We start from the raw sequence: 72,089 nt of genomic DNA on the forward strand, positions 1-72,089 counted from the left end.
ACACAGATATTGATATGGAAGTGGATTTTATGCAGAAGTATAGCAAGTGCTTCTGAAGAATAGAAAGCCTCTTGCATGTTGCCTTGTTCAGCTTTTGAAAGGGGCCAAGAAAGAACTGGGGAATTGGAGATTACTAACTTACCTCTGGGGTTAAGAAAGATAAGGACCTTCTCCCTAAGACCACATAGACTAGTCTGTATCACAACACATAGGCAGCAGTCCTCCCTCATTTATTTTCCTTCGGGAAGGTGGTTGCAACAAGCAGGACATTTCTTTTGCAGCAGTCGTCTGAGATGAGAGCATATCAGCATGAGCCTACTCTGTTCTTTACTGCTGTACTTCAGTGAAAATGATCCTGACATATACCAGGATAAACCACAAATTTTTGCATCATGGATAAGAACAAACCATAATCTGATTTTAACAACAAAAATCTCTGTGGTTACTAGAACACACACTTATTTACAACATTGTGTATGTTCAAAACACAGATTGCAGAAGACAATTCCCAACTGTCTTTACATCTATTTTTCTTCTTCAGATAGAAGTTCCACAGATACTGATACTACCACTGAGCTCGTGTCTCACCAGCCTGGCCAGCGTTATTCACAGCTTACTGTCTGCAGTCGGGTAACTTAGTTCACCAGATCTGTTTCTAACCTCAGAGGGCCATACTGGTTACACAGCAGAAACTCAAAGTAGAGCAGATCCGATGCATTCAGGACATTGCAGAACCACATTGAACAATCATGTATCGAAACAGGCCATTGTTTTTAAACAGGCACAAATCTGTCCTGAACCTTAGCACCAGCCTTAACTGACAAAGGCCCTACACACTCTCCATGCTTCCTTTAGTGATGCTGCAGTCACCAATTGATATTCACTGACATCGAGTCTACAAGCATGCTACCAAACTTTGTTAGGTCAAATAAATAAGCAAAGATGCAGGCTCCATACTAGCATTTCCTGACTTGATGTTTAACGCCTAATTAATGTTGTTTAATCACATAACCTAAATTGTCAAGTCAGAGAGCGTTGTGGTGGTTTAAAACATCAACACAGTTATCAATGATTCATTGAGCAGGTAATTTTCAGATTATTTTTTTATTCCAAAGCCTACAGTTAATCATGAAACTATAAATGTTAAAATGTTAAAAATGTTAAAATATTAAAAAAATATTCACTTATTAATACCAATGTACTGTAATGTAAGCGTGGTGGATAAAGGGGGGAATCCAGAGGGAAGAGGATGCCTGGGCACCACGTGCAAGAACGCTGTTACAGAAGGTGTTGCGTGTCTGAAATACAACTACCTGAAATTTGTTAATTTTTTTTTTGTTGTTGTTAAAGAGTGAAATTACAAAAAAAACCATTTTGATAAAACTCACAGGATTTTACTTCACACCTATAAAAATACACACGCTCATACCAAAACTTTTGTTTGTGAAGTTCCTGAGAATAACTACTAAGGGAGAGTTAGATGTGGTCTTTATATTCTGCAACTACTGCTTTCTGTCATTGCCCTGCTCTTCTTCTTGGTCCATCATTTCTGTCATCCTAGATATCTTTTGGCCCCTAAGCCTGAAGAGGCACAGACACTTCCCTGCAAGTCTTGTATTTCTCATACATACCCCTCTGCAAACCTTTCTTCCTGCTTGCACTATGGCGAGTGATACCTGTAGGTAGAGAAGAGAAATACGGGGTACAGCCATCTTCTCTTTCCAGCCACATACCAGTCACCAGGTTGACACAGCTGCCTCACACAGACCTTTCTCTTCTGAGCTCAGAGAAGGTGCCTGCAAGAGCTGTTTCACGGTCCTGGAGATAGGTGACTTGACAGTTCTTTTCTGCTCTAACACATAGGGAAAGCACAGAAAAAGGCTCAGCCCCAAAATTTGAGACAGCAGTAACATGCTCAGGTGAATAAAATGAAGAATTTCCGCAAAATGGAGTTTAAGTAGTTTTATTCCAGCTTTGGGGGTATCTCTGAACACCCAGAACAGTAGAGCTGACCTCTATTTTCTAGTGTCTGCACACAGAAAAAAATGAATGAGAAAAAGACATTCTTTAGAAAATCAACTCCTTTGCAACTTAATAGGACTCTGATCACCCATGTAAAATGAGTCATGTTTTATTACACTCTTCCCTAACCCCGACCTCCTCCACTCAGACACACCTCATGGAAAGAGAGGTGGAAGCACAATTTCAAGGGCAAGAAGCAGGTAATAATATTAAATGGCCACGGTGGGACTGCAGCAATGGATTGAGCAGATTGGATTTGCCCAGTGCACCAAAATGCCCATTCAGCCCTCACCTCTTTACAGGCTGCCTTCCCAGTCCCTCTGTGCAATATTTCATGGTCAAATTCAGGTGATGACATGGACAATTTAGTGTCTGAGTTCTTTCTAACCCAGGACATGGTGTTGTAATTACACGCTCCAGTGCAGGCCTGCATTCCGAGATAACAAACAACCTTGTAAAAGAGGGGGAAAAAAAATCCTTTAATAGAGTGCAGTTCCCTCCTCCCCGGACGGAGAAAGGAGAACAGCAAAGGAAATTTCACAGCATCGCTGCATACCTGGAAGGGCCAATCAGGGTGAGCCCAAGTAACACCAAAAATTATTCTCCAAGCGCTAATGACCACGGAAGCATAATTTCTTCCTTTGTCCTAAAGGTTTTGCTGTAGGCTTAATGCAAATGCAATTTTCATAATCGGCTCTTTCCCAGATCCATTACCTCTGACAATACTACTTCGGTCTCTGGTCTTGCTCGAAACACTCCTCATTGAGCATCAGAGGTTCATTCCATAAAGCAGTTTTCATGCAAGCAAATTATCTCCCAGCACACACTCAATAAATCTGCACCAAAATCATCTGCATTTTCATGCTTTAGCCTCAAGACAGTGATAAAAGGCTGCGGATTAGGAGTGCAAAGTACGGTGGGATGCAAATCACAGGAAAAAATAGCCAGGTATCAGAAGGCAGAAGAAACAGGAGGGTAGAAGATCACACAAAGTTTCTTTTAAACATATAACTGAAGGAGACATGGTAGGGGCAAAATGGGGCTCGTGGGTAGCAATATCATGACATAGCTGCTTGAAAAAGTTGCCATTTTTTTTGCCAGGATCAGCTTTACTTCCCTTAAAAAGTTGAGAGTCATTGCCTGATCCATTTTTTGAAAAACTTATGGTTACCTCCACCTTAGCCACAGGGTCAGTCTCTTTTTGGGTCCTTCCTCTCTCGGTCCTTCATCCAAGTATGAAATATCAAAATACTTCCATCGCTAGACTGGGTCCTCTAAGTTTATCATTCTGCCATTGCCTTTTAACAGCCCTTGGTTATTTGCGTTCTTTCATTTGAGCCCCTTCCTGCTTGGATCTTTTTTTTCCTTACAGTCTATTTATATATATGAATGCATTCACAGCTAATATCCCAAAAGTCAAGTCAAGAGACAGTATTCATGTATTATCCTAGAGAAGACACACCCCCCTGCCTTTTCACATACATTTTTTCAAGCTCTGTCATGAGCAGATGTTATTTTATCTTCAGGCCAACTGGAACAACAGCTCGAAGAGGTATGAACCGCACCATTCATCTCAGCACGGTGTTAATTCAGGGTTGATCTATACATAGGCTGGAACTAAAAAAAGACCAGCCCTATAAATCATACCTGTATTTCAAGTGTGTACATGAATATTTTGGAGGTTCATACACATATTAAGCTGATTTGGCTAAATGACTGCCAGAACAGGGGATAGACAAACCCCTATTCCTATATTGGCTCCAGTGTCTTCTGTACAAATCTGGCAGAGACAGTCCCTGTCCTTAACAGGAAAAGGCCACTCTGAATGTAGAAGCACAGCGTTTTCACACCAAGATTCAATAGTGAGTTCAGATTTAAACCCAAGTTGCTATTTTGGTTCCACTTTGTATGCACATAAGCCCTCCAACACCTGGAGGTAACAGATTAAATGTCACTACAATTAACCTTTTAATTCCTGATCACAGGTCTCTGTAACTTATTTACTGTTCATCACTCCATTGCCACATATGGACAGACATAGAAGACACAATGCTTTATATTTCTTGGTAAAGAACCAAACTTAACAGAGCCTTAGGCCCTCCTGGGATATATCAAACCGAAGGAACCCAGGAAAACCCAGAAACACTTTGCACCATATATAAACCTCTGCACAATAGGGAAGATGGGGGGGGCAAATAATTTTCCAGCCACTGTCCCTTCTTACCTCCTCACCTTCATGTCTTTTCAACACGGTTTTGGCTCTATTGCGACCCTGCAAATGGGTTCACACGGGTGCACACAGAGAGAGCTGAGAAATACAGAGGGCTGTCAGGGATCTGTTTGAGTCCCCTGGTTTTAAGCGGCACGTAAAGCTCTCTTCCCCCTTTTATCCCCTCAACAAGGTACCTCTGCATTTTGCCATCTGCTGAGGACCCATCCAAGCTGTTGTTAGGCTACCTAACACAGGGACAAGCGGCACTCTAACTGCGGCAACATGTACTTAATATCAGGTGCAAAACCCAAGCTAGGGGTTCAATGGCTTACCTATTGCCTCTGAAACTGCCCTGTCTAAAAGCAGCCAAGCACATTAGCGAAAAACTGGATAGTCAGGGTCTGCTGCGCTCAGAATAGTTGTGAGACGGTGGATAGACAGACACACAGGTGAACGGCTCAGCTACTGCCTCAAGCTGGAGGGATTGCTCTGGTGCTCAAAAGCACCCCTGGAACCACCTCTCCTTCTCCCCGGGTAGCCCCCAGAGAGAGACGGACAAAGAACATGGACTTCCCCTATGCTCTCTCCATAAACCTCCCTCCCTCTCTCCTCTACAGCAAATTATGGGAGAGGAAAGATGCAAAGCATTTGGGGTGCAGGGTGGAGCAAGGTAGTTGTGGGCAGAGACTGGAGGAGGAAAAAGAGCAGAGTGAAAGTTCACCGGTGGGCCCGAAAGAAGGCAACAGAACAGCTGGAGGGTAGGACTAAGAGGCACAGACCAGGCAAATAGGAAAGGATCGCTAGGAGTTTGGGGATGCACAGCCCATATGGAGTGAGTAGACAAAGGTGGGGAGGAAAAGAGAATTGATTTCTAGGCACAGATAGAGCAGAGAGGGAATGAAGAAGGAGCAGGGCAAGAATTAAACTGGTGACGGCAAAATGCTGGCACCAGCAGAAATTTGGCTTTGCACTAGTGGTGATTAATTACAATGGCATTTTTTCATCACAGTTTTTTTTTCCTTTTGTAATACAATAATATAGATAATTTAATTATATGCAGACTCTGAGAATAAATGTAAAAAAATGCTCTTTGTCCACATTACTGCAAACATGGCTTTAGCACTCTATGCTCTGTGTTTTATGGGTGCTGAACCTCAGAAGCAGACCTGATGCTTAGCAGGATGTTCTTTAAAGGCTAGCAGGGTAAAACTGTTAGTGATGCGTATACAAAAAAGTTTACAATATTTATTACGTGGTCTAGCATGTTGCATAAACACACCCAAGCTCTGTGCACAAGCAATCACCAGTGTATTTACACTGTGGCTCTGGATCCTAAATGCAAAAATGTACAATAAAGCAGTAAACTGAGACTTCCAGGCACAAGGGAACAATCAAGTACAGTGTGATGAAAGAAAATTGGAAGCCATCGCATTTTCCGGATTCTGAAAGTAGTTTTTTTTAGACTATTTTAGTGTTAAATGCTATTTTGAAAGGCATTATAAAAGCTTGCTTTCAAATGAAAGAGAATAAGAAAAGGATCCTTCCCTTTTGAAATGACAAACGTTCCTAGGCACTGCACTTCACTGCAGAAGTTTCCCATGACAGCAAATAATATTGTATTGGCAAGCTCTCAAGTGGCAGGCTGCATTGCACATCAAAAACTGCTATCTGATGGTGATTTCACAGGAGGAACAAGCATCTCCTATGCCAAACCATTATCTTAAGCCTATGATAACAAAACTGAAATGATTGGATATAAAATGCATGCTGAACAGCAGGGATAAAGTTAAAGAATTAAGTTGGACGATGACGTTACAATTCAACTAGCAGATGATTTAGATAAATGTGACTCTTTTTCCATTCATTTCAATGAGCTCATTGATATAAGGTCTGTTATATAGCTGCACACACGCACAGAGTAGAGGAAAGAGAGAGTACTATAGATATATCCATATATCTACCAGATGCTGAAGAAAAAAATTACACTAATGAAGCTGCCTAAATTCAAGGGCCAGATGAAGGTTAAGATGTGTGTACAGAGCAGGACTGAAGTTAATGTCTGAATTGATATTGATGTATCAAAAGTTTTAAGCACCACTACAGATGTTTATGAGATATGATTGCTACAACAGTCAAAATTGAAAAATCAGTTTGGTACCAACTCGAGGCATCACATGTTACTGTGTATAAAGAAGCATTCAGGATGAACAAGAATGAAAAGAAAGAGACGTGGTAGTGAGAACTTTAACAAAGTTGTGTTGCATCACATGGGTTGCCTCTTCACCAAGGGTGAAGAACATGGGTAGCATCTTCACCTAGGAGAATCTAGGTGAAGATGGTCCTAGAAAAAGAGAGCACTCAACAAGTAAGACCATTGATTTGTAACAGCAAGCAATGCCTTTGCTAAGTGTTTGGAGAAAATGTGTCCATTTCTGATCTCCGCAATTGTTTAGTGACCGCCATTTTTTCTCTGCAAGCATCAAAAAGGCTGAGGAAGGAGATTAGGGATGCTGTTCCAAGAATGAGAAAAAAAACAACCATTATCAAGCTCTGTCCTCATCTCCCCTCTTCCATAGCCTCTTTTTCTTCTTCTCAGAACTTCTCTCCTTCGCTGGTGCAGCTGTCAAAATAGTCTGGTGGAAAGGAACGAGAAAAAAGTTCGTGCCTTTCTAATTTCTCTATACCACAAAACTTTCTCATCTTGAATTGCAACCACAGCAATCTCCTTTTTTTTTCTGGCCTAGTCTCCCACAAACTTCTCCCCACTAAAAACAACATATCTAAAGATAAGTTTCAGGTCCATAGTTTTGGCCACTAACCAGTGACACTGCTTAACTTTTACGAAGAGGCCCTCCCACTCCTGCCAAATGTTCTCCATTTCAGCTGGGGATATGTGACGTACAGGCTAATCCCAAATCATGAGCCTCACTCCATCAAGCAACTCATTTTTAATCCCTCATGACTCGCACAGACACTGTAAATCTCCCACCCCCAGCATCTATTTCGCGTCTGTAAGAAAAGTCAGCACCAGCATTCCTCTAACACACTCGTGCTGAGAGACTAACGGAGCTGGTGCAACTGCTTAAGGGTCTGTTTGTTCAACTTACAGGACAAAAAAAAAACAAAATCAAATACAAGAAGCCTGTTACAAGAAGTAATTACACAGCCTCACTTTGCTGTAAAGCTGTGGCCACCCAGACAAAAGAGGCCCCATTCCTCTTGTTCCTTGCTATGTTCCCACATTTCCCCAATGTCTGCTAGTCCCTAAAATGTAAGATGTCCTCTTCAGTGCACTCAGACTTTCCTTCTCTGACTTTGTTGTATTTTAGCGAATCTTAAAATAAATGGCCTTGGCATCTCTTCCTGGATTCATCAGCATTTATTACCCCATAGGAAGGCCTGTCAGATCGAGCCTCAAAGAATTATAACCTCCCTTGTTCCAGGAGCAAAACTATTCCTTGAAAAACAAAACCAAAAAAACCCATTGAAATTTCCCTCTCAAACATTTCTTCAGTGAACGCCCTGTGGTCTCAGCAAGTAGGTAGAGAATATCCCAGTAGCAATATCACTAGGCCCTTCAGCAATATTACAGTGACATTGTCTTAAACAGCACGTTTCCATCTGCTGTAAACCTCTCCCTTCTCTCCCTTGTGTTTTCCTACATTCACTACACAGTAACAAGAGAGGGGACAAGCACTTGCCCCTGCACTAATGCAAATCGAGGTCACGCAAAGCAGTGAGATCGTCAGCAAGCAGTAAGAGTGGAGCTGCCCTACAAGGGAGGACAAGCAGGGAGCCACGGGCAATCCCAGTCCCAGCAGGGATCTGGAGAGGAAGGGCAGCTGTCAACCATTTCTGTTGACAGCCCCAACCAAGGCAAGGTGATGGATCATGTCCAGGGTCCATCTGGAGAGCTCAGCAAGGAACAGAGAAGGGGGTCAGAGACGGGACTGGATATGAGACTACAACATAGGTCCATAGGTTCCTGAGCTGAAACAGAGCTCAGAGCCCATGGGTAGCGTGGGCGGGTAGAGTCACCTTGCTGCTCAGGGCCATTAAGACCTATTAGTGCATTAAGAGCCCTGACAGATATCTGTTGACAACTTAAGGTAAAGTGAATAACTTTAAAAATTAAGTCTCTAGAGGAACTTCCCAACAGTGAGCTCTAGTTCACAGGCTGCAGCTTTTGTACATCTCACACAAAGCATCAATGAATTATTGGAGACCCAACACACCAACTCAGTAATAATAACAACAGTGATGCACAGTCTCTTGTGTGGTGGACTGAAAGAGGCAGTCACAGTTTAGGATTCCTCAATGGAGAGTGGTGGAAGCCAAGACTACTGCCAATGGAGGGGAGGGGTGATCTTGTGCAATGCTGGGACACCACAAAGATGAACAAAGAAAACCTTTCTGTACAATTTGGGGGGTTTTGTTCTTTAAAAAATTCAGATTGTATCTCTGAGCTGAACTATTACTTTCTCTGCCAGCAGATCTGTCAATTAACATCAATTTTCTGCGGCTTTAATGCATTTGATGTTTTGCAGTTATGTTAACTTGTGGTATCTTTGCATCTCAAGTTTGGTATTCTGCACAACTCTAGCACAGCATCTTAATTTTGACATGTAACCGCTGTAAAACATCTGGACTGCAAAGAACCAGCCTCCTCTCTTACCAAATAAGGAATTGCCCTACATTAAGATGGATGTTATTCCTTTCATTTTCTCTGTCACTGACTTCTCTAAGAAATTTCCCTGACCCCTTTCCTGCCTCTCTTCTTCTCGGCAGTGTTAAAAGGCAAAAGATTCTTACGCCCCTGCTCTTCTAACCCTGACTTACCCACACTCCTGCCACGGATGAACCTTTCTGTGGACTCATACCTCCCTTCATCTGCATTCCCCCTCCTATGGGAACCCTATTTACCCTTAGTCTGAAGGAAGACACAGGCCTTTCATCTGAACATCACGCTGAAGGGGCTGCAGGCCAAGGCATTACTCCACACAAGGCAGGCAGGTAACTGCTCATTGGCATCACTTTTTTGAATGGAAATCCTAAGAAATATTTATTTGCTTGGTTTATTTTGCTCTGACACATATCTTTGGTGCATCTTTTTTGTTTCATGCAGTCTTCATCAGTCTTTTGCAAAACCTGGTGAAATTTTCCCCAAGAAAGCCAGTGTTCTTAAGAGGCATTTATTGTACCTTTTGTCTTCCCTTTGAGAAACTAATTGATGTGGGTTGCTTTTTTTGTTTTCTTTCTACATCTTTCTCTAGTTTCTCATTGCAATTTGCGTATTTGTTTTGTAACGTTGCTTTGCTCCTCAAAAGATGAATCCGTATTTTAACTTAAACACTTTTTATTTCCTCTTCTTTAGCTGCCTTGATTATGGCACGTGTTCCTCATGTAAAACCAAACTGTCAGTGCTTTGTTAAAGTTGGTTCTGGTTGGTTCCTGTGGGCAGCAAGGAGGAAAATAAGGGTGAAGAACCAGATCTGCAGAGGAAGAAGATATGCTGTTTGGAGAAGCATTTTCCCACCATCCTTACTGTTGTATACCCAACCACTTTCTTGTGACATCCTTCCGATACTTGTCCTGTCCAAACTTGCCACTTGGAAAACTTGGCAAGCCTGCTAGGAGGGGACAAAAAGATGGAAGTGGAGGCGTGGCAGAGAAGGCCAGCCTCTTCCATTAGTTTCTGCCACCGGCCATGCAAGATGAAAGACCCCGGGGGTTAGGACATGGGGGCTGCATGTGTGGTGAGAAATGAAATTCAAGCAGAGGAAGATGCTTCCAGAGGCAGCAAGGCGCAGGTTTGCATATTGAAAACAGAAAACGGGTGTCAGATGATATTGATTCCTGGATGTCCCCCTCTCACCCATGTATTCTTCCCATCTGAGTTCCACTCACATTAGGACGGGCCAGTGTAATCTGTCTTCCATATGTTGTAAAGGGAAACTGTCTCTTCAATAGCAAAACCATATCAATTGTTCCCTGCCAGACCCCTCCCCGTGGCTCGTGATGAATGGCCCCAGCATGCAGCCTGCTCCAGGAGATACGCACTTTGCTCACTGGAGATTGCAGCCTTTCTCCAAACCTTTCAGCAAGGTTTAACAAGTTCATATTTCTTAACCAGACCCCGTTCACAGAACTCTGTCAGAAGTGGATAAATCAGGCTGGAGAGTTACAAAGAGGCATTATCTTGTCACTTGAGCTGAGTTTCTGATAGGTACTTGGGAACCCGACTTCCACTCCCACTGCAATCAATAGCAGAGAGGTAGTAAACTCTTTGGGGCTCTGGGCCTCAGTGGCCAAAGCAGATTTGCTGCATATTAGGATTTTGCTGTTGTATTTTTATGCTGCCTGTTGACTTCAATAGCAAATCAATTGTTGCGGAATGGTTGCAGAGTGGTCCCAAGCTTTAGGGGGCAGGAAACTATTTTTAATCATCAATATTTCTTGTGAAATCACTATGTGCTTTTATCTCTATATTTTTAATTGAGGACATTATTCAGTTTCCCGCATAAAAATATGGTTGTAAAGATGAGTGATTTGAGTTACCACAGTTTGGGCCCTACAAAAAGTTCAGCAAAAACTGAAATCCTGTACCAATATGCAACTTTTTGCATAAAGAGATTTTACATATTAAAAAAGCATACCTTTTTTTGCCATTGCCTCGTGGAGCTGTAAACACCAGTTACCACAATAGCAAGAAAATGGTGGTAAGTATCTCAGGTCAAAGCTCCTGAGCAGCTGCAGCATCCCTGGCAGAGTAGAATCAGACCGCACTGCGCTCGTTGTCTAGATGTCTATTACACAATCTCACCCAAAGATGGTGTGACTGACCCTAATCCACAGTGAAGGCAACAACGTTTGTGTGAATAAGAGTGAATAAAAGGGACACAATGTCACAGGAGCATCATGACCTCCCCTCTCATTCCTCAGCATCTTTCCCCCTCTCTACCTGGCTTACTTTCTCCTGTTGTCCTCCCCACCTCACTGAAAATTTTGTTTCTTCTATTACTCCTTTCTTTTTAATGTTCTGCCACAGTCACTCACCACATCTGAGAGTTTTGCACCTGCTGCTATGTGCCCATGTCCTAAGAAATGTGCTGCCCCCTCCCATCAGAGCCCTTCCCCCAGGATCAGAACCTTCAATCAAACCAGGTGAAGCAGTTGCATCAGTAAAGACCCTGAAAGTCATCATTCCTGGCTTCCTCCTCTGCCAAAAGTACATTCAGGAGGGTAGGTGCTAGAGCATCCCTCGCCAGCAGGTCTGAGCAGTGAGCCCCTGAGTGTCACTCTCAAAGGAATGGGAACAGAAATAAGACAGCAACAGCAACCTGCCAGCAACACGATGAGGAACAGGAGCAAGACTTGCTCCCCTGCCTGTGGTCCTGTGGGCAATGGTGGCAGGAATGAGGACATGCTATCACCATCTGCGTGAGTGCCAAAAAGGCAGTGTGGTGCTCTTGGGCCACTGCCCACTAAAGTGCCCACAGCCCTGAATGCAAAGGTTTATAGGATGGCTTCCCCTCCGACAGCTTCAAGCCACGTGAGTAGCAGGGACACTCGATCTGTCGGGCTGCAGTAGTACAAAACCAGCCCCTCAAAATATGTAGTGTTGTCATAGTGGCCTCAGCACAAGCTTTTTCGATCTATTGGTTTGCTCCTCTTGTGCCACGCTACTTGCTAGCATAAAAGTAAAGATTTATGAAGGAAATACCACATCGGTGTGTGTGGAGCACAATCGACAGCGTGCATGTACACGGGCATCGAAAGACAGGGCAGAGAAGGAGTGAAACACTGCTGATAGTAGAGCAAGTGAAGAGACTGAGAAGTGAAGTGCTGTGAGACCAAGAAAGACTACAGATAACACAAAGGAGTTGGAAAGCACTGGACCTAGGAGTTGAAAAGCTGACTGCACTGAGGCCATCACAGATGTGGAGCAACATTGGTGTGATACAGCTCTACCTTGCCCTAAGCATTCCTTATCCACAGGGATACAACCCAAAATTCCAAAAATCACTCAATGATGTTTTAATCTCTTTTCTCCTTTTTTTTTTTTTTTTTTTTTTATAAATACAACAGACAAGGCAATGTACCGGAGTGCAAGCTTAGAACATCCCCTAATTCACAGGGCCTTTCCAATACCAGAATTATCAAATAGATGTGTTGGGTCCAGTAATAAATCTAATGTGCAGCACCGACTTGTTCAGCCACCAGCTGCAGGCACGTGAAGAAGCCGGGGTAATGGCTTGGCAGCCCAACTGCCTCCTTTCCCTCTCGAAGCAGGGCAGGCATAAGGCAGAAAAAGCTCAGGTGGGTGCTCTGCGCGCAGCTCCCCTCACTGTGGCACGAAGATGTAGCTGCCAGCAAGAGCATCTGAAGGTCTCCATTCTCAGCATTTACGTGGCAAATTTTCTGAAGGAAGGCAGTGGGGGACAAAAGGAGCAGGGCTATTGTTGCTGCGGGCCGTTAACACCTCTTGGAGCTGTGCACGTACTCCAGGTCACATAACAGGAGTCCGGCCAGGCTGCACAGGCCTCCCTCTCCTCTCAGCTCCAGTCCCTCCCATGGGCCATGTGCGCGGCGTGATACGCATACAATAAATTTGACTTGCCCATCTACCCTCTCCTTAGGGAACAAGGGGCATTGAATACACCCATAAGATTATTCGTTTTAAATTGAGGAAGTGGAGGGGGTTGGTTGGTTTTCTCATCTTCAAGCACGAATGCTGAACCTGTGGGATTCACGGTATCGCTGAGGTCAACAGTTTGTTGCTGTTCAGAAAGGGATTAAGGATTTATATGGATAATGAGAGCATATACAGTTTTATTAGACAGACTCAGAAAAAAATGCTTGGAGAAGAGATCTAAGTCCTTCTCATGTTTCAGGGCATAAGCCAAACATTAAGTGATAGAGGCTGGAAGGAAAAATACTGTATTCAGTAATGGTCTACTTCATCATGCCTTTCTGCCTCCTCTGATACAGAGGACTGATACAGTGGACTTCAGACCGCTGGTCCTTCCCAGGTCGTGACAGGGCTGTTGCTAAGGCAGGACAAAAGCGAGGGAGTAGAGCCTTCCAACACAGCAGTGCATGTGCACCTACCCACCCGAACAGGGGCAAACAAGTATTCATCCCTACCCAGGCACCAATGCAGGTCTCAAAAAATAGGCACAGCATTTCCCCATTTTTTACAGCAGGATGTTGTTCAGTTTGTGGCATGTTAATTACTATTTACGGGGCTGCTATAAAAATTAGTTACCTTTTTATAACAAAAGGCCCACAGCCAATATTTTATAGACAACACACAAAGAGGTTTGGAATTGATGATTTACAGATCAGGAAATAACACTTAATCAGCTTCCCTACCTTCCCAAGCGGGGCTGTGCAGTTTTACGCCACCTTGCCGTTTTCAACTCATTATTTATTGATGTTGATTGCTTGACATTTCACGACAGGATACGCTTGTTCTGAGAGGTGCACTCTGGGATTTATCCCGACGTGGCAGAGAGGTGTGGGTTATATTATTTTGCCTGCAAGTCAGCTGTATCGCATGTCCCAGCACATAGAGTGGTCTCTAGTGTTTATGTCACACAACATAAAACCCGCTTTCATGGAGGGCAACCGCTTTCCCTGCACCACACACGGAGGGAGCCCAAGAATGCAAAGCGAATACCTCATTTACACCATCCCCGTGGTGTGACACACATCACCGTCCTGCTGAAACACCATTTCTGCTTACCGCCACTTACTCTGTAACATCTTTCAGTGGATGATCTTAAAGCTCTTTATCCTGTGAATCAATTAACTGCACACTGCCACCATGATGTGGAAAGACAGGGGATAGCTGTAGGTAATTTATAGATAAGTAAATGGAGGCACTTCTTATGATCATATTCCATCCTAAGCACTACAAATCACAGTCAGTTGATTAATGCCTGCAAAGCACTTGGAGTAGCTTGTGCTTAGTGCATCACTGCTGAAACACTACTAATGTTGTTTGGGCCATTTTGGAGTGGAGAATAGTCTGGTGTGCTGCCGCCAGCAGCAAGAGAAGGTGAGGACCTGCTTAACGTCTTGTGTGATGACTCTGCAGAGCCGACAATAACGCTCTGCAGGAGGACACATCACCACTGTTCTACCCTAACTACTCCACATCCCTCCCTTGCTGGAGAAGGTATGGAAGAAGAAGAATTAAATAAAAGCCTACGGTCTCCAACCCTGCAGATTGCCACCTGCACAAAACACGGGGTTATGGCATGATACCTAGAGCTCAGCACTCCTAACACAGGCTGGTTTACCTTGGGAGCTTCCAAACCACAGCTGTCAGCATCTTCTGGGAAATAGTCATCGTAAAAGGATGTCTGTGGCCCACGTTAATCCAAAATGGAAACAAAAAAAATGCTTCTACTAGTTCTACACACTCATGCAAGCTTGTATTAGGTTTTGCAGCCACACGCTGTCCTCTGGGAAGAGTGTGGTTATTCCTGAAGTAGGCACAGTTTTACATTCATCTCTGCCATACACATTGACAAACAAAAGCATGAGATCACCGTTCATTCCTTTACCTGGAATTATTTTTTAAAGTATTACTACTTCATGGCCAGTCAAAAGATAAAGAGCCTAAGGATAGCTTATTGATGTATTTTGCTGTTTTTGAGGAGAAAGTTGTTTTTGAAATTTGACTTCAATGACTTTTCATTTTACTGACTAGGTAAGAGGATTTTTTCCTATTTGTTCCCTTCTTTTATTTCTATTTTCATTTAAAATGATTTATAAAACTATTTCTTATTTGTTCACAAGCATTACTCAAAGGCAAACGAATCAACACACATTTTTATGAAGCAGTATGAAACGTATTTCAGCAGTTTATATGTTACAGCTGGCAGAATTGGAAAAAAAGCATCTGCAAACATGCCAGCAAACCCCCATCCTGTAATCCAGTCCCCCAGCCTGTCCAAACTTTCTAGTCATTTTCCATCATCTAGTAGTACGCCAACTTTTTCTTTCTTTCAATGCTTAACCCAGGGCAGGCAGATACACAGGCATTTGTTACAGCTTTTGTTTGAAAGTACTTAGCACCTATTTAAACTCCACTTCACATGCTTTCACAAAGTAATTACTCACAGTTCGTCTCATCATGAAAAGGAGACAATACAGACATGGAAAACAAAATATGTGGTAATCTACAATCGGTAACATTCTGGAAAAATAAATCCATGAATGTGCCTGAGCAGGAAACAGATAAGAGAAAAACTTCAGGAGCTGTAAGTTATGAAGAGAAAATGTATGTTCAGATTTTTGACAGCTTCACAGTGACTGACATCCTCATTTTTAACAAATGGCATCTATTTAATCAGGAAAGATTTTCAGTGACACAGAGGTGGGAGCACAAGTCCAAAACCCTGGTGAGCCTTCATAACTGGACACAAAATGAAAACTAATTGGCATGTTAAATCACTAACTAATATTTCTATAGGAAGCATTTAGTAGACAAAAGGAGGTAGTCTGCAAGGCTTTAGGAAGAATGATAAACCACTGTGTTACACAGGTGAGTGTGCGTTTCTGGTGCGCCCACGTCAAAGGGCTGCTGGAAAACCTAAGGGCGTCTACATGGTTTCTGTATTAATATAATGAATCTGTCTGAACTCACTAATGTTACAAAACTTGAGAAAGGAGTAGCAACAGTAATTCCCAGGTAAGACACCCCAGGACCTTGGAATACGTCTATCCCAATCTGTCTTACTGTAAAAGTCATTGTCAATGTGGTTTATCCAAAATAAGGTTAAGAACTGACTCAATTCACAACCTGGGGGAGCTAAAGAGCATTCAGACATCTAATTGGACTTTGTGGTTATCACAAGACCTTGAAATTTAACCCCATTTGTTGCTCATTAACATACATGTCTAGAGACTCCCAACATTGTACCTGGTAATTTGTGATGGCTATCTTTACTATCAAAATACGCCCCTATTTTCAATTTGGATTTGTCTGGCTTTAGCTTGCTGCCATCGGTACTAATTATGCCTTCCTATGGTGGATCAAAACCCTTAAAGCACTTAGTGTTTGCTTTCCATGGAGGTATTTACAGTGTAATACCCACCTCTGAATATTCCATACAAGGCAAAAGAGCAATCAAGTCTCAAAGTTTCTCCACATTTTCTGTAACTGAAGTTTCTATAGCACCCAAACAACTGTTATGACTCTTCTCTGCCCTCTTGTCAATTTTGAAAATATTTAAAAACAGACAACCTGGAACTGAGTGAATTATCCCCATCCTATTTTCACGGAGGTGGTCTCCCCTCTTCCACACACTTTCACCCCTACCTAATGACTAGTTCTTTCTGCCACCTGCACCAGGCGGACAGATGGAGAGATCATGCTGAATGTTTGTTTGCCAGGACTTTTAAACCTATAATGTGCCAGGATACAAGCTCTTTTTCAAAAGTATGGCTTGTTCTTCTACCTATAACGCTGAATTTGGCTGCATGTGAATTTAAAAAGAATGGTCCCAATTGTAACCTAGACTTGCCAGTGGTTCATTTGCACTCTGTACCATTTCTTCCATTATCATTAGTCCTCAGTGAGCTTCTAGCACAGACAAGGACTAATTTCTATGTTTTGAAGATGGAACTTCATCTTTGAACTGTGTCTTGCTGGGATGGAGTTAACTTACTTCATGGCAGCTCCTATGGTGCTGTGTTTTGGCTTTGTGGCTAAAGTGGTGTTGGTAACGCACTAATATTTTGGCTGTTACCAAACAGCGCTTGCACAGTGTCAGGGCTTTCTCTGTATCTCCCTCTACACACACACACATCCCCTCCTAGTGAGTAGGCTGGCTGAGGGCAAGAGTTTGGGAGGGGACACAGCCAGGACAGCTGGCCCAAACTGGAAGAAGGGGTACTCCTCCATACTATACATCATGCTCAGCAACAAAAATGGGTTTAGGTAAACAAGTTGAAGGGTGGCTGTTGTCTTCTGAGGTGGCGGTTGCTCGGAGACTGGTGGCCTGCTTGTGGGAGGTGGTGAGTGATTGCCTTTGCATCACTTCTTTTGTTTCCTCTTTCTTTCGCCTCTTAAACCGTTCTTTTAATCTCAGCTCATGAGTTTTCTCAATTTTGCTCTTCCTATTCCCTCCCCCACCCCACTGGGGTCAGGGGAATCAGTGAGTGGCTGTGGCGGTGGCTTGTGTGGGGTCAATCCACAACAATATTAGATAAAATACCTTTTGTGATGAAAAAAATATTACATGATTACATGTATGTTTTGAAATGCTATTGATATGCAGCTGCTGGCTGTGTGAAATCTTAAATGCATGTCCCAAGTTGAAGTCTCCATAACAATGTACTGATTGATAAACTCTGTTCTATCATCCCTGTTAATTGCATTGAATGGACCGCTCAAGAGTTTGTTGTGTAACAAACAGATCTATACACTTAAAAGCCTCCCTGTTAAACTCTGCCTCTGCCCCTGCCCCTGACAGAGAGGAATTAATCACTCAAGGGCTTCAAACAGTGTATATTGGGAGAAGATGTCTGATATTAATTAATCCACCAAATGAAACAAAATCCAGTGACCGTAACTTGAATTTAAGCTAGGGGGAACATGCGATATTTAACCTTAGGACTGAGCACAGGATGCAGAAGACTCCTTAAGTTTTTAAGTTACTCCTGGACTTCTTTCAAAAGTATATGACAAAGTTCAGGGGTGATCCATGGAGCAACTAAACAATTCAACCTTCTCAGGGACTGCCTTGGACACTCCCATCTCCTGCGTATGTGGTAAAACGATAGTAGCTGCCTACTCTAGGTGGCCAGAATGATCCCTCCATCAAGCAGTGGGCATCCTGAAACTCAGGACAAAGACTTCTGTCTCATCAAGAGGTTAATGTAGGAGAATCCAGTTGTCCACAGGAAAGACATCACCTGGGAAAAACCTGCATAACTTCCTCTTGTGGCAGAAGTCTGTTCCTAGCCTGCACCTTTGCCAGGGGCTCTTTAAACACAGGGAACGGGCAATAAGCGGGAAAAGGATGGATAAGCTGGACAGCTGAACTGTATGGAATGCCATACCTATGGGATCTGCCCAGCCCAGCTCTGCATGATTCCCTGCTCCTGGAGTAATGTTTGTGACTTCTTTGTTCAAAAAAGTATAGGCGCCTCTAGTCTATTTGAGCCTTAAGTTATTTAGCTTGATGCAGAAGTTACTGCTGACGTTTTCTGGCCAGTGCTATGCAGCGTTATGTGCAGGGCTGGCACTCTGGCTTTGAAGTTGATGAATCAAATGAAGGAAGGCTAAAAGGAGAAACATGTCTGGCTTGATTCTGCTGCAGCGATGAGATGACACTAGTAATTTCTCCAAGGCTTTAAAGATCATAAGGAGAAAGTAGCATTGCTAAAGGTGGCTTAGGTGGATATGAGTGACAGGAAGGGGATATATTGAAGCAAATGAAAGATATTTTCCATCCTGCCATGGAGGTGTGTCAAGTATATATGGGGAGAGTAGGAACTCCACTGCTGTGGGCTTATTAACTGGCAAAACACTGGAAACCACCTGAGAACCTGCCCCTCAGAGTACTGCAACAAGGACTTTCGCCCCATCCAAAGTCTGGCTTGCTTCCCGTTAAGGATCTCAGAAGAAGCGTGCCTCAGGTCCTCCCCACCGCTTGCCATGGTGGTAGGAATAGCCCTTCCATAAGAACTAGGTCTATTTGCTCCCAGCCAGTGAGTGGGGTCCCTCTTCAGTCGCCCTTGCACATGTGCACTTCATTGTACTAAAGCTATGTAACAGTGCTGGGTTGATTTATGAGGGCTGCATTTCTTCCAGTGATCCCTGCTGGTACAGGACTCACTACTTCCCTTTTATGTGTCTGTGTCAGAGGGCAACTGGCAACCAGCTGTTGGAAACTGATTTTAAAAAAAACCTACAAAAACCTTTATTATCATTGTGATATTATTTCAAGTCCCAGTACCTGCCTATAGTCTTTGTAAAGAGGACAATGGAGACTGTGGTTGCAGGCTAACTTCATCACTGGTGTGAAGAAATTAAAATTAAATCATCAAATTTCCCACTTGGACATGTCACCAGAGCTAGTGAACACATTCCCTGGGAATCCCACTGCAACACAACAGTGATTCAGACCGAGGATGTGTTTTCCCAGTAGGGTTTATACTCAGAGACCATGCAATATACATATTTCCCCCTCCTAGGTGGCTGTTAATAAGGGGATATCAAAAGCTCAGGAACAATAATTATCACAGTAGCATCTTTTTGTTGAAAGCAAATCTCCCCTCATACATCCGATCCAGTCGATCTGTTGTGCCGTTGTACATTGTGCAGATGCAGCAGTGGTAGAAAGACGTGGGTGGTGCTAAGCATCAGGGATGGCTCCAGAAGCCCTCTGCCTTCTTCCCTTGCCAGGCAAACACAAGGGTCCTGACGCTCCTCAGGTGGGCTTACAGCCTCTGCCTCTTTGTGTGCACCCACCCTGGTGCCCCTCCAGGACTGTCTCCAGTTCAAAGGGTTTCGGTTTCCAGCTGTGCCAGAATTACTGGGGTGGCTGGCCACAGAAGTTCAGGATACAGAGAGAGACACCAGCAAATGGTCCAAGCATTACAGAAATGCATTGGAGAGAAGTGGCCAAACCATCAGTCTGAATGTTCTGGCCTCAAATGAACTTTGCAGAAATGTGTATCTGAAATCCACACCTGGTTTTTACAGAACACCTTCGGTCTGCTTTACAAAGTAAAAAGGCTTTGTAATTGCAGCATTCATCCTCTTGAGCATGTCAGTCCCTTCCTAAGACCTGGTGATAAGTTCAGGACAATTGCAACCAAATTTGAGGGAGAACTGAATGGCACTGAGGTAAGCTCTTAAATTTTTTTTGAAAATTGGCAGCTGAGTAATGGAGAAAGGACCACATTGGTTTCAGTAATGGAAAGGCATAGAAAGGAGGTGGGGATATTGAGGTCAGATGGAGGGAACAGGGGAAGGTCTAGGAGGAGCCAGGAGGAGCAGAGATACTGCCAAGGGAGAGGCAGGGAGTCGGCTTCTTGCAGCAGCAGAATAGAAGAGCTGCAGAGATGCAGGGTACAAATCCACAGGAAACCAGGCTTCGTCAGCTCAATGACTTACGGATCCTACCAAAACTCTGCAAAATCAGTTTGCTAAAAAAAGCTACCTCACTGGATCTTCTTTACCGCCCAGTGAAGTCCACGTGGGGCATTTTTGAGAAGTGCTGTGTCACTGTAGCTCAAGTGAGGAAGAACGAACGGGACAACTGAAGCAACAGGCGATTGAATTGAGACGGGTGGCAGGAATTACCCGGGTTCCCATGGGATGCAGCCCCCGGGGCTAACGCTTTGCAAGCGGGCAGAGCTGGGGACCCTTGCCTTTAGAGCCCAGCTGAGAGAAATCAAGCAGGAGCTGAACAAACTCCCCGTATCTTCCTTCCCCATGGAAGGAAGACACCCAAAGCCGAACAGCAAACCCAGCTCCTTCACGTGCCTCCCAAGCTGTCCCCATCCCCCCCACCCCCTACCTCCTCCTGCCTCTGCTCATGCCAGGTGACAGCCCGTCTCAGGAAGGTATTTATTTTTGCATTATTGGTTAGCTTTGTTTTACCTCCTAAGTAAACTTTCCAGTATTTATAGCCTCACCTCCACACTTGTAGTATATATTAGCCTTTTATGCCTTCTCTGTCACCTGTTGAAATGAGAACTCAGGGTCTTCGGGCCTCTGCGGCCCTTCCCTTACATTAACTTAAATCACACCAGATGTGAGCCCTTACTGCAGAGGAAGACTAATTGATTTCGCCAGTCACAATATGCCTATTGTTTTTTAACACAAATAAACACTGTGGTGTGTGGGGTTGGGGTTTTTGGTTTTGTTTTGTTTGGGTTTTTTTTTGGTTGGTTTTTTTTTCCCCTCTTTGCCACAAGAGCCAAAGGTTATTCAATTAAAGGACTCCAGAAAGTGTGACTAATAATCCACGGGCAGGGTATTTCTACAGTAAAAAGGCATGGGGGGGGAAAGAAAAAAAAAAAGAAGAAAACCCTAATCTCCACACTACCCTGAGAACAGCGGCCTCACCGGGGCTGGCCATAACTGTGATGGATGGCTGGTGTGTGTAAGACGTTATTATTTGTTATGTGAGTGGGGGGAGATGGCAGGCGCATTGGGTAGTACACCTGCTGGGCTCCGAGAAGCAAGAACAGCTGTGTGCATTGATTTAGACGCTTGCTACTTGGGGCTCCAGGAACGAATCAAGCGACAGCTCATAAAAAAAGAGGGTTTTATGATTTTTTCCCCCTTCTTTCTGCAAACAAACGGCCACATCATATGTTTTCCTAACGCTGCCATAACTCAAAATTAAATCCCAGCCCAAGGTGTCAGGCTGGTACCATGTCAGAATTGTAACGGCTTATTTTAAAGGTCGTTATGGATGTACCAGGGAAACACTGGGGGTTTCTGCACAAAGGTGCCATTTCGTTTTGCTGGAGCTCAGGCACTTAAGGGCAATTAGCTCCACCGTTAAAAAATGAGCTGAGAGTGTTTTAACTGGTGATTTTATGCTAATAACAACTACTAATTCATATTGTTAAAAGAGAAAGTGCAGGCTGCCAAAGCTGTTCCAAGCAGCATACTGTACGGCCCCAAAAGCTTCCCTTTGTCCCCGGGTCTTTGCCCCACCAGAAGGTGTGCTGCCATGTGTCCCACGGTCAGCAAACCTCTTCCAGAGCAAAGGAGACCAAATCCTGAGCACAAATTCTGCAACAGGGACAACTAGGACCCCTTTCTCCATCCTGCACCCCTGCACCCCTCCATCTTGGCTCCGGGCACTACAGTGCTGTGGACGCTGATGGATCCCATCACTCAGCACCAGGGAAAAGCCACAATCCTTCCAGAGTACCCTGCAAGGCTGCAGTCTCTGCATTACTCGCCCAATGTCACCGGCTGTCATGCACCAGGGTGCCTGGGAGAGCAGAGCAGTTACTCTCCCAGGGACACACTTGCAGTCCCTTGAGCAGCCGGGGTCAGATGAAGTGCCACCAGCGGGACCTCAGCAGGTCACTCGGCTGTGGCCTCTGGAGGAGCCAGCTCCAAGCACCGCTCTCTTGGCTGTGCTGGCGCTGCCTGGAAGCAAGGATAAAACCTCGCCATATACGGTGCATCTGTAGCGAGCAGGTACAGCTCTGACATGCAAAGGAAAAAGATCTGCATGAGCTCTCATTACACGGATGCTCTGCAGGACAAAATCATACTTTAAACAGTGCCCTGGCATCCCTTCTTCTAGGTGGGTGCAGAAGACTACACGAGAGAGGAGCATCTCGTATTTGTTGCTCTTCAGGTGCTCCTTTCCCTCCTTAACTCTGTTACTGATGCAAAAGATCCCAGACCTAAAATCATGGATTTTACCCAGTACATTATGCTTGCGATGAAGAACTAGCATTCGGGCACTTGTGCAAAAGCATGTACAACAAACAGGCACAAACACTTAAATAAGGAGAGCTTTATAGGAAGACTAGACCGCATGGCTGGGTTATCCAAGAAAATGCAATTGGTTTTGCTTATCTTAAAGAGGGAAGGAGATAATCAGCTTTCACAATTGGGAGAAAATCGATCTATTCCCACTAACTGCCAAACAATAAGGTGCAAAGCCATAAAAATGATAAAAATGAAATTAGTCTGAACATTGTAATATTATCCGGTCTGTTAGACTTTCAGCCTTGCCTTTCAATTATGAGAATGACAACAGTGAAAAAGAACAAATGTCCTCACAAACATAAAATTGGACTATGAGGACTATTTATGAAGCTCCTCCTCTGACCTGCCTCATGGCTTTGACATGGCAGCCAGCAAATAGAAAATTTGCAACAGAGTAGGAATAGAATAGGAATTATTATTATGTCTGACTTTTCAGATTATAGTAAAGCCTGGTGAGAGAAGGGAATTACAGCAGCAATGGGAAGCAATTGATGCAACTCAAGCAACTAAAAAAAGTCTAGAAGTATGTGAAACATTTTTTTTCTACTACCAAAATGAAGTAAGGCACAAAAGGTAACAAATTACTCTGAGAAATTGTTTCTAAGTCCTGAGCTTACCTGGTGTTCAAGCAATGAAACTGTCATTTCCCATATGAATTTGGACCTGAAGTAAGTTATTCCACATAATTTACATTGGTAATCATTATGGGTTTTATTCTGTTGATTTTAGATTCCAAGAATCAAACTGTGAAGCCAGATGCCTGATACCATCTTATTGCATAAGTAGGGAAAAAGTCCCTTAATATTTTAAGTCGCCATAAAGCTGATCCTATATTAATTTACAGAATCTGAGAATGTGTCTTAGGATGATTGCAATAGGGAAGAAACTCATCCCAAGTCTACTGTCCATTTAGATACAGAAAAGTGCAGCAAGTACTTATCTTAATGTGCTAAGAGCAACAACATCCCAAAGCATCTCTGAACTGTGGAATTCATTTATGAGCACACCAGTACTTTTCCAGAAAGCAGTCCAATAGATTTTAACATTTGTTTATATTAAAATCGGTCAGTATTTTTTGTCCAAACTACTCTATGTTTTACTTTTGCTGTGAAGACAGTACTGAAACGTAAACAAAATGTTAGCATTTAAAAACACTGAAATATGACAACTTTCAAGCATGTGTAAAACAAGTAACCTCAAGGAAAGCAGAAGAATTATAGATGATATGCACTATAATGCACGTACAACAGCCACAACCTGAATTTTATTCTATGCACAAATAAAATGATGATACACATTAGACAAAAGAGTTACTACCTGCATCTCTGGAGGGACACGCTTCTCTATTGCTAGAGGGTCTATGAATTATTTTATAAAACCCGATAGCCCTTTAAAACAATGTAGAGCAGAGAATGAAAAATTCCCAGTGCTATTGGAATAAAACTAGAAGATGAGATGGAATTATCAGAGGTAAAATTTGACTGAGAATTTAGGTTAATATTTCATTTTAGCAAATAGCTCTGCAAAATCTTCAATAGTCCCAGTTTTTTTAGGCTAGACATTTTCAAGTAATGACAATAAAATTCTTTATCATTTCTTTGATTTCTTTAATTGTCTGCTGTGAAAAAGCCTGACATCATCCATGAGTATTATTTCCCCCAAAGTAGGCAGGAGATATGGTTTATATCTAAATTGAGAGAGGACATCTCCAGTAACCCCACTGCATTGATTCTTCAAGAGGAGCATGTTATCTTCTCAGATTCCAATTTCTTCTGACATTCTTCTTCTAATACCACCAGGTTTCTTGGAAGTTCCCTATTTATGTGGTGACCCTAGCCTCTCTCTTTTTAGGATGCAATATCTGATAGGATCATAGCACACTGGAGAATTTATTTGTTTTAAAAATATGAACTGGTTGCCTCCTTCCCTTTTCAGGATTTTGCATAGGGGCAGGCTGCCAACGTTTGACATGTTCCAGATGGATATGCAGAACGGCAGTGCAGGTCAGTGGTGCCTTGTTCTGTGGTTAGACCTCAACACAGGAGGATAGGAAACAATGGGGGAAAAGTAGAATATTTCAGGCAAAGTGTCCTAGTTTCGGAAAGGGCCACGGGCTTTTTGTACATTTACAAGCACTTTCTCACATTACGAGCTGACGGGTTTCTACTGAAGCCCTTGTCAGTCAATCTTTCTCTGTATTTCTCCCTGGTGTTCTGTTAAAGCCAAATAAAACCTATTTGCCTCTGCTTTTCCCCCTTGTTGATGTATGTAAAGTTATCAGCTTCTTTTGCAGGTGTCTGCTTCTTGCATTTGTAATGACAGTTTAACAAAAAAAATCAACCAAACCCGAGGCCACAGAAAAGCTTTCACAAGAGGGGTCAAAAGGGTTTCCTCTTCTGCTAAAGGTCTGCTACATTATTAGCAGTGCCGTGCTAGAGATATTTACCTGTTGGTTGATTTTCAATTGATTCAACATGTGGCTACAGGGAGGTTGGAGTCTTTAGATTAAAATCCACTTCAAGTTAAAATCTTGGGATAATTCTGGGGGGGAAGGGGGGAAAAAGACTGCTCGTCCTGCTTTGGCTCTGTCCTGACTTTTCTCTCTGTTCTTAAGTTTAGCCTCAATTAAAAGAAAACAGGCAAACAAAAAATAGAGAAAAACAATCCCAAACAATTAGGGTTTTGACATCTAAGAAAGCCAATGTTGGATGAGGTCATCTCATCACAGCCCATAAAGCTATCTCTTCCTCCCTTTGTAATACACATGTTCCAGTCCAAGTTCCTCCTTAGTCTTTTTGTGGCTAAAGTGAACTAAACATCCCAGGCAAAATATGTGTCTGATTTATTGGTTGTCTGGGAGAATTAATGCTACAAATGCAATAATGTCTAATTTCAATTCAAAAGGAAAACAAACCCCAAAAGCATAGACCTCCCCATGAAAGAATTAAGGAACTGATTCATGGCTTATAAAGCCAGAGGGGAGCAGCCTGCTCGTCGATCCTGACCTCCAGGATAGCACAGGTCAGACCATTTCTTCCCTGAATTACTTCCTTTTGGAAGTAAGACACATCTTTAAGAGAAACAGTCAATCTTAATTTTCAAATTGCCAGTGATAGAGAACCTTGCATAGCCACCAGATCTGTTCTTCTGATGATTAGCTGTCCCCTGGTAAAAACATGCGTGCCTTATTTTCGGTCAGAAGTTGCCATATTTTTATTTCCAGCCATTGGATCCTGCTATGCCTTTCTCCAGCGGATTACAAAACAAAACAAAACAAATCAGTGTTCTCAGTGCATCAGTCATCTTTAGAACATTTTTTAAGAGACTGAGCTCTTTTGGAGTCTTTTACTCCAGTGTAAGTTTTCCAGCCTTTTAATTATCCTCTTGATCTTCCTATGAGACTTTTCCCGCTATTTGCTATCCAGCTTGGATTGTGGACACCAGTGAATATAGACGTTATGGCCACATCATCACCAAATACCATACCTGCATTCATTTTCTTATTCACCTCTGTAAAGCTTACCAGAGGTCCTCAGGGAGCTCCTATCTGACTGGGTACTGACTATGGTCCCCCACACCCTCCGGAGTACACGTACAGTATATTCTGTCAGTATGGCCTGGTTTCTTTTCTCTGAACGAAAGCCTTTACTTCCTAATGTGTTGCTAGCATCTGTTTCACCAGGCAATCTGGTCTGCATCACTGTTTTATCTTCTTCCCCTTTTTTTTTTTTTTTTCTTCACTCCATAATCTTTGTATCATATCCAATCTTTGTCAGTGGTAACTGCATATTTTTCCTGGTTGTTGATGATAATACTAAATAGTTTAATTCTGAAAACTGTCCCATATAGGGCTCCACATAAAACACGCCTATTTATCAAAGATTCAAGACTTTTGTATTGCTTTCCAATTTATGAATTCATTTTTAAAACATTTAGCGTATACTGCATTAATTTTTCATTATGCCAGTTTCTGAATGAAAACACATAGTGACACCAAATGAAATTCCACACTGCAGGCATTTTATTGACATACTAATCTTTATGCACTATATTTAGAACTTGATCTCCCTTATATCTGAAGATACTTGAACAAGACCTATTGTTGGGGGTGTTGGTTGATGAGAAGCTCAACATGAGCCAGCAATGTGTGCTCGCAGCCCAGAAGGCCAACTGCATCCTGGGCTGCAACAAAAGTGTGGCCAGCAGGTCGAGAGAGGTGATTCCGCCCCTCTACTCCACTCTCATGAGACCCCACCTGGAGTACTGCATTCAGCTCTGGGGCCCCCAACATAAGAAGGAAATGAACCTATTGGAGCAGGTCCAGAGGAGGGCCACAAAGATGATCAGAGTGCTGGAGCATCTCTCCTTTGAAGACAGGCTGAGAGAGTTGGGGTTGTTCAGCCTGGAGAAGAGAAGGCCCCAGGGAGACCTTATAGCAGCCTTCCAGTACTTAAAGGGGGCCTACAGGAGAGCTGGGGAGGGACTCTTCATCAGGGAGTGTAGTGATAGGATGAGGGGTAAAGGTTTCAAACTGAAGAGGGTAGATTTAGATTAGATATTAGGAAAAAATTCTTTACTCTGAGGGTGGTGAGACACTGGAACATGTTGCCCAAGGAAGCTGTGGATGCCCCATCCCTGGAAGTGCTCAAGGCCAGGTTGCATGGGGCTTTGAGCAACCTGGTCTAGTGGAAGGTGTCCCTGCTGATGGCAGCGGGGTTGGAACTAGATGATTTTCAAGGTCATTTGCATCTTTAACCATTCTGTGATTCTATGTTTTTATATAAATCCACTTTGAACTAATCTTTCACTACAGAAATTCTGTCTCAGCCTCCGGTATTTTGCCTACCAATTTTAGACAGGCACCTGATTATTTCAGTCACCCTACTTTCCCTTTATAATCAGTGTTTTTGGAAGGCTTTTACACAGATATGTACATATTCTACACCCCTGTTCTGAAAGTCCAAAATTCTCCCTTTCATCTTTAAGGCTCTTTACTGTGATCATTTGGCCAAGGAGGGCTTTTTGCATATTTTCCATTTTCCATGGAGAGCACAAAGTTTCAACAATCTGGAACATCTGTACTGGTGTTTAAGTGCCAGCATGTTCGGTGAGTACAGTGACCAGATAGACTTCCATTCCTCTGTTTGCGCCTATGAAGTGCATTTCACGCATGTGAATGAACGGGGAGCTAAAATGCGGGCCTAGAAAATAATTGAATGAATAGAAATACGGGCAGAGAGAACCCACACAGTGTCCAACTGCATCTTTAGCCATCCTCCTTTTCTCAGATGTGCAAGGACAAGGGAGACCATACCGACAGCTTTCTGAAGGGAATGAAGACCTGCATTTCGATTAAGTGGTGCAACTTGTGTGTATTCTACCATTGACAAAGGACAGATAAACCCTGTTTGAGCTCCAGGGACTGGTTTTCTGCCATGTCTCTTACCTCCAACATATGAACTTTGTCCTTAGGGTACAAAAGAACAAATATCCATTCCAGCCAAGACTTTTAAAAGAACTGGCTAAGGAGTTTTCTGCGTCACTGACGCAGCTTTTAAATAAATCTTAGATTCCTAAGGATGTTCCACACAACTGGAGAAAAAAGTCAGTCTTGTGCCAGTAATTATAAATGATCAACAGGAAGACTCAGGAAGCTATAATCCCCCAGAAACTTGGCGTAGAAGCCCAGGGTCTGGGGCAGGTGGAGAGGAAAGATTGGAAGCAATACATGTAGAGAGAGATAAGAAGATGTACATTTCCCAGTGGCACATCTAACATCTCCCTGTAGTATTTTCTCTTCTCTTCTCTTTGACTGAAAAGTGGAAAATATCCTTAGCTAATCATTTCTGGAAGAAATGGGAGGCTCAGAGTTCAACATATGGAGAAACCCTTTGGTTCCAACAGTCTACTTTTCATGTGCACGTCTGAAGCTGCCAGACACATGCTTCCATCACATCTAAAGTATTTCTTTTGACTGCTGGTCTTCCTTTTCTTTTTCTTCCCTCGAGACGGGGCTGTGGAGGGAATGCTTCATTACAGAGAGTGGATGTTTTGTTTGCCTCACACTTTTTATTTACTCCAATCTGTTGCATATAATAAGGTCTCTTATTCAATTTGCCTTGGAGAGTATTTACCAGATATCAAATATCATAGTTAATTTGATGTGGGACTTTAATCTTAAACTATTTGCTTTGACCCTTTTTTGGCTAAACTGTAACAGACATTAGTCTCGGGGCAGAAGTGGATATTTTTGGAAGTCACAAGAAAAACTTCAGTTTTCAAGTTACACGACATATGGCATTTCTGACTTGTTTTTTGTGTGCTTTTTCTAAAAAGATGCTATTTTTGTGCCTTCATAACCGAAGAACATCTGAACTTTGCCAGTTGAAACTTCCCAGGTGTTTACTTCATGCTGTTCTCACATTGCAAATAAATAAGTTAAAATAATGGAAGCATAATCCATTCAACACACTTCTGTGAACATTCATATTCCAAAACCTCTTTGAGATGAAAAGAGGAGACCCTGGATTTGTAGGGCTGTTAGGCACCTCCGTGTTATCGACGACAATTCGTTCCAACTTTCAGACCTTACGCAGGGGGAATGAAAATGTGGGGAGATATGTTACAAAATCAGCATAGTTCAGGAGTTTTTAGCTGTTGCTGCCATTTGGTTGAGGCTGGCCCCACTGCTGTTCTAAGCAGACTGTGACACTTCTTGGCATGGAGTTTCAGACTGGTGAATGGAAAGCTGATAGCTAATAGGTCTCATGGATTTAATCATGAATCGTGTACTTGGTTTTGTTCAGTGATTTCTCTCTAGCATGACTGAATAGTGGGGAAATTTAAGCAGTAATAGTTCAAATTGAAAAGGGGTTCGATTCCCCTTGTGTTTGCATGACAGTTTTCAATAAATATTTCAACTGTATCAAGACAATCAGTGCATTAAGCTTCACTCCAGTGATCCATCTGTTTCACTTTTTCTTCTGTGACAGCAGTCAATATGCAGGCTTATTAGGCAAAACTTGCTAAATGGATAAACAACAACCTAAGGGAAACTTTTTCCTATCTTTGATTAGGAAATGAGCTTACATTTTACAATAGCAACTTACGCACCCATTATCAGCTTCAATTTATTTGTAGATTAGTTTTGGCACATTGTTTTACCTATGTGGCTTGGCATCATGGTTATTACACACTAAGCAGTGCCTATGACAGAACTACCTGCACTGATACTCGCATTTATTGTTACGTGGATAAAGTAGGTTTACAGCTGTAAGGATGTCAGCTGATTTCTTCTGTTGTGCACAGCTTTCTTCCAGTGTTGAATGCTTCTCCTTCACTGACAATTCAATGGCCGTAGATGTAAGGAGTATTTGACGCCCGTTCTTCAGAAGCTTCATTTTCCAAGCCTTTCTTAGCAGAACTCCTGCCCACCCCAGGAAAGACCTGTGTTTCTGTCCACGGTGTCCTCAGGGTGGTTGTTCCCCTGGGAGGAGCAGCTGGTTGTGATGCAGCAGATGCGTGGAAGCTTCCTAGGTAGCAGGAGGTACGTTTTGCCGTGATGCTGTAGGGAGGCTGAGGCTGCAGCTTCCACTGCAGATGGGCTCCCTCTGAGGCAGGCTGCAACAACCACCCCTTCACAGGCAAAGCCTTTCGTCCCCGCAGAAGCTGAAAGTGCTGAAAATCTGCCAGGAATTACCCACGTGAAGATTACGAATAATTGAAAAAAGAGATGTGGAAATGGCAGGAGCTTAAAAATCTGGCGTCTCCCTTCGTGATTTGCAAAGCAACACCCGGAGTCCAGCTGATAACACAAAGAAGATCCTTAGCTTTGGCTTGCCAGAAACAGAGGCAGGAACCAGCAACCTGAATTATGTGAATTCCAGCAGGTGCTGGCACCGGTAAAAAGAAGGGAAATTTCAAATAAATAAGGTGAAGTGGGCAGGCTTCCTCAGAGCACATGTACAAAATTTCATTACTGTTAAATGAGGGAGCCAAGCACGGCTTTTCATTTTCAGCTCCCTGCAAGATTGATTTGACCTGTATTTACTGAGGGACTTCAGTCTTTTGTAGCCACCTGGAGCAGGGGACAGGCAAAGGCCAAGGTATTTCTCTGTCCAGGTGGCCCTCATAAATATCTTGGTGGAATTTATTTTCTTTCATTTACTTTGGCATTGCTTGGGCACTGCTTGATTAAGGGGTGGTGTGTAGGAACTGACATGCCCAGAGATAGACAGCCACATCTGCTAACCATTTGGATTAATTATTACACCTGTACCATAAAACACATGTTAATAAAGGGTTGGTGAACAGGTTCAGGTTGCGGTTTTAAAAAGGCCCAAAGAAAGCAGAATGCTGGCCATATACGAGAGCGAGCCAAGCCTTTTGCTGATAAGATGCTGCAAGCTCCAGCCATATACGAGGACGAGGCAACGTCTGATACACACAAAAAATAAATCACACACAGGAGGAAAGTGCGTATCCTGGCAAACTATGCCTTTGTAGTCTATTGGTTAGAAGGTGAACGACAGTACACGTTCTTTCTTTCCTTCTTTCTTTGCTGTTAGATGTAAAAGGAAAAAAATCATTAATCACTCTGCAGGATACGGCACTTAAATGGGTAAAGTTGCTGAAGGGGTCTGGTTAGCATCAGCCGATTTTTCATTTCCTTTCAGTGGGGACAGTGCGGTGCTCTGGAATCCCTGGAGCCCAGGAGCATGAATGCAGGTATTGAATTTTCAGGAGACAATTAAGACCAAGCATGTGAGATACAATCATATTTAAATTAATTCAGGTTCCTCAGCTGAAGATCTAAACCCTCTGCCTTCCTCCTTCATTGGGAAGCATATTTGGGAGGGCTTTACTGGGCTGGCATTAATCATTAATCATACGAGGCTTGTGTCAGCTGTGATGGAACACAATGGAGCTCTGTATTTGTTATTTCTTCCACTGAAAAGGTTTACCATATTCTTTCTGCCTGTGGAAAACCATTTTGCTGAACAAGCTCTTCAAACAGCTTTTGCCAGGTTTTCACAGAGCGAATGTGGGCCCTAAGCCTTGCGCCATTTCTTCATTATTTGTTACATATCTCCTGACCAAAACCAGCTTCCATTGTGATCTGCAGATGGGCTGAAAAGGAAGAGAGAGCATAGGACCACAGTGAGGACACCTGCAGTCCTCCTCACTTTGACCTTCATCTGTGGTTGATGACGGTCTTTATCTGTCATCTTTCAGGGTTCCTTTGGCATATTAATACTCTTCACTGCAAATATCACCAAGGAAGGGGCACATCATGATTCCATGATGCCCAGCACCACTGGGCAATAATGCGTGGTTAAGGAAATCTTTCCAAAAGGAGGAAGCCAGAGTATGCACCTGTCCCTTAAACCTGCTCAAACAGCACTTCACCGACAACCCAACAGCTCACTGCATTTGGTCCTGACCTTTACAATTGCTCTGAGAAGCCATGTGATCTGCGTGAAAGCTGAGGTCTGTGCTGTGCCACGGCACCATGCAGAAGCCACGGGATCAGCTGGAGAGTAGCTGCGTGCTTGGTGGGTTGACCGTGGGTTATGAATATCACTGCCAGGTTTGAGGCTCCGCAGTCACCAGTCTGTTTCAAGCCCAGGTTTTCCCTGAGAGGGTGGATTCACAGACAACATGGCTATGGGGTTACTTGTAATCCTTTGCTTTTAGATCTTGTCATACCATGGAGACAGCAAACGTTTCTGTGGCGAATGCTCTAGCTGAACGTTTCCCAGGCTGAGTTTGATACCAAGAGATAGGCAAAAGACCGGCATGTCAGCCAGGCAGAAGAAACTTTCCTCCAAGGAAACTCAGCTTCACAAGGAAGCTGGGACTTTCATACTCTCACAACTGCAGCTCCGGACTCTGCTAAAATGCCGGCAGTCAGGGGCAGTCTGTAAGACTTAATAAGCCTAGCTATGGGATGGACCAGCAAAGGCAATCTGGCTTGCTACAAAGTGAAGGATGCTCTTTCAAGGGGATTTTACATGAATCCGGACAAAAAGAAGTTAAGTGTCTGCTTCACCTGCCCCCAGAAAATATTTGTGTGGAAACATGACAACGTGCAGGGGATGAGAATATGGCACTATGAAATATACCGTGATATACTTCTAAGAGGTAGCCCAAGATAAGTCTGATAAGGCTATTTATCTTTGTGTGTGTTCTATTGTCTGAATGTTACTTTCCCCTACAGCCTCAATTTAAGACTTTGGGCTCCTCACCTGTATTTGTTGGTCAGTCAGTTCTGTTCACAAGACAAAAAGGCCAAGAATTTCCAGAAATGAGGTTATGGCTAATGCCATATATATGGGTAATGTCATATATACTAAAACCCTTACAAAGGATAACATTGCTTTTGCTATATTACCTATTTCCATTGCTATGATCTTTCCCAACTGATATCAGTATATGCAGAGGTTTTAGTAGATGAAAAAAAAAAAAAGAATGTTTCAATATATTTCTATTGAAGTGTAGAAAACAAAATGGCTTGTAGACGAGCGATGCTAAAGTAAAGATACCCTTCTAATAAATGAACAGCTTCTGGGTCTGATTTTGGTTACTTCAATTGCTGGTTTGTTTGTGGGTTGTTTGTTTTTTTGTTTGTTTTTTTTTTTTCTCTTTTAATATCTCTTGCATACAATGCAGATTAAAGCTTCCTGAAGAAGACTTTAACTCAGGGTAACATGCACATGCACATGCATGTGACAGAGTAACTCTGTTTACAAACCCAAAGACATGCATATACTTAGACACTTTGGAGGACTGGAGTTTAAATCAGTAGTTCATTTTCTTTATTTCCAAACCATACTTCTGCAGTCTTCTTCGTATTACCACTATATTATTCAAGAACATTTTTGTGGCTATTCTGATCATTAGGGTTCTGTCCAGGTAACAGATGCCAACTTTTCGCAGTTGTAGCATCTGAATTGCAGTGCAGAGCAACTACTGGTACACCAACCACGTTCATTCTTCTGTACTGGAATAATCCTTGGAATGTATTAATTGCAAGTTATTGTTTAGATTTACTATCCAGCTCCACCTTCTGGTAAACTTATATTAAATCTAGCTTTTTACGTTTCTTTCTACTTCCAAACACCGAAAGCAAATCCTTTGCTTTGTAACTATGCTACTGATCAACATTTAAGGATTAATTTACTGACCTGTGTTAACCCTGCCAATCACTGAATTTGTACCTCATCATCTGTTTCAGGGATACATGGAATAAAAGCAGAACTTTCAGAGTAAGCCATAAGGGACATCATCTGCATTCTTAAGTCACTGAAATTTCTGATTCATTACTTCTCTTAATGAATAGCTCCTGGGCTCCAAAATTATGGAATGGCTTCCTCAGACCCATACTGCCACAGTCCTTTTAATCTTGAAAAAGGATGTGCATACATATCCAATGAGGTATCCATTCCTTCTTGCACAGTTTCTCAAAATACACAAGCATGAATTCATTTATACTCAAACCTGAGCACTGGGTTTACTTAAAAATTGCTCATTTATCTCTTTGCTTCTTTCCCTGCTTTTGAAGTATTTTATGCAATCGGACTATTAGCTGTGAAGTACAGGGAACAGCCAGTACTAGTGATTTATGAAGCACATAGGAGAGCTGCATTCCTGTCTTGGACAGAACATGGGGACACCATGAATTTCAAAAATAGCTATTAGATTAATCCATTTATTCAGGCTTTTATCTACAGGGGTTTTTATGCATATGCCTTGCCTGTGAACTTGCAGTTTTCTTTTGCATCCTCACCTTTTATATTAATGTGCTTCTGGTATATGGCTACATCTCTACTAATAAACTAAATAGAGTTGCAAAATGTATTCAAGAACTAGTCAACAATCATCTGTACTATTCACTTCTAGCACACTCCTTCACACAGTTTCCCCAAGCCAACTGGGCCCTCATGGACAAGCCATAGTCCAAGGGACAGTGCAGGCCAGTGACTATGTCCCATAGGCATTTTGGGCAACAGCACATATGCCACTCTCTTTCACTGCTCCTTTTATTTTTTAAGATTGACATAATCGACAGCTCCCGTTTTATATTTCTGATAACATAGAAGACTGACAAACTGGTCCACCATGTGGCTGTGCAGGAGATGCACTAGGACATGCAGTCCTGGTATATATCCTGTGCAAACCATGACCAAAAAGATGCAGTTTCTTTTCCACTTACTCCCCATAAGCAGACCACATTTGCATCTGGCTGCTGCTCACAATGTGCTAAGAATGGGCTTTCTTATGCCAGTGTACAGGAGCGCACCTTTCAATATGCAGAAGGCTGAGGACAAGGTATATTTTATTTATTTTCTCTTGAACCAAATCCTTAGCTTCTTTCCATCTTTCTACTCAAGCAGCATCCAGCTGCACTATAGCTAATGGGAATTTGCCTGAATAAGAACTTAGCATTTGTCCTCCTGCTGAAGGAAAACATCTTATTGTTTCTTGCTTATGTTACTGTAGGGCATAAAATGCCTGGTTTTAATCCAAAGTCCCATTGGTCTCAGGAAAACATAGTTCCACCCCTCAAAGGGATCATAAGACAAAAGACAATGGGCAGCTACAGACAGATGAGCGAGGACACAAACACAGAGAGACAATGCTGGTAAGTGCGATGGGCTGCAACCTAACCATTGTCACCGTAGGCACCACTGGAAGAAAAACAATTGGAAAGAGAACCGAGCCAAGAGAGGCATTTTATTTGCAGAGGAACTCGCATCTCAGCACTTGGTGGCAGTCCAGCCAGAACAAAAACCAGAATTGTTGCAACGTTGCGTGAGAGGGGATGCGGAGCCCCCGCCGGGGACGCTCTCCTGGCAGGCTGGTCCCACACGGGACTTGCACAACCTTCCAGTCGCAGCAAACCAGCACATGCCAGCAACCACGAAAACACTTCCGTCACAATTTTTCCAGCCAGCCAACCCTGAAAGAGGCTGGCAGAGCAGCTTTTGACTATGATTACAGGAACTCCTCCAGGAATGAGGGGCAGAAAAGGAGAAAACATGGTCATTAGATCTGAAAATGTAACATGCGGGCACTATGGTATGGCACCAAAGGCTGGCCAGAGATCCTATATCTTCCAAGTGAACGAGAGATCATAGAATCACAGAATTATCGAGGCTGGAGGGACCTTTGAGATCATCGAGTCCAACCATCAACCTAACACTGCCAAAACCACCACTAAACCATGTACTTCAGCGCTACGTCTACCCATCTTTTAAATAACTCCAGGGATGGAGATCCCACCACTTCCCTGGACAGCCTGTTCCAATGTTTGATAACCCTTTTGGTGAAGAAATTTTTCCTAATATCCAATCTAAACCTCCCCTGGTATAACTTGAGGCCATTCCCTCTTGTCCTATCATGCGTTACTTGGGAGAAGAGACCAACCCCCACCTCGCTACAACCTCCTTTCAGCTAGTTGTGGAGAGTGATAAGGTCTCCCCTCAGCCTCCTTTTCTCCACACTAAACAAGCCCAGTTCCCTCACGCACTCCTCACAAAACTTGCTGTCTAGACCCCTCAATAGAGAGATGATAGATAGTATAAGAATTGACTGAATCTTCTAGCAGAGAGCTAGAAAGCAAAGAGTAGCTCCTTGCATTTAATGCAGGAGGTGCAGAAGCAGAGGAAGGTTGCAAACAAAAGGTGACATGATCACAGTGGCAGGCTACGAACACAACATGCAAACTGTCAGAACCTGGATGAGAGTTTAGCTGTGTACACGGAAGCTCAAATCCCTGTCACACTGTGCAAACTCTGTACATAGCCTGGATGGGATTCATATGTCACAGCCTCTGCCCACATAGACTCTGAGTGACCAGCAGAATGGCGATGCTGTCCCCAAGAACTGAGAAAGCGAGCTTTGGTAAAGATGAATTTAACATGTTAATTAGCTGTCCATAAACAAGTGCAGCTAACACAAGGGATTTTTTGACTTGGAAGAGAAAGGGATTCTTCTCTAGCGATGACGTGAATTGCCTACATGGAGCAGTCTGCGTGGAGACAGTCGATGGATTTGTGCCTGTGCCTGACTAGCAGTTTGAAGGATTTTACATTGAAAGAGGTGTCAGAAAGGATCAAGCTCATGAGGAAACTTGAATCTGACTGGGCTCTGGCCAGAAGAAAGAAAATCTATCTCCAAATTCAGTCATCTGCAGGATATCTTTGTCCTAGGGTACTAAAAATAGCACTGAAGAATGGTTGGCCACCACCACCAGACTGAAATGACTAGGACACTTCCTCTTCTCTGAAAGTTCCTCTTTCCCTCGGATAGAAAGACACTCACCCAAACATGCCCTGAAAGATGATGAAAAGGAGACTGCTTGGCTAGAGTTTCTCCTTACCATTTTCTGTTGTTTGCACCCTTTTCTCTGAGTTATCTGCCTTCTTTTTTTAAATGTCAGTCTTGGCAAGAAGTACTAAGAAGCTCCATAACCTAACCTAGACAGGCGGGGATGTGTCTGAGGTACAGGTGCATCAGAAAGTCAAGGTCGTGTCTCTTTGAGTTGCTCGCAGATATTTACTTGAGAAATCTAGGGGCAGACTACAGTTTTCTTTTTCCCTAATCCTGTTCTTTTCTCACAAACCAAATTGGATGTCCTCTGCAGAGCTTTTCCCTATTGGTCTCTTTTTAACCTATATGACTTTGGAGGTCAGTAGGAAAGCTGTTTTGCTGACCCACAATTTTATTCTTATTGGTAATTCAGCGGCTCACTTGGGTTTTGGCCTATAATGACAATAGTTGCCACTCTAAAAAGTACTTAATCTTGCTGTTTCTTGCAGGTTGAATTCAAATGTCTTACAAGCTGTGTGGGTACCCATTATATTTAATAATTTTTAACTATTTTCTTCAAGCTCAAATGGAAGTTTCCATGCCTCTAATGAGTAACGGGATACAAAAATTATAATTGTGATTAAAAAACCACAACTTGTAGTCTGTCACAGTATTTTAAATTTCTTTGTGTTTAGATACTCAGTTCAAAATTGTACGTGCTAGACCTCTTAGTGGTTAGGGAAAACAGTGGGGAGTTACTAGTCTGGAGCCAGAGGGTGTCTGATTTTCTTTGGAAGCTGGAATATCCAAAGCAGGAGTTCGAGGAGCCAAAAGTCCTTCAGAATAATTTTTATGTTTTGCAAAATAAACAAAGGAGGATTCAAATGAAAGCAATGCTGGGGCAGATTCCCATAGGAACACACAGCATATTCTGGTGGAGTCCTGGGGCTCTTTTCTGCTTTGATTTATATCGGCAGCATAAACACTCTTTATCACTTACTAGCTGCCAAGAACCAACAGAACGTACAGGAATAATATGATTCAGTAATCTACAATACAGCTATTTCTTGGTTACCTTGTAGTTTCCCCATCTCTGTGCAATCATTTAACTGTCCCCGTGCACGTGATCTGGCTGATTTCTTCAGCAGGAATAATAAGATCCAGTACAGTGTCCTGCCTCCTGCCACTCTTCTCTCCTTCTTCAACAAACAGATTTTATAACAGCCAAGTTATGGTCCCTGTAGAGCAGACAGTTATACCAACGCCTTACACCACTTATCATCTGTATGTGTTCTACAAGAACAAGCTGTACCAGTATGACATAGCTGTGCTGGAATAACTGTATCCACAGTCAGGGAGTGCTCTACCAATTTAACTGTGCTGAAATAACTAAATCAGTGCCAACTGCACATTCAAATGTGTTCTTAGAAATCCTAGCCATGAGCAGGGAGCTGCCTATTTCCTTAGCCCCTGATCCAGCTTCAGAAGAAGGTCTGACCTCCAGTTCCACATCTACCTTGACATTCATCATAAGTGGCCAGCTCAGATCAGCAGGAGAGCTACTGGGAAATGCTGCTTTTCAGAATATTTTTCTGGTTACAGAACAGGCCTGGGTCAGCATAAAGTCTCACTCCTGCTCCCCCGATTGTCCATCCTCCAGCTCCTCCACCTGCACACTATAACCATGGCAAGCAACGAGGAACACAGAGTTGAACGGACTTTGTTCATCTTGCATGACAAGAAGACTGTTCTGCAATGAAACCTCTGGGTGATTTCTTAACAGCATGTGATTGTACTGCCTTTTCCACCTATTTAAGTGCCTTGTAGCACACAGGGAAGGTACGTTGTACAATGCAACAACGTGTACTCTCATCTGTGTCTTCTAAGGAAAAAATACATAAAGGAACACTTTTTTTAAAAGGAAAACTGTTTTTTTCCACTTATGTATTACTTCAGCTACTTGTAATTATTTTTCAGGGTTAGAACATACCATTCTTGGCTGTTTAATACTTGAAGTAGGACGTTTAAATTATTTCTGCCATAGACTTTAGGTTAAACAATGCACTGGTGACAGTAAGTCATTCCCCACAAATGAAAACTATTTGCAAGGTCATAGACATCAGATACCAGGGTGGACTCAAGGTCATCTGTTCTCTGCTCATCATTTTACCCTGCACAACCAAAGAGTTGCAGAAAATGGTCCTGAAAAGTATCTCCAGAGATCATCTTCACCGTTTCTCTGGCTCATAATGTAGCAATTCCACCTGCAGCATCCCCAGCAGATGCTTTTCCCTCTGCGCAGACACAGCAGTGAAAGGGCATACTGCCTTCATTTCTTCTGGAGCCAAGAGAGCTGGAGATAGGCAACTGTCAATACCAGCAAATGGAGAAAGTGCTTACTCAAAAGCGAGATTTCCTATGCAAAACACAGAAGATCAGAGATTTAGGCAAATTCATGTTGTGGCCAACTCGGTCTGCCTAGCTGCTACTGAAAGGCATTCATGTCTTGGACCCTAGTTCCCTTTCCTGGCTGCACCAGTCCCAAAACCTTATCACTTCCTCACGTTCTGGTGCTGACCTGATCCCACTGGAGGCTAATTAACACCAGCAGTAAGGTCAGTATTATGGTATTTAAACTCCCTATAGCACTGTGGCATCAGACCGGCACTAGAGAGATGTCAAAGAAAAAGCAGGCGCACAGGAGTGGGAAGATGTTTATGGTGTGGAGAAGGAAGCAGGCCCTGCAAACACCTTCCCCGACTGCTGTGTCTTAGGCTTGGATGCAACCTGGAATAGCGCTACCATGATGCTTTCAATGGGCATAAGCCGCCACTGCTGCAAGAGCAGCAACCCCATTGCCAGCTGCTAAGCCCTTCTGCCATCCTGTGCCATTCCTTGTGCCGCCCTATGTGTCCGTGCGCCCGCATGAGCAGCCAGGCAGAGAAATCAGAGTGAACAGTTGTCCCGGTACAAGGAAAAGGACAAGGCAGGACCTGTGCTGCAGGGGTGAAGCGGGGCTGGCTCACTGCCTGCTTGTAAGGCGAGTGTGGAAACTGTGCCCCAGGCTGGGACACAGGCTTGTTTGAAAGACATCTGCAGCAGAGCCGTATGCACCTGTCACACCTCCCAGTGCGACCACCATCCCTCATGGGCAGTCTGATAATTAGATAGCTTCCTTTCCAACAAGCTGCATTTGTACCTTATTTGCCCCACCGTTAATATGCGTCTTCAAGCGTCTTTAATGAGGAGCGGCAGGAAAAGGTTTTTCTAGCCAGCACCAGGGAAAACATCCATCTATTTTATCTTCAGTATGGCACTGACCACCGTGGCTGATGTCCTAGCGAAACCACTCAGGTATGCTGGCCAAGCAGCACTTTGTGAGTTAAAAAAAAAAAAAAGCATTTAAAATGAGGAAAAGAATGGAGGGAAAAGAGTTAGAAGCTAATATGCTGTTGGGTATATACCTCTTCAGTAACATCTTGGTACCTGCAGTGACTTTTCATCTATTGCCATGTCATCTGTACTGCGCAGAGCCCCAGAGGAACTTCAGGCAGTAGGACGAGGGGGAAGACTGAGCAGCTGCAAACCTTTACCGGTGGCAAACCGAAACACCCGTCTGTTTCTGTTCACAGCCTGTGATACGAAAGAGCACGGTGCACACAAAAAGTGTAGCGGAGGAATGCTGTCTTCACAGAAAACCGTGTTTTTCTCTGCCTCTACGAAGGCGCCGTGGCCTGGAGGATGAAATGTCACTGCTGAGTGAAGACTGCCCATCTGAGCCACGGTCTGACCGAGTGCTGCACTTGGACTTGGATTTTCCTCGAACCACAACCTTGCATGAATCTCAAATTATCTGGAGAAGGAAAAGGCACAAATGAGGTGTTTGTGGTGAGACAGTCTCCACTTAAATAAACCCGAAGCGACAAGGAGTTTTCTGGGGGACTGGCAAAGAGCAGCCTTGTGGGGCAAGGACGGGGAGGTAGGGGTGGCCCGGGAGGCAGGCTGTGCGGGATGCTCGGGGAAGCAGGAGGGACAGCTGAAAACAGCCAGCACTGCTGTCAGCGTCTGGGAGATGGGGAGATGAGCCGTGTCCTGAAGCTGGAGCAGAGCTGGCCATTACACCTCCCAGCCCCCGGACAGACCCTGGGGAGCATGTCCTTGGTGCTACCACCAGGGATAATTCAGTGTCCCCCCCTTGACCTGCAGGCAGGAGTACTGCCAGCTGAACGAAAACAAAACCTCTCCGACTAAGTACATAGAAACCGTACTCTCAGCTGGAAATGGCTTTCTGCAGTCCCGGGGCCTCACTCAAAAGCCAAGTCAGCATTTTATACCGGTCTGGGTACCAGAACTACGGTCAAATTGCACTGTCGCTTATTGAAGACAACTAGCAGAACTATTTGCTGTCAGGGAATTAATTTCACTGAAGTGGAATTGTTTCACAAGTCCGTGAAGATTTAATGGAGGTTTTGCTTCAGAGGTGAAGCTGGGGGAGATGGTCTAACACTACCGAAAGGCCAGGGTTTCTCTGAACAAAGCCTTGGGCTGTGACCTTGAAATTACTTTCTGTAATGTTTTTCTTTGTAGTGTGTATTTTGATTTAAAATTTTTCAAAGAGGGTGTCAAGATGAAATGTTTCGATCTATCTGAATTTAACGTTTCCCAGAATAGTATTTCACAAGGAGCATCTACATTCGTGAGGCAGAGGAGCAGATCCTCCCTTATTAAATTCCTACATAAAAAAATACAAAAAATATTCAATTTTCTACATTTCTCAAAGCTATTATAGGTCTGAGCTAAAAATCTTTATTTTTTCATTCTTCTTCGTGAGCATAGTACTATGGCAAATATGCAATCCTCCTGAGGAATTCACTTAGTGGAAGCAGTAATTCAGGAGCTCCACGTCTTCCTAGGGAACGTGCCTGCATCTCCCCAAATGTTTGACCTCCCTCTGATAGCCTGCCCAAACGCTAATGACTCTAATGCCTCTCACACTCTGTGCCTAATGACAGCGACTCCTGTTGCCAATTAGCTGAGATTAGGGGAGAGCTGTCTTGTGCATACTGTACATGACAGCCTATTCCTAGAGCCATATATTGCCTCTAAATTGGCTAATGCCGAATTCAGGATGGAAATGGAAAGCTATTTGTGGGAGGCTTGTCCTGAGTCCCCAGCAGGGTGTGAGAATTCGTACTTAGCGCTGATGGTACGGTTATGCCGCATTGCTGATGGATGTAAAAGAGGGCTGCCAAGAAGAGACTCCAGAACCATTTCCTAAATAGCAGCGATAAAACTTACTGTTAGAGCCTAAATCTGCACTGGTTTCCTATATTCCAGGCAACTCCAAGCTGCCTAGGGGAGCAAGGACATAATTCCCCCTCAGAGTATCATTATGTGAATTTTTGTACACTAAGCTTTTTATACCCACCTCACAAGAAGGAAGACCGAAAAGGAAAACTTGGCAGGAGAGTGAGAAAGAAGAAAGTGGAGAAAGAAGAAAAACAGCCAAGCGGGCTCACCAGGAGCGGAGGCTGTGCAAGAGTGCAGTCACACCAGACCGCATCGTATTGCGGCGTCGTTAGAGGTGTCTTATAATGCCATGAAAAAACCTGTACCAGAGTAATCAGACCAAATTTTCAGGCATTGCATACGCTTCCTGGAGTCTAGGTGGGGACTGGTTTTTAAAATGCATGTTTTGGGATAAAATATCCTCTTTTGATTTGTCTTAGCTACTTTAAACATGACACTAAATTCTTGCTGATCAAAAATTTCTATTGGAAATGTGTATTGCACAAAAAGCCCCTTACTTAGAAGCAGAACTTTCTTTAAAAATGTGATTTAAAAGCAATTTTCTGGTCTCTGTCAAGCAAAATGATTCAAAATCCTGGAATGTGAGTTACAATAGACTGGCTTGTATTTAGAGCTTTGTTTATATTTACTTTGTTCAATTTTTCAATATTTATTTCTTTTCAAATTGTTCACAGTACCGGAAAATTTGCTGGAAAAAACCTTCAGCTCAGCTGCTCCTTTTCAAAGCTGATGAAGTTGCGTATTAGCAGTTTCGGTTTCATTTTTTTTTTCCTTCATAAACTAGTTTTTCTAAGTTGACACAGTCTTAAAATGCCATCTGAAGCAAAATTAAAAACTAAAAAGTTAAATATAAGCATTGACGTTCTCAATGGTATTTGCTTTCAATGATCAAAAGAAAAATCAGTAAAAATAAAATTCTATTTGGGAAAAAAAGGAAAAGATGTACAAACATCAAAAATGGAAAAACATTTTACCTTTATTGACCTGAAGGAGAAACAATTTTGTATTTGGGGCTTTTGTGTGAAATATTTCTGATGTTTTTCTAACAGCTTTAATCCATGCATATGTTTGTGCAGTGAAAAAAAAACAAAACGGTACATTCAAAGATACTCTGTTTTTCTCCAGTGTGAGTGGAAATTGGTCTTCCTGATGCCTATAGCAGGTACACTTTTTTATTGTACAAGCAGAAAACATACCTACCCCCCCCCCCACACACACATATGCACTTCTTTAAATAGGGAGGATTTTTAAAATGCGGAATGTCCATAAAAATGTTAGGAGTATATAAGAATTAATTTTCTTTCAGTTTTGTTTTCACATATGCTGAGTGGCAAAGCCACGTAACAGACAGATCACATAAAAGAAGAAAGAATATATATCTGCTAGCACATTCTCATTTGTATTTTTCTATTTACACAGTCTCTTGCAGATTTTTGTGTTTGGCAATCGGATCCAGTTTTAACTTTCACCCTCCAGAAACTATATTTGTCTACGATCTGTCCCACTTGTTGGTCACACGGAAGAATTGCTTTTCAGGCAATTTTTAGATCCTCTCTGTCCTCCTGTTGCAATGTAGTTATACCAGGACCTATCAGGAGGTTCTGACTGACGTGCCCAGAACTCCATTCCTCTAGAAGGGGGAAATGTCAGGATCTGATATTCCCTCCCCTTCATCTTCAGGTAGAGAAAAAATAAAATTATTTTTAAGACAGACTGCAAGACGTATTTGTCCCCTTTGACTTCTTAATTTTGGGTTACTCCATCATGTTAAGATCAAGAATGCACCGATTACATCCTCAAGAATATAAAGACGCTGACAAAATAAATTAAAAAAGAGAATAGTTAGTTCAGCGCTTCATCCCTTGCCTCTTTGCCACCATTTTACTACATTTCACGTTTAACCATTCTGAAACATGAGACCGTTATTGAGAACTTTTTTTTTTCATTTTCCCGATGCTGTTTTCCCCGTATCCAGATTCCACTCTTTTCCATTACTTTTTCCCCCTTTTCCGTCTGTTAGGCTGACAGCCTTGTATAGGACCTTGACCCAGGGACAGCTTTTGCCGTCTATAACCGGGCATCTCTGGGCACTTCCTCGTTCAGTTCTATTGGTGTGTCGGTTTCAGGAATCGTGTTAGCCAGTTGATCTTACTAGCTGCGCAGACTAGCAATTTATGTCATAACCACTGTTACAATCTCCGTCTCACTAATCAATATGGCAACCCGTTTCTATTTTACCCCAGAAGCCCCCCTAGAATATTTCTCATAGCCTGTAATGTCCAGGTTTGTTTCCTGACTGAGCCCGGTCTAAGGAATAAGCGTGACCTGCCATTGCAACATCTCTAGTTTATCTCCTGGGTTGCGATTTGCAGAGAACTGTGATATGCAGATTGCAGAAATCAGTATTTCTTTCGGAGGACTCCTTTGCCTCCCCACCCCACGGCTGTGAGGTCCTCGGGAAAGTCACACAGCGGATCAGATGCTGGTTCATCTGCAGCCAGTAACAGAATATTTTGGGCAAGTGTATATCCCACCAGGTCAGCTGCTAATATTTCGCTCTTGCTTTTCAGCGAGGCAGGCAGGCATGAGATACTCTGACTAAGACCCAACTTGCACATTCCCAATAAAGCTTAATTTGGCTGCATTGCAACATCTGTGTTGTGCTGAGTCCAGTATCTCTCTGTGCTTCCAGGGCCAAACTCATCTATCATCACAGGCAGCAGTTTGGAAGACGGCAACTGCTGCTGCCTCCAGTCCCAGCTTACTGACAAAAAGAAAAGAAAAAAAGGACCAATTCGTATTTTAAAAGGTGCCTGATAGCTGAGGCTACCCTTCTAGGCAGAATCGGACCCGAGTTAGTCCCTGGACTCTCCTCCCACACAAGAGGTGCACACCCTTAAAATTTAATAAAAAGAGAGAACGGCGCCCCATAATTTTTGCCCCAAGCACTGACTGAAAGATGACATTACACAATACGAGTAAATCTCCTGCTCCGCGTATACCAGCCGAGTACCCAGCGACATTTCTGCCATAACTCCCAAACCAAAATAGCAATTGGTGAAATACAACCTGCGTGCTGTTGTCAAAAACAAGTGCGAGTATTGTAGTTAATGCTTGGCAGCAAGCCGGGCAGCCAAAGTTCACCGCGGGGGCCCTGCTGGGGACTCCTGGAGGCACTGTATAAATCTCCGCTCCACTCCCCGCCACCGGCAGCGGCTCACGACACGCTGTGTATGGGAGCACCCCGAGAGGTATGCCCCAGGCTGCCGGCAGCAAACACACGTCACAGCCCGAAATAAATAACGTGAACAGACGCACCCTACGTGTGCGCGCACGCACGCACGGAGCAGCCAGGGCAGTTCTTCGCTTGAAGCAAACAGATAATCTGTTCTTCATTTGATGCAAACAGACAATCTTGATCTGATAATCGTTAACTGAACATTGAGACTCCCATTCATTTGGCTTTTACTAGGATTTTGTATCTGATAATGGTGACCGTTCGGCTCTCACTGGCCCGGCACCCGCCTTGAATCTTCCCCCAGTAATTCAGCGTCTGACTCAACAGCTCAAAGTCGATCCACTGCACATCTTTTAAGGAACCACACAGTCTTATTTTATAGGTTCGGAGTGATGCAGGATTTACCTTATCTATTGCTTATCTGTCCTGAAGCTTAAGCACATCCACTATTAAAAAACTGTGCCTTGTGTTAGGTTTGAGTTGTTCAGCTGTCAGATCTTGTTATACCTTTGTCTGCTAGACCGAAGAGCCCTGTGTAATATCAGATATCTTCTCCTCGCCTAAGCAATTATAGAACATGATCGAATCGTTTCTTAAGCTCTTTTACAAGTGAAACAAATAGATCCCTTCTAATCTCTCATAGTAAGCATGTTTTCCAGGCCACAAACTGTCCTGGCAGGAGTCAACAGAGTCAACTGAAGTCCGTGGAGCCACACCAGTCCTTGCTCGCTTAGGATCTCATCCCCAAAATGCTAACAGGAATATTTACAAACTAGAAAGTGTCTAGGTACGTAACTAGACGCATTCTAGTTTCATACTTTTTATTCAGTTCACAGAAAATATTCACTGTGTTGACTGCAAGTGCTCCCATTAAATACAGCACATTCATGCCCCCACTCAAATACTCAGACTACCTGTAAATGCAAAACTAAGCAAAATTCAGGATACTTATCCAACAGAAAATTCTGCCCTCTCATCTTATTATTTTATCCCACCTCAATAGCTGAAATGTTAACATTTCTCAGAGAAAGAAAATTTTTACAAAAAAAATGGCAAAACGCTGCATTTTCATATTCTTCAGTGCAGACCTATCACATCAACATTTCCCAAATTAAAACAGTTCCATGGGGATCGAGGCTGTTGTGAATCAACAATGCCTCATCGTGTAAACTGTCTCACAGGGACTGCAGGTTGTTACCCTAACGCACGCCCTTGGTGCTCTGTGAAGGGCTGTGCTCCCCGGTGATACCACGCTGCCTCTCCCCGGCCAGGTCTTGTCTCTAGGAGCCAGGCAGAAACTGGGCAACAAGAATCCTGTATGGCTCTGCAGGAAATGGGGACTTCTAGGGTGCTTAGCTCTGGGAAAGGGTTAACAGGCTAAGTTATAACACCAGCGTTTGGCCTAATGCTGTACCAAGCTGCTCTGAAACAATTTTGGTAAATGTGTGTACACAGGCATTTCCCCAGTGTCTACACGTATATTGCACATAGAACTACCATATGGATATATAAACCACAAGGAAACACACATATCCTGAACACACGCAGTCAGCATACCTAAAAATTAAATGGCTAATCTAAATAGATGTCTTGTCCGAAGTTCCTCCGCCATCAGAGGAGATGAATCTTAGCACAGGTTGAGGTGCTTGCTTTGAAGGTTTCTCTCTACTTACTCTAAAGTGCTTAAGTGGCTGATTTAGACTAGAAGCTGAACTTTAATAAGGCTAAAAATACACATTATGCATACCTACATGTGGTAAAAGCACATAAAGGTTTAGTTATCCTACAGATGCATGCAAGCACAAAGCATGAGCATATAGTACTGCTAATACAAGCACATACCCAGATATCTACCCCGCAAACAGAAACAGAAACAGAAACCCTTTTTACCAGCTCCCAGAATTTAACACAGGTCCTGCAGTTTTCTTCATGCCTTTTCTTAAACCTCAGCTCTTACAGCCAAATGATCGTTGTAAAATCAGAAATCTACTTTTCCAATGAAAATGTTGCTCTTCTGTCATCAAAGCTGTAAAGATCAGATTGAAAACATGAATCTGACAAGCTAAAAAAAAAAAAAGAGAATGAGGACAAAAAAGCCCAAAATCTGACATTTTCCCCAATCTTACGACTTACTCAGTCTTGCTCCGCTATTTTTAACACTGTTGGCAAAACTGCAACAAAGCCATACACATTAAAAACGCATTCACAAGGAAAACCTAAAAACAGAAATACACGGAGATATTATTGGCATGAACTCAACGTAAGTGTGCATATCTTACCACCATGTGAAAATATGGATGCACAAACTATACGGATGAGGGTACATTCTGCAAAATGTATATATGTGTAACACCTGCAAATACTCAACACGCATCCTGCACAATACAGTCACACCACCACAATTATGCACACACAAACATTGCAAGCCCACATACCTGCAATTTTGGAAGCACGAAATAGTCTGACTTTTGGAGGAGAAGTAACGAAAATATTTTCATTTGTAATTGATACTTTGAAACTAAAAGAAAAATTTTGTTTTGCTTCAAATTAAAATGCCAATTTTTGGTTAGAAAAATAAATGAAATGCTTTTATGTCAAAATAGCAATTTAAAATGACAGATTTCCTTTGGTTTCAATTTAAATTGTTGTTTTGTTTTGAAAAAAAGAAAAAATATTTAACGCAGAAGGAAAACAAAAATGAGCATTGTGTTTCAACGGGCCAACCCAAGACAAAAATACTGTTTGGAGAAAATGAAAACCGACTGGAGAAATTGTAATGAAAAATTTTCATTCAAGTTTTCTCTTGGGAACCTTTACTTTCTAGACAGTGGTAATGCACGGGTACAACGCCCTTCTTATTCCACGTACACGTATGATCTATAAGAGTATTTCGTGAGGGCACACTCCGAGCACTTTACAAACACACACTCGTGGGCACTTTGTGTTTGTGCTTTCGACACGTGTGCAAGCATCAAACACACATTGGCCGGCAGCAGACACACACATGTGGTCTCTGTTAAGAAACCCAAGAAATAAAGCCAATTTTAGATCAAGTGAGCTGTGGTCCCCTGGCTCAGGTTCTACTGCAGGTGATTCTATAAACAAAGTTTAGTGCCAATGTGAAAGAACAAATACGCTATAAATAGTTCATGACTTCCAAAACCCCTTGTCTCATTCCAGTCCTTGTTCTAAACCAAACCAGCAGATGGGCTGAGAGTACTTCAAACCCACTCCTTGAAATAAAATGCTGGAAATAAAGGAGAACAGCATGGAGGCAGTAAAACAAAATAGGAAAAGGAGGGGAGGGGGAAAGGCTTTAATTTATTGGGGAGAGTGCTGGGAATTAAAAAAAAAAAAAAAGCAGGAGTGGAAGGAAGAAAGGGGACATCACCCTGCCTGATTGCAATTGTCATTAACTTGCAGCAAGGGTATTAAATTGCAACGTGGGTGCAAGTGCAGGCGGCCCACCTCCAAACCAAACCTCCTCGGCATCTGATTCTTCTCTGCACTGAGTGATTTAATGCCCTGGCCCATGCGGTTTATTTACTGCCTCTTGCTCTGTTTAATTGAACCCAGGGGCCTTCACACCCGTACGGGTCAGTGACGAAGCATTTGTTACCTGTGCCAGGCAGCACACCAGAGGCAGGGGAGACGGAGGGGATCGGCCATTAAAGCACAAAAAGCAACAGTTGGAGTCTGTGCGGGGGGGGGGGGGGGGGGGGGGGGGGAGAACGTGGTTCACTGTGGATTCTGATTAGTTTTACGAAGCAGGAGGTTACTCTGACATCTGGAGGGAGTTTGCAAGGAACTGAGACAACACGGGGCTGATGCAGCAGACTTTCGCACGTAATGGGCATTTACACACAGACAGAGGTGTTAGAAGGACTTGAGAAAATCCCCAAACTCTCTGGTGCAGATTAAGTGCCCTAAACACGGTTAAGGAGGCAATTGGTTTAACTGCAACCTTTATAGCTGCTGAATGTCAAATAATGACAATTGCTACCCATTTAAGAGTAAGAAAACGAGTGCATTAAGGTATTTAACTACACGGGAAATCAGTGATTGCAGCAACTAAACAAGGTGAGACAACATTACTATAAGTTTATTAAAATTAACATATACTGAGATTAAATAAAACCGGAGTTATATGTAATTCAGTATTTCCACGTGCTGAAGTACTGCTGGCTGAAAAATCAGTCTTCGGTGCTGCTGGAAAAGTCTCCACAGAAGTGAAGCGGCAATGACAGAGTAATAGTGGATCTCCAGGAGACATCACTATAGCATGACAACATAGAAAAATTTAGGGTACAGATAGACAGCAGACAGTGCCATGGTGAGATCGCGAGGCAGGCTCCAGAGACGATCGTTCTGCACCAGCGCGGTGTTCCACGCAGACCCATCCGCTGTGCTGGGAAACACACTCTGTTAAGGCAGGGAAAGCACAGGGCTGCAGAAGTAGCTCAGTGCACCATGCCACGCAGGCACAGCTTTAGGAAACTCTGTTTTCAGGAAGCATGCTATGAAAAGACCAGTAGGGCTGGGAGCACATAACTCAGGAATAGAAACAAGTTGGTCATAAATGCCGTAGAGTGGATAAATACAACTACAGGTACCAGAGACCTGTTGAAAAGCTGCAGACAGTGTAAGAAAATAGTTCAAGTAGAAGAAAAATAATAATAATAAAAAAAAGGAAACACACAGTGTAGTCCTGAGCACTGCACTAAAGCAGAAATGGATTTTTTCACAGGAATCCATACGAACTATATTGCTACTGTTAATTGCTACATAGACTTCTAGCAGCTAGAGGGACTGACAGACAGCCCAACAGTAAGTAACTAACTACCACAGACCGAGCAAAGATGTATTTCAGCAAGCATGGCATACTCAAAAAGCATAAGATTTTGGTTTCCTTTCAGAAAGGTTGTGTCAATTATTCACGAAAAGGAAGACCTCATCTCCATCACACAGCCAATCAAACAGGGACGCTGCTAAAAGTGCTAGAACTCTTTCAAAGTTGCAGAAATTACTCGCTATGCTATTCCAGGGCAGACAAACTCCTCAGAAAGGCACTAGTGCGAATATTTGGCGCTTAGAGCTTCAGCATAAGCAAAGCCAGGAACAGTGGAAAGAATAATAGAGAAAAAAAAAAGAAGGAAGAGAAAAGCAAAAAACTGCCTTGACCCATGACTCAGAGGTGTGGTATCTGAACAAGAAGTGGCCCAGATTAGACTGTCCTCTCAGGAGGAATCTCATCCTGAGGAAAAAAAAAGCAGATAACACTTTGCTCATAATTGTAAGAGTGGATGGTCTTTTTTCCCTGGAAGCACAGATAAACCTGTCCACCTCAAACACACAATGAAGACATAAGAGCAGAAGAAAAAGCCCTTTGCACTTGTCAGCAAGATGTGAGAGGGATTCAGCCTGGCAGGTTGGCTGGATGGAACCACACTGTCCAAACACCCACACCACCACAACTGAGGGCAAGGTAGTGCCTTTTGGTTACAAGAATTTACACCTTTATCAAAGCACTCACAAACAATACACGAAAATCGACACATTTTAAAGGTGTGAAAAAAAAACTTTCTTAGCCAAAAGAAATCTTTTGCCTTTGCCCAGTCAATTTTACAGGGAGCTGCCTTTAAAAAATCCACATTTTGCCGTATGTCAGCCAATATAGGTTTTATGGGTATATTACACAATGTTAAATATGTAAACAGATTATCCTCCTTGTGTTTTATTTTATCCTAAATAAATATGCCAAAAAATTAATTTCTGTAGTGGGACCATTTACATAAAAATATGCGCTCCATTCCAGATGACAGTACTGAACGTTATGTGGGCATGACTGAATAAAACATGAACACTGCAGTATCTTGGCATGATATCACACAGAATCAAAAGACATACCAGAAGTGTAGGCAATGCCAGTAAAATGCTTTGAGAGGACAAAGAATGACATTGGAGTCAGTGGATAAGGGCAGAAAACCAACACACTCATCTGCTGCTAGTCTCAAGCTTGCCTGGGATTGTAAGGACTCACAGTCCTTCTCAGGCACGCCTCAGTGAGAAAATCAGTATAATCTTTGCTATCAGGCTGGAAGCAATATGAGGACAAAACCAGAAAAACCCTGAGCTGTGTCTCCTAAATTTCAAAGCTTTAAACCGTAGTACATGTAGGGTGGTTTAATGGTTGCATTACCAAACATTTGGAAAGATTCAGAAGGAATACGATCTGTAAAATCAGATCAGTACCTAGGCAAAGTTGACAGCTTACCAGCACAAACTTCTTCAGTTCATCAGGGTAAGTTCTCAGCTTTAGACTACAATAGTGCAAAGGTGTTATATTTGAAGAAAGTGAACGGCAGCGAATAAAGATTGCTAGTAGCTATCTTTCAAAAAAGAGTTCTTTCAAAAAATATTCTAAAAGCAGAGATAACCAGAGTATCTTTCATCACTATAGGTAGTGTCAGGAGATTATAGTTTACATATGCAATGCTATTTAGACATCTAACTGGCTTTAGAAATGTGTCCTTGTACTCCTCCGAAAAATAAGGAATGTAGCTATGTAGTGTCTTCCCTATCAGATTTTTCATTAAAGAAAGAGAGTACACAGTGACAAATACCACTGAAAAAACTGTAAAATTGAATGGTGTTTGGTTGTTGTAGAGGTGAGGAGAAGATCTTTAATAATGAGTGAACCGGAGGGATTCATTTATATTGCATGCTTGACTAGCGGGATTGGCTGTTATTTGCAGTGTGCCCATCCATAGCTGGCTTTACCAAGTCAAATGATTTCTACTAAAGGGTCTTCTGAACTTTATCACGTGGAAGGAGAACTGAGTATAAAACATCAGGCTTCAATTGCTTCAGAGACAAAATCTGAGAGAGGGATCAGTGATTAGAGAGAGTTGCCAGGAAATATTTGATAAGCAGCAGACCTAAGGAACTGCTACGTGTCCATTTTCAAAATCCCTTTCTTTCCTGCTGCGCAAAAAAACAAGAGCATTATTTGTGAACCACAGAATCTGAAACATCTGGGGGGGAGGTTAGACAAAAGGAAGGACAAAGAAGGAAGCATTTATGTATTCCTGCTCCTTCACTGAAAAGAATATTATTCTGCAATATATGCTCTGGAAGTCCTGGGTATGCTGCAGTATGGGGGAACGAAAGGGGCTTGATTCTACCCAAGTGTCTCTTGAGGAGAGCACTTTAGCACTTCAGCAGAGCAAATGGCATTGCAATTGCTCTGCGCGTGTAGGAAGAAGCATACTTCTGGCAACAGACCAAATAAATTAAGGGTGTCATAGAGAAATCTCTCACTTGTATTCACAGATTTACAGCAAAGACAAGAGAAATGAAAAAATAGGAGAAAGCAGGTGCCACAGAATGCCCATTAAAGCCATTCTTACTTTGGCTGAAACGGGAAATATTCAAGTAATAGAAGTCCACACACCGATTAGAGCTCCCTGCACCAGTGGGCTCCATAGGCATTCAGCCTGCCCTGGAGCTGGCAGCCCCAGAGGGACAGTGTGCACTCACTTGGGCTTCTGTGGGATGCACAAGGGTTTTGAATGTCTTCATATGGTAAGACAGAAGAGTCAAGACTGCCATGATAGTATGAGGGAGAACCAGATAAATGATTTTTTTAAGTGCCTTGGTTTCCTTTTTTCAGACCTTACCAGGCAGCTCCTTGTTGTGGTAAAAATGAGGTGATTTGCTTCCTCCTCCTCCATCCCACAGAGCATCCTCCTGTGAGAAATTGAGACTTGCCACCTCCCTTTCCACCTTGTTGCATCCATTCGTAGTTCTTGTTAATCAAAGGGGTGGCAGCTCTAAGCAGCCAAGCAAGTAGTGAGGAGCAGAGGAGAGAAAATTGAGCGGTGGGCTTTTGCCCTGGAGGACTCCTGCAGAGAGAAAACTCACAGGATAGAGCCTTCCCTGGTAGCTCCTCTTGCACCACCTTTGCTGTGGCTCTGTTCCATCAGGACTCTGCATGTCACTGATTCTCCTCTAAGACAAGACCTGAAGCACAGCAGGAGCAGTTGGGAGGTGGCCACCAGCACAGTGGGAGCAGCTGACAGATCAGTCAGCACAAAGCAGTAGGAAGGACTAAAACATTGTGAGAGCGATAGGGAAGGATGCTGACCTTGCTCTAAGTTGAGAAAGACACATAAACCTCCTCAACAGAGCATTCCCCGTTGAGGGGGGAACAAAGGATCAAGCCCCAAACAAAGGATGTCCTGTAAACTCAGATTACAAGCTATGACGAGGGTACAAAGAGAGACGGACAAGCGCTTTCATTATTTACACAAAAGGGGAAGGGCAAAGACGGGTTTGGAACTATTGCCTGCATACTTTGGGAGTAGTAGTCTCTCCCACAAAGATTACTCAGGTTTGACAACTTGATATATCGCAACATCCCCTTCTCCTGACTGCTATTGATTTAAATCTTTCTATGCAGCTCACAGATAGCACAGTATGGCTCATTACTGACTGTCTGAACAGAATACTTCAGCTTCCACATTTCTGGGTGTGGGCTTAAGGTGGGATTTCCTCAGATCCCCTATAAAATGTAGCGCTAGCTCATGTTTGGCACATTTGCCTTGAGTCTTTTCCTGATGACAATGTGACAGTGGGAGAACCAGTGAGAGAAAGGATGCCATGCACACTAGGTTTGACTATTGCTTGCTGTACCTCTGCAAATACCTGCCCTGCTCCACTGCTGAGGTGGAGACCTGGGATAGCTGTGTCACCAGCTGCTACTGCCAATTTACGTACCATGTCATTGAACCCTGCTTGGAACAAGCCTAATTGACGTGCTGCTTAAAACAGTAGTAGCAGCAAATTTTCCTCCATTTACACAGGGCTTTAGGGGCAGCAGGAGTGCCAGTGTCACAGCTTGGTACTAGAGTGAGAAGCTTAACCCCACTGTTCAGGGGCCTTTCCAGCAAGGGGTAATGGGTCAATTATTTGTCCTACAGCGGCAGGGAACACCAGAAGAGCTGACCGTAGACCCTCATGTCCCATGCCTTGGCTGTTGGGCTTGACATAAGAGAGCAACAAAGCAAAGGCAATACTTAAATTAGTTGGGCGTAAAGGGTGAAAGGAAAAGTAATTTCTATTCAGACTATACAAGGTTATTTTCTATTTGATTTTGTCAGATTCCACCTTGTTGAAGTGCTCAAAGAAAATGTCTTTAGTTAACAATTCAACATATCTTTTCTATTAAGAATTTTTCATTAGTATCTCTGGGGCTTTCCAGCAAAGAATTTTAGCAAGCATGAAAACCAAAACTTGTATGCATGATATTCCCAAGATTTTTAAAAAAAGCAATAAAATGCAAAACTTCTCTGACTAGACATCTTCAATTTAACACTGTACTAGTTTATAAACATTGTAGACTGAAACTCTACATGAACTGGAACTGGAGAGACATAAGATGTCACATGTTTTTCCATACTTCATTTCAGCTGTGTTACAATGATGTTTTCTCTATTTTAAGATCATGAGCAGATTCAGCTGCTTTCACCACGATAGCATATGACCGTGAGAGCAAGATGAGGAAATACAAAGTACATGCTTTCTCAGCTTTTGTGAACCAAAAGCATCCTGAGGAAGTGGCATGGAACCAAAACCACACACGACACATCTCTTGTAGTTGGTTATACGATAAATGAATGGAAGAACCAGCCTTTGAGTCCAGTATTCTTGCTTCCCCACGCCTTTCCCTATGCCGTTAGCCAAGGGGACTCAGCAGGAAGGAAGTCTATAGGATAAAGTCCTCATCCGTAAATATAGAAATCAATTTACACTGGCTTTGGAGGTGTTTGGGAACTAAGCACTGCTGGGCCGGACCCATACATAGCATACATCACCAGGATGTGATGCACTGCCGGTATGATACATTCCTATATCAAAGATGCTTCAGTTCATCAGCCAAACCAGAATTTCACTGTAGCACTAAAAGCCACATCAGTTATTTTCCTCACATCATATCTCAGATCAGGTGAATACTAAGCCGTGATGAAAATTTCCAAGAAATGTTTAAAAACGGGAACCTTCTCTCTTCCCTGCTCCACAAAATGGATGGTGCTTTCTTCAAAAACACATCCTAGGGAAACAGTTATGTAAAAAGAAAAAGTTATGTAAAAGCAATTGGAAAAACTTAAAACTGGGCGAACTTAAAGATGTACTTGTCAATTTATTTCTTGTGATAATTCATAGATGTTAACACCAGAAAGATTGTTACCGTGTAATCTGTTGTAATGCAAAACATATCTTCACTCAAAGGTTTGTTTCCTTACTGATGTAATGTCCTCTATTGGAGTGAACGATTCCCATTTCCATGACCCAGAGAAGGCTTTCATGAAGAAATTGCCCAGCAACCTGGGACTGGTCTGGAAAGTAACTTTAAAATACACATACATTCTCAACTTGAAGTCTGCAGCCCATTACAAATTTAGCTTTTCCCTTGATAAACTTTTTGGCGATTAATTATACTCATGGTTGAGGAGTTGTATTTTTTTTTCAAATTTGCATTTTTCTAACCTCAGTTTCCAGATGCCACAGCTAATTATACCCTCATCAACTAGATTAAAGACTCAGAATGACATACATCATCTCCTTTTGTAGACATCTACTGATCATGATTATTTTACCCATTAATGTTCCCTTTCATAGGCTAAACAAAATAAGCTTTTTTAGTTTCTCATTTTAAGACACATTTTCCAGACTTGTTTCTTTCTGTTCTTCATAACTTCTTCAATATTCCAACTTCATTCTCTGAGTCAACACCAAAATCAAACACAGCACTTAAGGAGCAATCTTTGCAGTATCCTACACAGAGGTTTTGTCACTTTCTTAGCACAAAATCATTTGAACTGCATCTGTTTTTCTTCTCAGGCCCACAGGCCTTCTCTGCAGTCCCCTCAAATGATCTAAGTCTCTGTATTAATTTTCAAGTTGCAAACTTAGTCACTCAGAGGATTCAGGCTGTGATGTTTCTTACAATGTTTTCAGCTACTACACTACAGGTAAACACCCTGATCTGCACTTGGTTTAACATTAAGCATTGGTCAGTAATTTTACAAAAGAAAGGAACAAAGGATGTTACAATTAATCGTTAAAGTGAATGGAGCTAATAATAACACGAGGACCACACAAACATTTATTGAACGCATATTCATATATTTCAGTTCATAGATTTTTGAACAAATGTTCCCATTTAGAAATGATTGATTATGCTGTAAAGATCTGTGGGAGTACAGCTCAGAATAAATACAGGGGATTGTTTTGTCAAAAGTGTGAATAAGCCATTTTGCAAATAAGAAACATATACAGAGATGGCTGAATACAGTCACACGTGTGCAATACAAATTCACAGAAACAGGCATACCCAAATGTGAGTTTTTATGTGATTACATGTTGCATAGTCTCCGCTACTGTCAAATGATATTTGCACTGACATAAAGAAACTCAAAAATATACAATACCGTGAAACAAGTAACCTTTTCAGAATAAAGAGGGAATAATAAAACACTGAGCAGGAAAAATCTTTTAACTTCAGAATGCCTCATCTCTTTTTGCCTTGGGAATAAAAAATCCCTTTATAGTCAAACTCACAGCAGCTCTCTCCAGACAGGCTACAGGGCGCTTATTTGTAACATTCATTATTGTATAAGGCAGTCTGTTTAGTCAAAGATTTAAAAAAAAAAAAAAAAAGCAGCTGATATAATCCTTTTTTGCACTCACAAAAATCTGTAATTGTTCCCTGAAGTGACATGTTTCTGTAATTAAGTTTGAGAGAAACCTTTACAGGCAAATCTGACTGATTTCTTTTTCATTAATCAGTCTATCTGATTAATCAGACATTCTGATTGTTAAAGAACAATCACCTGAAAGCAGTATAACCCGAGAGACACTCTTTCCACCGTGTCTGACTTAAGATCTCATTTAGTTCAAAAAGAACCGCTAAGATCAGCCAGGAAAGTACATGCACATGCACATGCATGGCAGAATAATTCTGTATAAAGGAATAATTTCTAGTAAAGCTGGAGAATAAATATAGATGTTGTGTTAGTCTGCAAATGAACTTTTGGTGAATCATTAGATGGTACTAATTTGTTGAAGTGAGAAATCAATGAAAAAGGTGAAGTCAGAGAGAATTGGGCTCCAATGATTAGATCACTGATTATCTCATTTTAATGTCCACAAACCAAAGCTATCAGGTTGTGCCAGCATTTCTACAGGACTCTTTACAGTTTATTCAACAGTAAGTGCCAAGGATGCCACTGGCTTTGAGATCTGTTCTTTGCTAACTTTTACCTGTCACTCATAATTTCCTACATATTTTTTTCCAAACAGTGATAGGAACATAAGGATGAGAGGAATTTAAATCCCCTAAAAGTGGGCTGTTGAACAAGCCAGGAAAAAAGGGATTCAGCTTCTAATAGATAACAGTTACCCCAGATATGCTTCTATCTCAAAATACCATGTGTACAGAGAACAAATGTGCTGATGATGTGGTAAGCCATTTGGCCCAAAAGAGGAAATTACATTCAAGTACAAAATATTGAATCACTTGGATATGGTTTTCATACTGAAAAAAAAAAAAAACAGTTCTTTTTGCTGCAATTGGCACTAAAGAAAACAGTTTTTAAAAGGCCTGTCCTTGCCAGTTTTTGTAAACTGCTGTAGCAGGTCACCCACTGAGGGTGAGGAGGGCACTTTGGGGTGGGGAGGAGGAGAAGGCACGTACCAGTACGGGGTTACCAATTGCAAGGATGGCCTTCATCCAACTCCATTATGTCAGCCCAGGAGTCCTGATGTTAAGGATTAGTTCTGCTTTGTATGACCTCCTGGGTTTCTAATATCACATCTGACAAAAATCACAAGATGTTACTAGGTGTCTCAACTCTAACTGGTATTGATCTACATGAAAGTTTCTGGTACATGTCGGTTAAGACAGAGTCCTACGCAGACACCAGTTGTGAACATGAGATGTTACCACTTATAGTGAAATACCTACACATTTCACTAACTGCTTGGGTCAGGATTTCTTACAGTTATTGGAAAACCACTTCTAGTGTGTATTTCAATCTACAATTATTCCAGAGGCAGAGGTATTACATGTCACTGTCTATGACAATAAGCTATCCATTGCAACACCTCTAAAGTAAGGGAGAGTGCACGGTTTCATTACTTTTCAATGACCCACTGTATCACCTTTAGCAAGTTCACTTCACATTCACAGATTTTGTATGAAGTATTTATGTTATTATGGGAAAAAAAAAAATCTTTCAAGCTTGTCAGGTTGTCATGTGATAGCCCAGATGTCCCACCTGATCAACAGCCATTACTTCATGCAAACCATCAGGACAATGCTAAGCCTCTTCGAAGCTTTCCTATATGTGCATGCTACCTATGTGTAAAAAAGAATATTAAGGCTAGGAGGGGTTGATAAGTTATTTGTCTGATTTATAGACTAAAGAAGAAATGTCCAGAATTGCATATTGGCCACTGTTATGTTATTAAATATTTTTTCTGGGCCATTCTGAGCTAATCTGCTGTCACACTGCCAGGAAAACAACAGTGCTATGCTGCCGGATTGCTCAGGGTTAGGATAACTGATGACATCAGGTGGATTTGTAGCAGACTTGAGTTTGAAACTTTGTGGTGTATAAGAGTGATTCTTAGAAAATTACCAGTCCTCTCAGATCAATGCAAAAGGCATGAACTAAATAAACTCTTAGGTCAGCTGGGCTGAAAAGAAGGTAGCCCACAAAATGCCAGGGAGGGTTGACACAGTAGCAGGATGATGTCCTGTTAGCACCCAGCACTACCACTCCCATATTTGACTGCATGACGCTTCTTGTGTGGGGGATTCTAGTGGATGTGGTTATCTTCACCACCACAGGAGAACGTTGTTAACTGGCTGATACCCAAAACTGTGTGTGTCCATGAACTCCTGCCTTCCCAAGAAGCCACTTGTTCCACGATGTGCTCAGAGAACCACCGGCAGTCAGTCTTATGTTCTGTCATGTAGCAAGTGTTGGCAGAGAGCGTTGCGATGAATTACAAACTTAAAATTGCACATAATTTGAAGCTGCTAATGACTTAAAATTGTAAGTGGTTGCTCAGACACTGGGAGAATACTGGCTGTTGCTGGAAAAAAGAATTGTCTGTGCTGGTTATGCTGCACAGAATAAGTAAGAGAGAAATTTCTATGAGCACAATGGAGGAAGCAGAAACCACTTGTCAGAAACTCAGATAAGAACAACCTTGCCAATCCTTGCCCAAAACTCGAAGTAAGCTCCTGTTTTTACTACCACAGTGCTTCATCAATTTTGTCTACCCACACCTGGTTTCCCCTTTTCAACAGCATTCAACTGCCTGACCTGGGAGATTAAAACGTCTTGTCCACCTTCCACCATCCCTAAGAAGTGAGGCCCAAGTTGCACTGATATGTACATCCTTAACAACATAACCCATATCCAGTTCCTAAGCACCCTTTATTTTGTGCACTGAATGAAGCAGGTAACCTGCAAAACAGTAGAATAACAATTAAGTTAACAAAGCTAACATCATAATGCACTTCCAAAAAAGGTTGAGCTAAGCTTGGGCAGGCAATTTTAATCCTGGGGTTTCTTAACTTTTGAATACATAACTCCCTAGGCTTTTTATTCTTTTAATATTTTTATGCAATTGGGCATACAGAGGCATAACGAGTATGAACTTCTGCAAAAGAGGTACCCACACGGCCACCTCTGCCAGTATTAAGTAGCTGCAGAAGAGAAGATGTACTCCCTGCCTGCTGCTCCAACCGCGGCCAGCATGCTCAGTGGATAACCCACTGGACCGACACATCTTCTGAACCTCTGCCCTTCTCGCCCCAGCCTGAATGGAGTCTGCACCTAGCTACCTGTCAGAAAGCCCACTTGCTTTCCCAGTAATAAAACTGTGACTACTGCATCTCTTGCATCCATTTGCGGGACTATTTTTCAGACAGTTCCATTCAAGTCCACGTATTTCACTGTACTTACAAGAGAGGCAAACATAGGCCTAGCCTGCCTGCCACACGTGTGTAAATACTGGCTAGTGCTTGCACTCAGAGCACAAGGCTGCAGCCTGTAAGTATCCATCACATCCTGACTCGCACCCGGGGCTATAAAATGTGACTTGAAAAAATAGCAGTTCTGTGCTTTTTGAAGGATGGGTTTTAGTTTAGAGAGACAGACAGAGCCCTGGGGGTGCGTTCTGGGCATTTCCTGCTGGACTGTGCAGCTGTAAAGATCAGTCACATTATAAGCCTAACCAACTTGACAGAATCCCTTTAACTAAATCTGCAAATGAAGGCAACCCCTGATGGGAAGGAAGGGCCACTGTGGCTTAATTAACTGTTAATGAAGAGCCTGGGCCTTTCCAATACTCGTACAGGACAACTTAAAGTAGCACAACCAGCTGGGGATCTCTCTTGGAAAAACAGAAAGCTTGCAGTCCCCTTCACAGAAATGCTACTTCTCTGCCTTTTAGTGTTTCTGCTCTGCCCAGCAAGCCTCCACAATATGAGATGTAAGGCACAATTTTAGATGGAAACAACCGTTTCCATTTCTTATGATACACTGCCTTCCACACCCATGCTTACAGAGTATTCTGACCTAGAAATTATCATCTTCTGTTAAATACATTGTTAAGTGCAGAAGCTACTTAAAGTCTGAATCTCTTTTAACATTGCCTTGAGTGATGGCCTCAATTAATTCAGCCAAATGATTCCTGGATACCAAGCAATGGTTAGCTGTTGTCAGATCCTCAGTTGCAAATCTTCTGCTTGACAGACTTGGGTACTGACCAGCTGGGAGACTGAGTGATCAATTTCTCTGTCTTTCCACAATAGTCAAGTAATTTGTGATCACCAGCATTCACTGATGTACTGTGGCAAATGAGAGGAGGAAAGAAAAAAAAAAGCCAGGGGTGATAGTAGCTTCCATGCTATTAACAAAGGTTCACTACAGGGATCTCAAACATGAACACACCCATGGATGTTCAGTCATCAGCAGTAATTTTCCAGTGAGCTAGTTCTTCATTAATATTCTCCAAATCTTGCACACTGTCATAAAAATCATGGGAGTAGAAGTGGAAAAGTCCATTGTATTTATAATCTGTTGGGACCAAAGAAGGCACACTCCTTTTGCTATATTCAGCAAATCTGTACTTCATTTAAATACAGCACTGTTTCAAATGACTCAAGAACTGGCTCTCACCATCTCCTGTAGACCAAGTTCCACAGCTAATAAATGTCACTGAAAAGATTTGGGGTTTTGCTCAGTGGCCCACCTATGTTTTGGTTTCTTCATATTTATCTCATTACTTAAACAGTAATACTTTACCCTCTTTGGTGTTTTCATGCTGGAAGTATATGTGGATGGCTCACAGATTTATGGAGTCTAGAAGGAAACTCTGTGATGATTTAGTCCAAGTTCTACGTAACATACTCAAAACATTTTAATCAAGTGATTTCTTCATCTCAGCCATTAATTTGTGGGAGAATCAAAGTGTACCTATTAAAAAGGCAATGAGTGCCCATTAAAAGACTTCAAGTGGCAGAGAATTTATGACGTCCCTGGGTAAGTGCTACAATGGTTCATCATTCTTATGGTTAAAATTTTCATTCTGAATTTTAGTGACCTGAACTCTGAGCCACCAACTGTTGTTACAGTTTTCATCATTAAAGAATTCTCTATTTTCAACTCTGCTTGAGTAATATCTTAGTTTTCATAGAATCAAGGAATAATTTGGGTTGGAAGGAACCATTAAAGGTCATCTAGTCCAACTCCTCTGCAATGAGCAGGGACATCTTAAACTAGATCAGGTTGCTCAGAGCCCCATCTAACCTGACCTTGAATGTTTCCAGGGATTGGGCATTTACCACCTCTGTGGGCAACCTGGTCCAGTGTCTCACCACCCTCGCTGTAAAAAATTTCTTCCTTATATCTAGTCTAAATCTACCCTCTTTCAGTGTAAAGCCACTACCCCTTGTCCTGTCACAACAGGCCCTGCTGCAATGTTTGTCTCCATCTTTCCTGTAGCCCCCCCCCCTTTAATAGTGAAAGACTATTAAGTTCCCCGTGGAGCCTTCTCTTCTTCAGGCTGAACAACCCCAACTCTTGCAGCCTGTCTTCATAGCAGAGGTGCTCCAGCCCTCTGATCATCTTCATGGCCCTCCTCTGGACTTGTTCCAACAGGTCTATCTCCTTCTAATGTTGGGAGCTCCAGAGCTGGAGGCAATACTCCAGGCGGGGTCTCACAAGAGTGGAGTAGAGGGGCAGAATCACCTCCCTTGACCTGCTGGCCACACTGCTTTTGATGCAGCCCAGGATGTGGTTGGCTTTCTGGGCTGGGAGAGCACATTGCTGGCTCATGTCCAGCTTTTCATCCACCAGTACCCACAAGTCCTTCTCGGCAAGTCTGCTCTCAATCTCTTCATCCTCCATTGATACCAGGGGTTGCCCTGACACAGGTGCAGGATGTTGCACTTGGCCTTGTTGAACCTCAGGAGGTTCACACGGGCCCACTTCTTGAGCCTGTTCAGGTTCCTCTGTATGCCATCCCATCCTTCAGGTGTGTCAACTGGACCACTCAGCTTGGTGTCACCCACAAACTTGCTGAGGGTGCACTCAATCCCACTATGTCATTGATGAAGATATTGAACAGTACTGGCCCCATAGGTACTCTTGAGGGACACCACTTGTCACCTATCTCTATCTGACCATTGAGCCATTGACCACTACCCTCTGGATGTGACCATCTAACAAATTCCTCATCCACTGAACAGTCCACCCATCAAATCCATATCTCGTCAGTTTAGAGAGAAGGATGTTGTGGGGAACTGTGTCAAACACCCTACAGAAGTCCAGATAGATGACATCTGTAGCTTTTCCGCTGATGTAGTCACTCCATCATAGAAGTCCACTAGGTTGGTCGGGCAGGTCTTGACCTTGGTGAAGCCATGATGGCTGTCTCGAATCACCTCCCTGTCCTCCATGTGCCAGGCACAGAGGTGAGGCTGACAGGTCAGTAGTTCCCAGCATCCTCCTTTCTCCCCTTTTTAAAAATGGGTGCAATGTTTCCCTTTTTCCAGTCACTGGGGACTTCACCTGACTGTCATGATTTTTCGAATATCATGGAGAGTGGCTTGGCAACTACATCAGCCAGTTCCCTCAGGACTCTGGGATGCATCTCGTCAGGTCCCATAGATTTCTGTATGTTCGGATTCTTCAGGTGGTCACAAACCTGATCTTCTCTTACAGTGGGAGTGACTTTTCTCCCGCAGTCCCTGTCTTGCAGTCCATCCACTTGATTTAGCTTATACTAATCATGTTTAAAGCTGTCTGACTATGGTGTTGCAGTCTTCATGGAAATGGAGGTCTCAGGATTCTCATAACTAGCCAGCCAATGTCACTCATTGTGACTGACAAAAATTCCAGTCTCCTCATATTTTAAGAGACCTCAGTATTACTGCCTCCTGTCCTTCCTGCCTCCTGGCTTTCCAGAAAAATGGTCAAAAAAAAGGGAAAATGAATTTTGAATGAATAATTATTACCACTTTTTCTGTTCTACCTTTGTGGTACTTTTCATCAAGAAGATCCAAATTGTTTGCTGAGAACAATTATATACAGATTTCATTTTCCTGGAGAGTTGGAGCTGGAAGGGATGGCTCCGCAGAATATATGCACCAGTATGGAAAGGAAGAGAGGGCAGCCATTTTCTCCAGAGCACTATTGTTATTGAGCGGACTTGTTATTATAGAAATATAAAAAAAGGGCCTGTTTCACACTAATGCCCACTCTAAGTAAACAGAATCTTGGCTTTTAAGGATTCCTCCTAAAAGCCTTTTCACACACAGAACAGAGGGGAATTCATCCTAAGCACCTAAAAAATATTGACAATAAAAATAATCTTCCACTGTGGTTTACACATTTGGCCTTGTTGGGCATACATTTCCGTACCAGCATAAACTGTTTAGGTTAGAGGCTTGACTTTATTTTTATGTTTGAATTATTGCCTCAGCTGTGGATACAGCCACACTTTATGCTTATCCTGATATAGATTATCTTCCTGTAGTAAAGGACTAAGCTACACGAGTAGAAAGAGGTGTGGATTCACTCACCATAGGTGACTGTGTTGCCCCCAGCAGCACCACCTGCAGTCTGTGTTCACCTGGATCACACTGTGCATTAGTGGCCAGGCAACTGCACGCCTGCCTCCCCCACCCATCTTGCCCAACCATTGGCAGCCTTTCGTCAGCCTAACAGCGTGGATACAAGTGAGGGACTTGATAAAACTTTTAACTAAACCGACAGAACAAGTATGTCTAACTAAGAGGGTTGCGTAATCAAGCCACTGTTTACAAAGGGTATTTTGGATACAAGCAAAATTGGGTACCTCAGCATGAAACAATACAACAATTTCACGCCATTATGTTAGGTTAATTAGATAACTCCTGGTGAAACAACATTCCCTTGAAGGCTCCCCTTCCCTGCTGCTCTCTCTGACCTTGTTCAGGGATTTTACAGGTGGTTGCTTCCCCTGGTTTGCTCTCCTTGCCTCCACCATTCCGCTGGGGCTCTACACACAAATGCACCTGCCTTGGCCTGGGCATTTGCCAACATATTTTTAGTGCTTTGGTTAAGCAAATTTGTACAGGTCTGGGAGAAACAATGCAACTTCCTATCACCTATAACCAAACTCTCCAAGAAATTCGGTCCCTCGGGCAGCGTATGTTTTACATCTGACTTCTTTGATAAATTAGATGTGGGATAATTATTCCTTATAATTTGGGGTCATGCAGATATGGCCCTCAGAATTAAAGACTTACAGATTTTAACTTCAAATTCCAAGCACCATTCATTTTGGGAATTGGTCAAAGCGCAGAGATTGCTGGTAGCTCACCTTCTAGGCTGATTCCAACTCCATTTTAAGATGAAGTCATGGGAACATAAATGCAAATTCACTGAATTGAGTAATCACAGAAAGTAATTAGGCCATTTTGTCCAGTCTCCTACACAGAACTTCAGAGTATGACCTTGCTACTGTTCTGCAGAGTCCAGTGACTTAGATTTGACTGAGGCATATCAGTCAAGAAGAGGACTGTTACAGAAGATTACTTGCTTGGAAACAAAGGTAGCAAAAGGTTTTCTGATGGCACAATAGCATGACGTCCAAGTAAAACTGAGATGAGACAATGAGCACAAGCCACTTCTTCATCTGTAACAGAGTAAAAGAAGGGAAATGCTCCAGGATGGGTCAACAGGACCATTTTCTGTAGTGCAGCATTTTCAGCATCATGCAGCAGCAGGAGCTGTGCACAGCCCACTACCAGCTACTGACTGCAACACCTATCGTCTTTCTTGGACATGAGACAAAATCCAAACATGGAGCCATATCAGTTCTGCAGAGATAAGAACTAGTGAGTTATCACTCTATGATGGCACATCTCAGACAATAGAAACGACATATCAAACCTACAGAAAATCTCATCTGGTAGCTGGACTGAATAAAACATAAAGCCCAGACTCTTTGCCACAAGGTAATCTCTACTCCATGCTGTTTCAGGATTTCTGCAAGTCTTAAAGAGCTATTTAATTGAAATAAAAATAACTTTTCATAAATAAATAGTTTACTGACCAAACTTGCCGAGGCTGCATCTCCTCAAACCTCAAGGGAAGAATTGGCTGTACTGAACCAGCTACACAGAGAAAGGTCCCTCTCTTCATGCCTTCAACACCTACAAATCTTCCAGGGCCTGCCAGGCTGCCCACAAACTGACAGCTTTTCTCCAATTAAAATAAACTGGCCTAGAGTCAATTTTACATATGGAAAGTGCAGTGTTTCTTTCCAGCTTATAGGGGAGAAGTCTGTGGGAGAGGTTTGGGGAAAGATAGAGCGGTAGGTACAGAGTAGAAGCAGTGTAGCAGAGGAGAGATAAGGTGTTGCTGCAAAAAGGTGTCCTGTGTTGCCCTCGGTGCCTAGAATTAGTCGAGCTTTGGCCACGTGCGAAAAATACAAGTCTTTCCACCTAACAAGAAAAAGATTTTTTTTAGTCTTTTTTTGGGCGTTAAACACCTTGTTAATTTTTCAGCGATTAACAGCCGTTTAGCACATGGAGAGTGTGGTGGGCAACTTATGTAGAGGAATAAATTAAGGCTAAGAATGCACGCTAAGATGAAAATCAAAGCTGTCTGTTTTATTGGAAAGGCATCTGCAAATGAGAAGGGAGGAAATTGGTATCTCATTAAAAATGGGAAAGAGCGACAGCAAGAGAGAGAGAGAGAGGAAACTGAAATCTCATTAAAATAACTGGAGAGTCTGTCCTAATTATATGTTTCCAATTGCTAACAAGAGGATATTTGTTAGAGGTTCAGAGTGCTTTTCATCCAACCAAAACAAACAATATTAATGGCATTATTCTGTCTCCTTGGTGCAGTAGCAGTGACAGAATCTTTTTCAAAATAAACACTTTGGGGCTAGAGATCAGCAAAGTTAATGCAAGCAAAAAAGGTCAATTGCTTTTTCTCTTAATGACTAGTAGGAGTGTAGTGGCCTGACCTCTACCCCGCTGCACGTAAAGTGGCAGGTGGGGCTTAAAAAGAGGCAGCTCAGCTTAGTAATGAACTAGTCCACAGGGCAGCAGGGGCACCCTTGCCCTGAACTACAAAGCTAACAGCTCCCTTCAGCCTCACCAGGTGCCTGTGTGCTGTGCTGGAAAACAGTGAAACTCGTCACTCACTTCTGAACTCAAAGATAAGCCGTTGTGTCTCGCAAGCAGAGAAGTGGACTGGATGCCAGAAACTTGTGACATTTACTTCCAGTTCTTCCACTGGCTGATTCAATGACTTCGCAAATGTAGCCTTGCCTCAGCTTGCTTCTGTACAGAGTGAAGATAAAAATACTTTCCCCTATTATTTCAAGATCCCAGTAGAAGCGAGACAAAAATACAAAGTTCTACCACACTGCAGAAGGAAGCCTAGAACCTACTTTGACTACTGAACAAACTGCAACTCGTCTTGGCTAAAATACTCCAGAATTTGTCCCTCAAACAGCCACAGTCAGGTTTGGGAAACCCATCGCAGGGCTCACAGCTGCAAGGGCCTGACCCCATAGCCTTCAGCCTTATCCCATACCTCCAGCCTGACAGTGACAGAGACACAAGCTCCAGCCACCAGTTGGATGACTTTAACTGGGACTCAGTCTAGTCCCAACTAAATGCTTGCTTAGCAAAAACCATCAGCCTCCTCCAAGCAAAAGTAAGAAAGGCACATTTTACACAGCCTGGAACAAGGAGGCTAAAACACACTAGAAATGGTGAGCTAGTTGTCATGAGATGCCTTTGCTCAGGACCCCTCTAACAAAACCTCAAATCCAACCCAAACCACAGTGTCCCCATAGCACAAGTTCCCTTTCCTCCTTTCAAAGCCAAGAATTATCCAACATGTCATACAGGACATGTTTCAGACATAAGGATGGTAGAAGGTGCCACCTGAAATAACACAAAATTCTCAGTCTAGAAGTGATTCCCCTAGCATGCTATCATCTGCCTCCAGCTGAGGAACATGCCTACTCTCTGACATGCTATCCTATCCAAAGCTCTTCTCCAGGCTATACAACCTGGTTTTCCAAGTAGCAAATCTAGACAAGGCATCATCCTATAAAGCTGCAAAGTTTGGCTATGAGATACAGGAGATTGCTGGTTGGCAACAAGTGGTTCCAGACAGTATCTTTGCCTGTACATGTGAATCTAATGAAAGCTGGATACAGCTACACCTTCATTGCTATCTCTTCCCTACATCAGCACCCTACAAAAACACGCTTAGAGGTAGTAGGGGGTGAAGAGACCTGCAGAGAAATCTGCCTGTGAGAGTAATCCCAGGCAGAGGTAAAGATGGAGGATGCTAACTGGATGGAAGAGAATGATTGCTGGGAGAAAACCATAAGGAATTCTCATCAGGAAGCAAGGGATGTTCACACCCCTGCTCAGTATTTGATCTTCCTCACCCAAAGAGCTTGTGGTCCTTCACCCAGGATGAACAAGCTGCTTGTGTCCCAGAGGTGTCTTCATGCAGCACAGCCCTCCAGCCCAGCTATCCTGAAGGAGCTAAGAGCCAAACCCTCTGAGAGGGCAAGAGGTGAAGTGGTTGTGAGCACTTCCAGGTGTTCCTCAGTTTTTGTCCAAAATAACCCAGGTGTCAAGTGTGCTGTTCTGACACCAGCCTTGGTTTTCACGTGCACAGACAGCATCACCACAGAGTCACAATGTGTTGTCATTCCCTGCCCCGTAAGCCAACCAGCAGAAAAGTCAAGTTGTGAATAGATGGACCAGTGGCTCAGTCCTGATGTTCTCTGCTTGGAAAAAGTTGCTAGGCTTCCCACACTGGCTATGCTTGGTGCCACAAACTGTCATGATCCTTTTGTTGATCCAGCTTGTTCTAGAGGGTACTGCAGCACATGTCTGCTCCCAAAAGCATACTCCACTTCTGCTCTATAGGAGTTCAGGGCCCAAGTACAAAGGGCATATGGCTCTGTGTGGTCAGGAGATAGCTGCACAATCAGGGCAGCAGTTCATAAGCAACAACCCTTAAATCATAGGCGGGTACTTTGAGGCCATGATGACTGATGTCTCCTTGGGAGGACAGGGTGCTGGCCTGGCCATGTCTGTCCCAGGTTGCATAAGAATGGATGTAATGAACTGAGCTGTTGTAACTGGTGCCAGTGGCCACGGGTCTCCAAAGTAAACCAAAATAAGTTATATATTCCTTATGACTAACGTGATCACAAGAACATCATGGGGGCTGTGCGTGTGCATGTGAATACCATCCACTACCCCTCCTACTGTGCCGCTATGAAATCTTTTTTTGGTGAATAGTCCCATTAAGTAGGTCATGGCCTGGAGCAGTATGGCTGAAGGTCAACTTGCACCACTTGGATGGAAGACATGGTTTATTCTTTTGCATGGAGAAAAAGAATCACCAGAAAACCCCAAAACAACAAAAAAGGACAACGTAAATGCAAACAAAATCTCCCAAGATAAGTTTAGGAGGCCCATTGCATGAAACTCAATGGCATTAGAAACAGCATAGCTACCTCAAGGCAATGCTTCACCAACATCCTTATTGTGCTGTCAAGAAGCAGGAAATACTAGCTTGGTACTATCCTATCTACTGACTTAGCTATGCTGCTCTTGGAGCTAGTTTTCACAGAAACAGAATCATAGAGTGGGTTGCATTGGAAAAGACCTTAAAGATCATCTAGTTCTAAACCCCCTGCCATTGGCAGGGAGACCTTCCACTAGACTTGCTCTAAGCCCCATGCAACCTGGCCTTGAACACTTCTGGGGATGGAGCATCCATAACTTCTCTGGGCAACCTGGGCCAGTGTCTCACCAGCTTCAGAGTAAAAAATTTCTTCTTAATACCTAATCTAAATCTACCCTCTTTCAGTTTGAAGCCATTATCCCTCATCCTATCACTACACTCCCTAATACTACACTCCCTAATAAAGAGTCCCTCCCCAGCTCTCCTGTAGGACCCCTTCAGATACTGAAAGGCTGCAATATGGTCTCCCTGGAGTCTTCTCTTCTCCAGGCTGAACAACCCCAACTCTTGCAGCCTGTCTTCATAGGAGAGGTGCTCCAGCCCTCTGATCATCTTTGTGGCCCTCCTCTGGACCTGGTCCAACAGATCCATGGCCTTCTTATGTTGGGGGCTCCAGAGCTGGGCACAGTGCTCCAGGTGGGGTCTCACGAAAGTGGAGTAGAGGGGCAAAATCACTTCCCTTGACCTGCTGGCCACACTGCTTTTGATGCAGCCCAGGATGTGGTTGGCTTTCTGGGCTGCAAGTGCATATTGCCAACTCACATTGAACTTCTCATCAACCAACACCCCAAGTCCTTCTCCTCAGGGCTGCTTTTAATCCATTCTCCACCCAGCCTGTGTTTGTGCTTGGGATTTCCCTGACCCACATCCAGGACCTTGCACTTGGCCTTGTTGAACTTCATGGGGTTCACACAGGCCCACCACTCAAGCCTGTCCAGGTACTTCTGAATGGCATCCCTCCCCTCCAGTATGTTGATTGCACCACACATCTTGGTGTTGTTGGCAAACTTTCTGAGGGTGCACTCAATCCCACTGTTCATGTCACCAATAAAGATGTTAAACAGTGCCTGTCCCAGTACCAGCCCCTGAGGAACTCCACTCATCTCTGGTCTCCATTTGGGCACCGAGCTGTTGACTGCAACTCTTTGAGTGCAGCCATCCAGTCAATTCCTTATCCGCTGAGTGGTCCATCCATCAAATCCATTTCTCTCCAGTTTACAGACAACGATGTCGTGTGGGACAGTGTCAAATGCTTTGCACAAGTCCAGGTAGATGGTATCAGTTGTTCTTCCCTTACCCACCAATGCTGTAACGCCATCATAGAAGGCCACCAAAGGTGTCAGACACAATTTGCCTTTAGTGAAGCCATGTTGGCTGTCACCAATCACCACCTTATTTTCCATGTGTCTTAGCAGAATTTCCAGGAAGATCTGCCCCATGATCTTGCCGGGCACAGAGGTGAGGCTGACAGGTCGGTAGTTCCTAAGGTCTTCCTTTTTTCCCTTTTTAAAAATGGGGGTTATATTTCCCCTTTCCCAGTCAATGGGAACTTCACTCCACTGCCATGACTTCTCAAATAGCAACTTCATCCACCAGTTCCCTCAAGACCCGTGGATGCATCCCATTAAGTCACATGGATTTGTGCACCTTCAGGTTCCTTAGATGGTCTCAAATCTGGTCTTCTCCTACAGTGGGCAGTTTTTCATTCTCCTAGTCCCTGTCTTTGCCTTCTGTGACTTGGGTGGTGTGGCACTTGCTGGTAAAGACTGAGGCAAAAAAGTCATTGATCCTGGGTGACCAGGTCTCCTGTTTCCTTCCGGAGGGTGTCCACATTTTCTCCAGTCCGCCTTTTATCACTGATGCACCTGTAGAAGCTTATGTTGTTGCCCTTGACATCCCTGGGACATCCCTGGCCAGATTTAATTCTATCAGGGCTTTAGTTTCCTAACCTGATCCCTAGCTGCTTGGACAATTTCTCTGTATTCCTCCCAGGCTACCTGTCCGTGCTTCCACCCTCTGTAGGCTTTTTGAACGCAGATTCTCATCTATCTCTTCCAGACTATGCACTGGGTCATGTACGCATATCCATGGGTCCTCCTGCCCTCTCTCAAGGGAAAGAAAACTTACGTGGCAGACTGTGAGATGTTCAGACATTGTGAGTGGGTGAACAGTATCAGGCTCAAGTAAACATCACTTTAAGCTAGTAATCATTTCTGACTTACTTATAAGGAGCAAACTGAATGCAAATACTGACTGCTTAGTGACTTGGTTTGATAATGTTACTAAAATCAATGTACAAAATAGCCATGTGTTATGGTTTAACCCCAGACAGCAACCAAGCACCACATAGCTGCT

The sequence above is a fragment of the Vanellus vanellus genome (assembly GCF_965231255.1).
Source record: "Vanellus vanellus genome assembly, chromosome: 1".
Classification (NCBI taxonomy): Eukaryota; Metazoa; Chordata; class Aves; order Charadriiformes; family Charadriidae; genus Vanellus; species Vanellus vanellus.